This window comes from Hemiscyllium ocellatum, chromosome 44, assembly GCF_020745735.1.
Source record: "Hemiscyllium ocellatum isolate sHemOce1 chromosome 44, sHemOce1.pat.X.cur, whole genome shotgun sequence".
NCBI lineage: Eukaryota > Metazoa > Chordata > Chondrichthyes > Orectolobiformes > Hemiscylliidae > Hemiscyllium > Hemiscyllium ocellatum.
In genome coordinates this window covers 12,619,105-12,691,193 of record NC_083444.1, presented here as the reverse complement: position 1 = coordinate 12,691,193, position 72,089 = coordinate 12,619,105, and the positions used below count along the sequence as shown (strand labels likewise).

Sequence of the window (72,089 nt, the reverse complement as noted above, 5' to 3'; positions counted from 1 at the left end):
ACAGTATCCAAATCAGTATACTTGTTGTTGAGGGGAACAGCCACAGGGGATCCCTGCACTGCCTGCTGGTTCCCTTTCCATCCCCTGACTGTAACCCATCTATCTTCTTCTTTTACCTGAGGTGTGACTACCTCCCTGTAACTCCTCTCAATAACCCCCTCCATCTCCCGAATGATCCGAAGTTCATCCAGTTCCAGCTCCAGTTCGCTAACGTGGTTTTTGAGGAGCTGGAGTTGGGTGCACTCCCCACAGATGAAGTTCGCAGGGACACTAGTGGTGACCCTTACCTCCCACATTCTGCAGGAGGAACATTCAACTGCCCTAACCTCCATTCCCATTGTTCTAAATTCCCAATGAGATGACAGAAAAACTAAAAGAAACTAGTCACCTTACCAATTTGGTGCACAGAACCTGTTTTTTTGTGTTTTGAGGAGGATGGGTGGGAGACACTACTTGAGTAGTGTATGGAGTAAAACAGCCACCCAAACATAAAACCTCATTTACCCAGCAGTCCCGTGTGTGCTCCTGCTCAGTTACGATCCACCTATACACAATGTAAGCTTTATTATTTTTTTAAAATTTACCTTCCCTTCGGGCCTCTGGTCCTCGCTGTTGCTCCTCCCACTCCAACTGCTGCCAAGAAAATGAAGGTTAAAAAAAAAGAGAGGAGCAACTGGTGGTGATTTAACCTGAGGAGCAGCAGACCTCAGGCAAGGGGTTGAGAAGGAGAGACCTTTATGGTAACCTCAAACTGGTCATGAGAATTGAACCTATACTGATTTATATACCAGCAATCCAGCCAACTGAGCTAAACCAATTCCTAGATACAAGGATAGTTAAAACATTTCAAAGACATTTGGATAAGAAATGTTTGGAGGGATATGGGCCAAGCGTAGGCAGGTGGGACTAGTTTAGTTTGAGATTATGGTTGGCATGGACTGATTGGACTGAAGGATCTGTTTCTGTGCAGAGTGACTCTATGAGTCTATTCTGCAACCACAGCACAATACCTATTCTGTTACCTTTATGGTGTTTAAGTAAGTATTTTACTGGTTATTATTTAATTCAAAGTTAAAATTCACACACCAGGTTATAGTCCAACAAGTTTATTTGGAAGCACTAACTTTTGGAGCACTGCTCCTTTATCAGGTGGTTGTTTAATTAACCTCCTTCCAAATCCATCACAAATTCACCTGCACCTCCACACACATCATTTACTGCACCCAATGTGGCCTCCTCTATATTGGGGAGACAGGCCGCCTACTTGCGGAACGTTTCAGAGAACACCTCTGGGACACCTGGACCAACTAACACAACCACCCTGTGGCTCAACACTTCAACTTCCCCTCCCACTCCACCAAGGACATGCAGGTCCTTGGATTCCTCCATCGCCAGACCATAGCAACACGATGGCTGGAGGAAGAGCGCCTCATCTTCCACCTAGGAACCCTCCAACCACAAGGGATGAACTCAGATTTCTCCAGTCTCCTCATTTCCCCTCGTCCCACCTTGTCTCAGTCCCAACCCTCGAACTCAGCACCACCTTCCAAACCTGCAATCTTCTTCCTGACCTCTCCGCCCCCACCTCCACTCTGGCCTATCACCCTCACCTTAACCTCCTTCCACTACTGATCCAGAATCTGGTTTCCAACATCTGCAGTCATTGTTTTTACCTTTTACCATTGATTTTAACCCTACTGCGAATCCTCTTGCAAGGATGCCTGCCTTGAAGAAGTTTTCCTCCTCTCTCTACAAGAATCTCAGGGAGTCCCTCTCCCACTGCAACTCCCAGGTCATTTTCTCCAACCTGCCTATCTTCTTTTCCACCTATCCACTCCACCCTCTCCTCCCTGACCTATCACCTTCATCTCCTCCCCCACTCACCCATTGTATTGTATGCTACTCTCTCCCCACCCCCACCCCCTCCTCTAGCTTATCTCTCCATGCTTCCAGCTCACTGCCTTTATTCCTGATGAAGGGCTTTTGCCCGAAACGTCGATTTCGCTGCTCGTTGGATGCTGCCTGAACTGCTGTGCTCTTCCAGCACCACTGATCCAGAATCTGGTTTCCAGCATCTGCAGTCATTGTTTTTACCTACCTTAACCTCCTTCCAACCTATCGCATTTCCATCACCCCTCCCCCAAGTCCCTCCTCCCTACGTTTTATCTTAGCCTGTTTGGTACACTCTCCTCATTCCTGAAGAAGGGCTCATGCCCGAAACGTCAATTCTTCTCCTCCTTGGATGCTGTCTGACCTGCTGCTCTTTTCCAGCAACACATTTTCAGCTCTGATCTCCAGCATCAGCAGTCCTCACTTTCTCCTAATTCATGTCTCTAGTCCTGCCTGTGTTTATGTTATCATTATTTTAATAACATTCTACTTTGAGATGGCATGGTGGCTCAGTGGTTAGCACTGCTGCCTCACAGCACTGGGAATTGCATTTGATTCCATCCTTGGGCGACTATCTGTGTGGAGTTTGCACGTTCTCCCTATTTCTGCTTGGGTTTCCTGTGGATGCTCTGGGTTCCTCCCACAGTCCAAAGATGTGCAGGTTAGGGTGGATTGGTCATGCCAAATTGCCCCAGAGTGTCCAGGGATATGCAGGTTAGTTATTGGAAATACAGGGATGGGGTGGGTAGCAGTGGGGCATTCTTTGGTGGGCACTAGATGGGCCAAATGGCCTGTTTCACACTGTAGGGATTCTATTAAGTTGGTTTAAATTCCCTAGTTAAAACTGTTATGGGAGTAATGTACTAATAATCAAGTCACACTGTGGACGCAAATGCTTGAATGTCATCATTAAAATGACCAAAGAGAATAGAAAACACTTTCCTTCAAACATAATCTGGTTGTTACAATAAACTTGTTCCTCCAACAATTGTCAAAACTAGTTAACAAAGAAGCCAGAATTAAAACTATTGCTCCTTAATCCCAGACGAAGAAAATCTGTGACACAAACAGCTGACAAACCCTGCTACTTAAAAAGGGAAAGTTAAAGCACTCTCATTGAGCAATAATCTGTGAAGCAGAGTTTGATGAATCCTCTCAGGTGGTATGATTCTTTTCATTCAAACAAATCTCTGACTGAGGGGAAATTCTCCGACAGCACCTTTCAAACCCACCATCTCTACCACCTAGAAAGACATGGGCAGCAGATAGATGAGAACACTGCCAGCTGCAAGCTCCTGTCTCAGCCACTCACCAGCCTGACTTGAAAATACATCATTATGGCTGCCTCAAAATCCTGGAATTGCCTCCCTGCCAGCGCTGTGTGGCTGTCCCTGCACTTCACGGACTTGCAGCTGTTCAAGAAGGCAGCTCACCACTAACTTCTCCAGGTCAACGAACAATGGGTAGCAAATGATGATTAAGGAATGATACCGCTATCCCGCGTCTGATCATCGAAGAGAAAAAAACCCTCTGGAGAAAGAGACTAGAATGATCTGGATATCTTTGTGAAAGAGCTGACCCAGGAACGATGGGTTGAATGGCCCCCTTGTGTGCCACATCACAAAGCTCACTCGATGAAAACACCACTGCAGGTACTTGTTGGTTGCAAAACACTCGAAACAGAAAAAATAAGAACTTGACTCGGCCAGTTAGCCCTTCAGTATGATTGCGGCTGATCAACCAACTCAGTTGCCATGTTCCTGCTTTTGCCCCATAGCCTTTTGCCACATCTTGGGGTCACCACAGTCAGGGGTAGTCAGGCTGGTCGGTTCTGACCAGCCTGACTCATTGGGACCACTTCAGAGAGTAGTTAAGATTCAAACACATTGCTTTGTGCCTGGAGTCACATGTAGACCAGATCAGCTCCAACTGCATGCTGTGGAGGGGTTTTCTGCTCTGGCTGCATGCCTCTCGTTGCGTGGTTAATTCAGCGCCTGGGGGTATGGGCATGTGGCATACCCTGGCACACCTTTGGTGTTCAGATTATAAGAGACCATAAGACATCGGAGCAGAAATTAGGCCATTCAGCCCGTTGAGTCTGCCCAGCCATTCAATCACGGCCGATACATTTCTCAAACCCTGTTCTCCTGCTTCCTCTCCTTGATAATCAAAAACCTATCCATCTCTGTCTTAAATAAGACTGACCTCCATAAATCCACTGTTTTGCGACCAATGGGCACCACAGGGGCTGACACAGATGATTTTCTCCAGGAATGACATAAGAATTTAAACTGTGAGTTTTCTCTGAGGCTTTGATTCTTGTCACAGTCCCTCTTTACCTTCTGATGCCTGTTCACTCACTGATCTTAAACCACAATTAAACTCCCAGCCCTCTCCTTGTTTCCCAGCACCTATGAAACTCCAATTTACGGTTCTGGTAATCTTATTTTTGTGAACTGAGACAATTACAACTGAGATCATAAGCGACTTCAGATTTGAGAATCAATCGGATCCTCACAGATTGACTCAAACTCGGAAGGAATTGCAAGATGTGCATCTGATCCCAACTTGGGCTCAACCGCTGAGGATCATGTAACTGAACATGGGGTTGAGGTTAAAGCTCAGAGATTGAAGCTACCCAGCTAGCTAATATCCGGCTTGTTGCTTTCCCAGTTTTCAAACAGGGAGCAGCTTCCTAAGGCTGTTGCTGCATCTCAAACACAGTCATCGAGTGGTGCAGCACCAAAGAGACTCCGCAGTGAAGGGAAAGACAGAAACCCGCTGAAAACAAGTCATGGACGAGGGAGAGAAATCGACTTTGAAATAAACACAGGCGGTGAAAGGCAGGAATGGAAACAGAGGAAGGAATAAACAGAGGGGTAGAATGAGAAAGGGAGAGGCAGAAACAAAATTAAACAGATTTGATGGATTCATTGTCACATGTGCCAAAGTACAGCGAAAAGCTGTGTTTGCAAGCAATAAGGTAACATTCGGTAATAAAGAGTTTTCTTAGGCAGCAGTGGGGGAGCGCGAGTCTAAAATCGGCTCTTTATGATTTTCTTGGAGGCTTATAAGTGGCTACCAGCTCATAGCTCACCACCAGCTCAAGGCTCACCACCAGCTCATAGCCCACCACCAGCTCAAGGCTCACCACCAGCTCATAGCCCACCATCAGCTCAAGGCTCACCACCAGCTCATAGCCCACCACCAGCTCAAGGCACACCACCAGCTCAAGGCTCACCACCAGCTCATAGCCCACCACCAGCTCAAGGCTCACCACCAGCTCAAGGCTCATCACCAGCTCATAGCACACCACCAGCTCAAGACTCACCACCAGCTCAAGGCTCACCACCAGCTCAAGGCTCAACACCAGCTCATAGCCCACCACCAGTTCAAGGTTCACCACCAGCTCAAGGCTCACCACAAACTCACAGTACATCACCAGCTCAAGGCTCACCACAAGCTCATAGCCCACCACCAGCTCAAGGCTCACCACCAGCTCATAGCCCACCATCAGCTCAAGGCTCACCACCAGCTCATAGCCCACCACCAGCTCAAGGCACACCACCAGCTCAAGGCTCACCACCAGCTCATAGCCCACCACCAGCTCAAGGCTCACCACCAGCTCAAGGCTCACCACCAGCTCAAGGCTCATCACCAGCTCATAGCACACCACCAGCTCAAGACTCACCACCAGCTCAAGGCTCACCACCAGCTCAAGGCTCAACACCAGCTCATAGCCCACCACCAGTTCAAGGTTCACCACCAGCTCAAGGCTCACCACAAACTCACAGTACATCACCAGCTCAAGGCTCACCACAAGCTCATAGCCCACCAGCAGCTCATACTCCAGCACCAGCTCACAGCCCACCACCAGCTCATAGCTCATCACCAGCTCATAGCCCGCCACCAACTCACACCCTACCACCAGCTCACAGCCCACCACCAGCTCACAGCCCATCACCAGCTCATAGCCCACCACCAGCTCATAGCCCAGCACTAGCTCACACCCAACCACCAGCTCATAGCCTACCACCAGCTCACATCCCAACACCAGCTCATAGCCCAGCACCAGCTCACAGCCCACCACCACCTCACAGCCCACCACCAGCTCATTGCCTACCACCAGCTCATAGCCCACCACCAGCTCATTGCCTACCACCAGCTCACAGCCCACCACCAGCTCACAGCCTACCACCAGCTCACAGCCCACCACCAGCTCACAGTCCACCATCAGCTCATAGCCCAGCACCAGCTCATAGCCCACCGCCAGCTCATAGCCTACCACCAGCTCATAGCCCATCACCAGCTGACAGCCCACCACCAGCTCACAGCCCACCACCAGCTCATAGCCCACCACCAGCTCACAGCCCACCACCAGCTCATAGCCCACCACCAGCTCATAGCCCACCACCAGCTCACATCCCATCACCAGCTCACAGCCCACCACCAGCTCATAGCCCACCACCAGCTCATAGTTGAGCACCAGCTCACAGCCCACCACCAGCTCATAGCTCATCACTAGCTCATAGCGTACCACCAGCTCACAGCCTACCACCAGCTCATTGCCTACCACAAGCTCACAGCCTACCACCAGCTCACAGCGCATCACCAGCTCATAGCCCAGCACTAGCTCACAGCCCACCACCAGCTCACAGCCTACCACCAGCTCACAGCCCATCACCAGCTCAAAGCCTACCACCAGCTCACAGCCCAACACCAGCTCATAGCCCAGCACCACCTCATAGCCCACCATCAGCTCATAGCCCACCACCAGCTCACAGCCCATCACCATCTCACAGCCCACCACCAGCTTACAGCCCACCACCAGCTCATAGCCCAGCACCAGCTCATAGCCTACCACCAGCTCATTGCCTACCACCAGCTCACTGCCTATCACCGGCTCACAGCCCACCACCAGCTCACAGCCGACCACCAGCTCACAGCCCACCATCAGCTCATAGCCCACACTAGCTCACTGCCTATCACCGGCTCACAGCCCACCACCAGCTCACAGCCGACCACCAGCTCACAGCCCACCATCAGCTCATAGCCCACACCAGCTCATAGCCTACCACCAGCTCATTGCCACCACCAGCACACAGCCCACCACCAGCTCATAGAAAAACCACCAGCTCATTGCTTATCACCAGCTCACAGCCTACCACCAGCTCATTGCCTACCACAAGCTCACAGCCTACCACCATCTCACAGCGCACCACCAGCTCATAGCCCAGCACTAGCTCACAGCCCACCACCAGCTCACAGCCTACCACCAGCTCATAGCCCAGCACCACCTCATAGCCCACCATCAGCTCATAGCCCACCACCAGCTCACAGCCCATCACCATCTCACAGCCCACCACCACCTTACAGCCCACCGCCAGCTCATAGCCCAGCACCAGCTCATAGCCCACCACCAGCTCATTGCCTATCACCAGCTCACTGCATATCACCGGCTCACAGCCCACCACCAGCTCACAGCCGACCACCAGCTCACAGCCCACCATCAGCTCATAGCCCGCACCAGCTCATAGCCTACCACCAGCTCATTGCCACCACCAGCTCACAGTCCACCACCAGATCATACCCTACCACCAGCTCAAAGACCACCACCAGCTCATAGAAAAACCACCAGCTCATTGCTTACCACCAGCTCGAAGCCCACCACCAGCTCATAGCCCAGCACCAGCTCACAGCACCACCAGCTCATAGCCTACCACTAGCTCACAGCCCACCACCAGCGCATAGCCTACCACCAGCTCACAGCCATTCACCAGCTCACAGCCCACCACCAGCTCATAGCTCATCACCAGCTCATAGCCCGCCACCAGCTCACAGCCCAGCACTAGTACACAGCCCACCACCAGCTCACAGCCTACCACCAGCTCACAGCCCATCACCAGCTCAAAGGCTACCACCAGCTCACAGCCCAACACTAGCTCATAGCCCACCACCAGCTCAAAGCCCACCACCAGCGCACAGACAACCATCAGCTCATAGCCCACCACCAGCTCATAGCCCAGCACCACCTCATAGCCCACCACTAGCTCACAGCCCATCACCAGCTCACAGCGCAGCACTAGCTCACAGCCCACCACCAGCTCATAGCCCAGCACCAGCTCATAGCCCACCGCCAGGTCATTGCTTACCACCAGCTCACAGCCCACCACCAGCTCACAGCCCACCACCAGCTCATAGCCCACCACCAGCTCATAGCCCAGCACCAGCACACAGCCCAGCACCAGCTCATAGCCTACCACCAGCTCACAGCCCACCACCAACTCATAGCCCACCACCAGCTCATAGCCCACCACTAGCTCACAGCCCACCACCAGCTCATAGCCCACCACCAGCTCACAGCCCACCACCAGCTCATAGCCCAGCACCAGCTCACAGCCCACCACCAGCTCACAGCGCAGCACTAGCTCACAGCCCACCACCAGCTCATAGCCTACCACCAGCTCACAGCCATTCACCAGCTCACAGCCCACCACCAGCTCATAGCTCATCACCAGCTCATAGCCCGCCACCAGCTCACAGCCCAGCACTAGTACACAGCCCACCACCAGCTCACAGCCTACCACCAGCTCACAGCCCATCACCAGCTCAAAGGCTACCACCAGCTCACAGCCCAACACTAGCTCATAGCCCACCACCAGCTCAAAGCCCACCACCAGCGCACAACCATCAGCTCATAGCCCACCACCAGCTCATAGCCCAGCACCACCTCATAGCCCACCACCAGCTCACAGCCCATCACCAGCTCATAGCCCACCACTAGCTCACAGCCCATCACCAGCTCACAGCGCAGCACTAGCTCACAGCCCACCACCAGCTCACAGCCCACCACCAGCTCATAGCCCACCGCCAGCTCATTGCTTACCACCAGCTCACAGCCCACCACCAGCTCACAGCCCACCACCAGCTCATAGCCCAGCACCAGCTCATAGCCCAGCACCAGCACACAGCCCAGCACCAGCTCATAGCCTACCACCAGCTCACAGCCCACCACCAACTCATAGCCCACCACCAGCTCATAGCCCACCACTAGCTCACAGCCCACCACAAGCTCATAGCCCAACACCAGCTCACAGCCCACCACCAGCTCATAGCCCAGCACCAGCTCACAGCCCACCACCAGCTCATAGCCTACCACCAGCTCATAGCCCACCACCAGCTCACAGCCCACCACCAGCTCATAGCCCACCACCAGCTCACAGCCCACCACCAGCTCATCGCCCACCACCAGCTCACAGCCCACCACCAGCTCATAGCCCACCACCAGCTCATAGCCCACCACCAGCTCATGGCCCAGCACCAGCTCACAGTCCACCACTAGCTCACAGCCCAGCACCAGCTCGCAGCCCACCACCAGCTCATAGCCTACCACTAGATCACAGCCCACCACCAGCCCATAGCCCACCACCAGCTCACAGCCCACCACCAGTTCATTGCCTACCACCAGCTCATAGCCCACCACCAGCTCAAAGACCACCACCAGCGCACAGACCACCATCAGCTCATAGCCCACCAGCTCATAGCCCACCACCAGCTCATAGCCCAGCACCACCTCATAGCCCACCACCAGCTCACAGCCCATCACCAGCTCATAGCCCACCACTAGCTCACAGCCCATCACCAGCTCACAGCGCAGCACTAGCTCACAGCCCATCACCAGCTCACAGCGCAGCACTAGCTCACAGCCCACCAACAGCTCATAGCCCAGCACCAGCTCACAGCCCACCATCAGCTCATAACCCACCGCCAGCTCATTGCTTACCACCAGCTCACAGCCCACCACTAGCTGACAGCCCACCACCAGCTCATAGCCCAGCACCAGCTCACAGCCCACCACCAGCTCATAGCCTACCACCAGCTCACAGCCCACCACCAACACATAGCCCACCACCAGCTCATAGCCCACCACCAGCTCACAGCCCACCACCAGCTCATAGCCCACCACCAGCTCAAAGCCCACCACCAGCGCACAGACCACCATCAGCTCATAGCCCACCACCAGCTCATAGCCCAGAACCACCTCATAGCCCACCACTAGCTCACAGCCCATCACCAGCTCATAGCTCACCACTAGCTCACAGCCCATCACCAGCTCACAGCGCAGCACTAGCTCACAGCCCACCACCAGCTCATAGCCCAGCACCAGCTCACAGCCCACCACCAGCTCATAGCCCACCGCCAGCTCATTGCTTACCACCAGCTCACAACCCACCACCAGCTCACAGCCCACCACCAGCTCATAGCCCACCACCAGCTCATAGCCCAGCACCAGCACACAGCCCACCACCAGCTCACAGCCTACCACCAGCTCATAGCCCACCACCAACTCATAGCCCACCACCAGCTCATAGCCCACCACTAGCTCATAGCCCACCACCAGCTCATAGCCCAACACCAGCTCACAGCCCACCACCAGCTCATAGCCCAGCACCAGCTCACAGCCCACAACCAGCTCATAGCCCAGCACCAGCTCACAGCCCACCACCAGCTCATAGCCTACCACCAGCTCATAGCCCACCACCAGCTCACAGCCCACCAGCAGCTCATAGCCCACCACCAGCTCATAGCCCACCACCAGCTCACAGCCCACCACCAGCTCATCGCCCACCACTAGCTCACAGCCCACCACCAGCTCATAGCCCACCACCAGCTCATAGCCCACCACCAGCTCATAGCCCAGCACCAGCTCACAGTCCACCACTAGCTCACAGCCCAGCACCAGCTCGCAGCCCACCACCAGCTCATAGCCTACCACTAGATCACAGCCCACCACCAGCCCATAGCCCACCACCAGCTCACAGCCCACCACCAGTTCATTGCCTACCACCAGCTCATAGCCCACCACCAGCTCAAAGACCACCACCAGCGCACAGACCACCATCAGCTCATAGCCCACCACCAGCTCATAGCCCACCACCAGCTCATAGCCCAGCACCACCTCATAGCCCACCACCAGCTCACAGCCCATCACCAGCTCATAGCCCACCACTAGCTCACAGCCCATCACCAGCTCACAGCGCAGCACTAGCTCACAGCCCATCACCAGCTCACAGCGCAGCACTAGCTCACAGCCCACCACCAGCTCATAGCCCATCACCAGCTCACAGCGCAGCACTAGCTCACAGCCCACCATCAGCTCATAGCCCACCGCCAGCTCATTGCTTACCAACAGCTCACAGCCCACCACCAGCTCACAGCCCACCACCAGCTCATAGCCCAGCACTAGCTCACAGCCCACCACCAGCTCATGGCCTACCACCAGCTCACAGCCCACCACCAACTCATAGCCCACCACCAGCTCATAGCCCACCACTAGCTCACAGCCCACCACCAGCTCATAGCCCAACACCAGCTCACAGCCCACCACCAGCTCATAGCCCAGCACCAGCTCACAGCCCACCACCAGCTCATAGCCCACCACCAGCTCACAGCCCACCACCAGCTCATAGCCCACCGCCAGCTCATTGCTTACCACCAGCTCACAGCCCACCACCAGCTCATAGCCCACCACCAGCTCATAGCCCAGCACCAGCTCACAGCCCACCACCAGCTCATAGCCTACCACCAGCTCACAGCCCACCACCAACTCATAGCCCACCACCAGCTCATAGCCCACCACTAGCTCACAGCCCACCACCAGCCCATAGCCCAACACCAGCTCACAGCCCACCACCAGCTCATAGCCCAGCACCAGCTCACAGCCCACCACCAGCTCATAGCCCAGCACCAGCTCACAGCCCACCACCAGCTCATACCCTACCACCAGCTCATAGCCCACCACCAGCTCACAGCCCACCACCAGCTCATAGCCCACCACCAGCTCACAGCCCACCACCAGCTCATCGCCCACCACTAGCTCACAGCCCACCTCCAGCTCATAGCCTACCACCAGCTCATAGCCCACCACCAGCTCATAGCCCACCACCAGCTCATAGCCCAGCACCAGCTCACAGTCCACCACTAGCTCACAGCCCAGCACCAGCTCGCAGCCCACCACCAGCTCATAGCCTACCACTAGATCACAGCCCACCACCAGCCCATAGCCCACCACCAGCTCACAGCCCACCACCAGTTCATTGCCTACCACCAGCTCATAGCCCACCACCAGCTCAAAGACCACCACTAGCGCACAGACCACCATCAGCTCATAGCCCACATCCAGCTCATAGCCCACCACCAGCTCATAGCCCAGCACCACCTCATAGCCCACCACCAGCGCACAGCCCACCACCAGCTCATAGCCCAGCACCAGCTCAAAGCCCACCATCAGCTCATAGCCCACCGCCAGCTCATTGCTTACCACCAGCTCACAGCCCACCACCAGCTCACAGCCCACCACCAGCTCATAGCCCAGCACCAGCTCACAGCCCACCACCAGCTCATAGCCTACCACCAGCTCACAGCCCACCACCAACTCATAGCCCACCGCCAGCTCATAGCCCACCACTAGCTCACAGCCCACCACCAGCTCATAGCCCAACACCAGCTCACAGCCCACCACCAGCTCATAGCCCAGCACCAGCTCACAGCCCACCACCAGCTCATAGCCCAGCACCAGCTCACAGCCCACCACCAGCTCATAGCCTACCACCAGCTCATAGCCCACCACCAGCTCACAGCCCACCACCAGCTCACAGCCCACCACCAGCTCATAGCCCACCACCAGCTCACAGCCCTTCACCAACTCACAGCCCAGCACTAGCTCATAGCCCACCACCAGCTCATAGCCCACCACCAGCTAACAGCCCACCACCAGCTCATAGCCTACCACCAGCTCATAGCCCAGCACCAGCTCACAGCCCACCACCAGCTCACAGCCCAGCACCAGCTCACAGCCCAGCACCAGCTCATGGCCCACCACCAGCTCATAGCCCACCACCAGCTCACAGCCCTTCACCAGCTCACAGCCCACCACCAGCTCATAGCCCACCAGCAGCTCATAGTCGAGCACCAGCTCACAGCCCACCACCAGCTCATAGCTCATCACCAGCTCATAGCCCGCCACCAGCTCATAGCCCACCACCAGCTCATAGCCCAGCACCAGCTCACAGCCCACCACCAGCTCACAGCCCAGCACCAGCTCACAGCCCAGCACCAGCTCACAGCCCACCACCAGCTCATAGCCCACCACCAGCTCACAGCCCTTCACCAGCTCACAGCCCACCACCAGCTCATAGCCCACCAGCAGCTCATAGTCGAGCACCAGCTCACAGCCCACCACCAGCTCATAGCTCATCACCAGCTCATAGCCCGCCACCAGCTCATTGCCTACCACACGCTCACTGACTACCACCAGCTCACAGCCCACCACCAGCTCATCGCCCACCACTAGCTCACAGCCCACCTCCAGCTCATAGCCTACCACCAGCTCATAGCCCACCACCAGCTCATAGCCCACCACCAGCTCATAGCCCAGCACCACCTCATAGCCCACCATCAGCTCATAGCCCACCACCAGCTCACAGCCCATCACCATCTCACAGCCCACCACCAGCTCATAGCCCACCACCAGCTCATAGCCCACCACTAGCTCACAGCCCACCACCAGCTCATAGCCCAACACCAGCTCACAGCCCACCACCAGCTCATAGCCCACCACCAGCTCACAGCCCACCTCCAGCTCACTGCCCACCACCAGCTCACAGCCCAGCACCAACTCACAGCCCAGCACTAGCTCATAGCCCACCACCAGCTCATAGCCCAGCACCAGCTCACAGCCCACCACCAGCTCATAGCCCATCACCAGCTCACAGCCCACCACCAGCTCATAGCCTACCACCAGCTCATAGCCCAGCACCAGCTCACAGCCCACCATCAGCTCATACCCTACCACCAGCTCATAGCCCAGCACCAGCTCACAGCCCACCACCAGCTCATAGCCCACCACCAGCTCACAGCCCTTCACCAGCTCACAGCCCACCACCAGCTCACAGCCCACCACCAGCTCATAGCCCAGCACCAGCTCATAGCCCACCACCAGCTCATAGCCCAGCACTAGCTCATAGCCCACCGCCAGCTCATTGCCTACCACCAGCTCACTGCCTATCACCAGCTCACAGCCCACCATCAGCTCACAGCCCACTATCAGCTCATAGCCCACACCAGCTCATAGCCTACCAGCAGCTCATTGCCTACCACCAGCGAACAGCCCACCACCAGATCATACCCCACCACCAGCTCACAGCCCACCACCAGCTCATAGCCCACCACCAGCTCATTGCGTACCACCAGCTCACAGCCCACCACCAGCTCACAGCCCAGCACCAGCTCACAGCCCACCACCAGCTCATAGCCCAGCACCAGCTCACAGCCCACCACCAGCTCATAGCCTACCACTAGCTCACAGCCCACCACCAGCTCATTGCCTACCAGCAGATCATAGCCCACCACTAGCTCACAGCCCACCACCAGCTCATAGCCCACCACCAGCTCACAGCCCACCACCAGCTCATAGCCCAGCACCAGCTCATGGCCCACCACCAGCTCATAGCCCACCACCAGCTCACAGCCCTTCACCAGCTCACAGCCCACCACCAGCTCATGGCCCACCACCAGCTCATAGTCGAGCACCAGCTCACAGCCCACCACCAGCTCATAGCCCACCACCAGCTCACAGCCCTTCACCAGCTCACAGCCCACCACCAGCTCACAGCCCACCACCAGCTCATAGCCCAGCACCAGCTCATAGCCCACCACCAGCTCATAGCCCAGCACTAGCTCATAGCCCACCGCCAGGTCATTGCCTACCACCAGCTCACTGCCTATCACCGGCTCACAGCCCACCATCAGCTCACAGCCCACTATCAGCTCATAGCCCACACCAGCTCATAGCCTACCAGCAGCTCATTGCCTACCACCAGCGAACAGCCCACCACCAGATCATACCCCACCACCAGCTCACAGCCCACCACCAGCTCATAGCCCACCACCAGCTCATTGCGTACCACCAGCTCACAGCCCACCACCAGCTCACAGCCCAGCACCAGCTCACAGCCCACCACCAGCTCATAGCCCAGCACCAGCTCACAGCCCACCACCAGCTCATAGCCTACCACTAGCTCACAGCCCACCACCAGCTCATTGCCTACCAGCAGATCATAGCCCACCACTAGCTCACAGCCCAACACCAGCTCATAGCCCACCGCCAGCTCACAGCCCACCACCAGCTCATAGCCCAGCACCAGCTCATAGCCCAGCACCAGCTCATGGCCCACCACCAGCTCATAGCCCACCACCAGCTCACAGCCCTTCACCAGCTCACAGCCCACCACCAGCTCATGGCCCACCACCAGCTCATAGTCGAGCACCAGCTCACAGCCCACCACCAGCTCATAGCTCATCACCAGCTCATAGCCCGCCACCAGCTCATTGCGTACCACCAGCTCACAGCCCACCACCAGCTCACAGCCCAGCACCAGCTCACAGCCCAGCACCAGCTCACAGCTCAGCACCAGCTCATAGCCCAGCACCAGCTCACAGCCCACCACCAGCTCATAGCCTACCACCAGCTCATAGCCCACCACCAGCTCACAGCCCACCACCAGCTCATAGCCCACCACCAGCTCACAGCCCAGCACCAACTCACAGCCCAGCACTAGCTCATAGCCCACCACCAGCTCATAGCCCAGCACCAGCTCACAGCCCACCACCAGGTCATAGCCCATCACCAGCTCACAGCCCACCACCAGCTCATAGCCTACCACCAGCTCATAGCCCAGCACCAGCTCACAGCCCACCAGCAGCTCATAGCCTACCACCAGCTCATAGCCCAGCACCAGCTCACAGCCCACCACCAGCTCATAGCCCACCACCAGCTCACAGCCCTTCACCAGCTCACAGCCCACCACCAGCTCACAGCCCACCACCAGCTCATAGCCCAGCACCAGCTCATAGCCCACCACCTGCTCATTGCCCAGCACCAGCTCATAGCCCACCGCCAGCTCATTGCCTACCACCAGCTCACTGCCTATCACCGGAACACAGCCCACCATCAGCTCACAGCCCACTATCAGCTCATAGCCCACACCAGCTCATAGCCTACCAGCAGCTCATTGCCTACCACCAGCGAACAGCCCACCACCAGATCATACCCCACCACCAGCTCACAGCCCAGCACCAGCTCACAGCCCACCACCAGCTCATAGCCCAGCACCAGCTCACAGCCCACCACCAGCTCATAGCCTACCACTAGCTCACAACCCACCACCAGCTCATTGCCTACCAGCAGATCATAGCCCACCACTAGCTCACAGCCCACCACCAGCTCATAGCCCACCACCAGCTCACAGCCCACCACCAGCTCATAGCCCAGCACCAGCTCACAGCCCACCACCAGCTCATAGCCCACCACCAGCTCACAGCCCTTCACCAGCTCACAGCCCGCCACCAGCTCACAGCCCATCACCATCTCACAGCCCACCACCAGCTCATAGCCCAGCACCAGCTCACAGCCCACCACCAGCTCATAGCCTACCACCAGCTCACAGCCCACCACCAACTCATAGCCCACCACCAGCTCATAGCCCACCACCAGCTCATAGCCCAACACCAGCTCACAGCCCACCACCAGCTCATAGCCCAGCACCCGCTCACAGCCCACCACCAGCTCATAGCCCAGCACCAGCTCACAGCCCACCACCAGCTCATAGCCTACCACCAGCTCATAGCCCACCACCAGCTCACAGCCCACCACCAGCTCATAGCCCACCACCAGCTCACAGTCCAGCACCAACTCACAGCCCAGCACTAGCTCTTAGCCCACCACCAGCTCATAGCCCAGCACCAGCTCACAGCCCACCACCAGCTCATAGCCTACCACCAGCTCACAGCCCACCACCAGCTCATAGCCCACCACCAGCTCATTGCCTACCAGCAGATCACAGCCCACCTCTAGCTCACAGCCCACCACCAGCTCATAGCCCACCACCAGCTCACAGCCCACCACCAGCTCATAACCCAACACCAGCTCAAAGCCCACCACCAGCGCACAGACCACCACCAGCTCATAGCCCACCACAAGCTCACAGCCCATCACCAGCTCATAGCCCACCACCAGCTCATAGCCCAGCACCACCTCATAGCCCACCACTAGCTCACAGCCCACCACCAGCTCATAGCCCAGCACCAGCTCACAGCCCACCACCAGCTCACAGCGCAGCACTAGCTCACAGCCCACCACCAGCTCATAGCCTACCACCAGCTCATAGCCCAGCACCAGCTCACAGCCCACCACCAGCTCATAGCCCACCACCAGCTCACAGCCCTTCACCAGCTCACAGCCCACCACCAGCTCACAGCCCACCACCAGCTCATAGCCCACCACCAGCTCACAGCCCACCACCAGCTCATAGCCCAGCACCAGCTCACATCCCTTCACCAGCTCACAGCCCACCACCAGCTCACAGCCTACCACCAGCTCATAGCCCAGCACCAGCTCACAGCTCACCACCAGCTCATAGCCCACCACCAGCTCACAGCCCACCACCAGCTCACAGCCCACCACCAGCTCATAGCCCAGCACCAGCTCATAGCCCACCACCAGCTCATAGCCCAGCACCAGCTCTCAGCCCACCACCAGCTCATAGCCTACCACCAGCTCACAGCCAACCACCAGCTCCTAGCCCACCACCAGCTCATTGCCTACCAGCAGATCACAGCCCACCACTAGCTCACAGCCCACCACCAGCTCATAGCCCACCACCAGCTCACAGCCCACCACCAGCTCATAGCCCAACACCAGCTCAAAGCCCACCACCAGCGCACAGACCACCACCAGCTCATAGCCCACCACAAGCTCACAGCCCATCACCAGCTCATAGCCCACCACCAGCTCATAGCCCAGCACCACCTCATAGCCCACCACTAGCTCACAGCCCACCACCAGCTCATAGCCCAGCACCAGCTCACAGCCCACCACCAGCTCACAGCACAGCACTAGCTCACAGCCCACCACCAGCTCAGAGCCTACCACCAGCTCATAGCCCAGCACCAGCTCACAGCCCACCACCAGCTCATAGCCCACCACCAGCTCACAGCCCTTCACCAGCTCACAGCCCACCACCAGCTCACAGCCCACCACCAGCTCATAGCCCAGCACCAGCTCACAGCCCACCACCAGCTCATAGCCCAGCACCAGCTCACATCCCTTCACCAGCTCACAGCCCACCACCAGCTCACAGCCCACCACCAGCTCATAGCCCAGCACCAGCTCATAGCCCACTACCAGCTCATTGCCCAGCACCAGCTCATAGCCCACCGCCAGCTCATTGCCTACCACCAGCTCACTGCCTATCACCGGCTCACAGCCCACCATCAGCGCACAGCCCACTATCAGCTCATAGCCCACACCAGCTCATAGCCTACCACCAGCTCATTGCCTACCACCAGCGAACAGCCCACCACCAGATCATACCCCACCACCAGCTCACAGCCCACCACCAGCTCATAGCCCACCACCAGCTCATTGCGTACCACCAGCTCACAGCCCACCACCAGCTCACAGCCCAGCACCAGCTCACAGCCCACCACCAGCTCACAGCCCACCACCAGCTCATAGCCCAGCACCAGCTCACAGCCCACCACCAGCTCATAGCCTACCACTAGCTCACAGCCCATCACCAGCTCATTGCCTACCAGCAGATCATAGCCTACCACTCGCTCACAGCCCACCACCAGCTCATAGCCCACCACCAGCTCACAGCCCACCACCAGCTCATAGCCCAACACCAGCTCAAAGCCCACCACCAGCGCACAGACCACCACCAGCTCATAGCCCACCACAAGCTCACAGCCCATCACCAGCTCATAGCCCACCACCAGCTCATAGCCCAGCACCACCTCATAGCCCACCACCAGCTCACAGCCCACCACCAGCTCACAGCCCACCACCAGCTCATAGCCCAGCACCAGCTCACAGCCCAGCACTAGCTCACAGCCCACCACCAGCTCATAGCCCAGCACCAGCTCACAGCCCAGCACCAGCTCATAGCCCACCACCAGCTCATTGCTTACCATCAGCTCACAGCCCACCACCAGCTCATTGCTTACCACCAGCTCACAGCCCACCACCAGCTCATAGCCCAGCACTAGCTCACAGCCCACCACCAGCTCATAGCCCATCACCAGCTCATAGCCCACCACCAGCTCATAGCCCAGCACCAGCTCACAGCCCACCACCAGCTCATAGCCTACCACTAGCTCATAGCCCACCACAAGCTCACAGCCCATCACCAGCTCACAGCCCATCACCAGCTCATAGCCCACCACCAGCTCACAGCCTACCACCAGCTCACAGCCCACCACCAGCTCACAGCCCAGCACCAGCTCATAGCCCGCTACCAGCTCACAGCTCATCACCAGCTCATAACCCGCCACCAGCTCATAGCCCACCACCAGCACACAGCCCATCACCAGCTCATAGCTCACCACCAGCTCGCAGATCACCACCAGCTCATAGCCCACCACCAACACACAGCCCATCACCAGCTCATAGCTCACCACCAGCTCATAGCCCAGCTCCAGCTCACAGCACACCATCAGCTCACAGCCCACCACCAGCCCGTAACCCACCACCAGCTCGTAGCCCATCACCAGCTCATAGCCCACCACCAGCTCATAGCCCACCACCAGCTCATAGCCCATCACCAGCTCATAGCCCAGCACTAGCTCACAGCCACCACCAGCTCACAGCCCACCACCAGCTCATAGCCCACCACCAGCTCATAGCCCATCACCAGCTCATAACCCATCACCAGCTCACAGCCTACCACCATCTCATAGCCCAGCTCCAGCTCACAGCCCACCATCAGCTCACAGCCCATCACCAGCCCATAGCCCACCACCAGCTCATAGCCCATCACCAGCTCATAGCCCATCACCAGCTCATAGCCTACCACCAGCTCATCGCCCAGCACTAGCTCACAGCCCATCACCAGCTCATAGCCCAGCACCAGCTCATAGCCCACCACCAGCTGATAGCCCACCACCTGCTCACAGCCCACCACCAGCTCATAGCCCACCACCAGCTCACAGTCTACCACCAGCTCATAGCCCACCACCAGCTCACAGCTCACCACCAGCTCACAGCTCACCACCAGCTCACAGCCCACTACCAGCTCTAAGCCTACCACCAGCTCACAGCCCAGCACCAGCTCATAGCTCACCACATTTCCTGATATGGTCTTCTCTACAATCCAGTCCCCCCAAACAGTCCTTCCTGGTGAGACCTAGTTTACTGTATCAGGTGCTCCCAGTGTGGCCCATGAGGGAGACCAAATGTAAACTTAGGGAATGGCTCAATGAGCATCTCAGCCAGGCCCACAGGGACCAACTGGACCCCCAGTCACCATCATTTTAATGAGCCCTCCCACTCCGCTTCAAGCATGACCATCCTTGGTGCCCTCCATTGCCATAATGAATCAAACTGCAAATTAGAGGAACAACACCTCATCTTCTGCCTGTGCAGCCTACAGCCTGGAGGACTCAACATTGAGTTCTCCAATTTCAAATAACCTTCCTTCCTATCCCCCGACTCCCTTCCCAGCTCCTCGCCCTCCCTCCCACTCCTCCCAGTCACCTATCGGGTTCGTCCCTCCCATTGACCAACCAGGTCGTATCCTCTACCTGTCTTCACCTATCTCCATTTCATCACCCTCCCCTCACTTTATTTGCAGCTCCCCTTACCCCCACCCCCAGTCCTGAAGAAGGGTTACACCCAAAACATTGACTTCTCCACCTCCTGATGCTGCCTGGCTTGCTGTGTTCTTCCATGCTCCTGCCAGTCTACCAGCTCATAGCTTGGCAACTTCAGTGAAAAATTGTCACAGTGAAAAGAAAAATATCTGCATGTGTAATGTATAAGTGGAGGTTATGAATTTATGAATTTTTCCTTTCCAATGGCAGATCACAGGGTGAAAAAAACACTTGCATAGAGTGAGGAATACAGGTTACACTGCGAAGGATGAGATCAGCATTAACAGGATCAGCATTATTTGAATTTAAGTTCTTATAGCCGTCCTACATTTATAAAATGTTACAGTTAGATCTGCTGTAGGGAATTCACAAGGAGTCTCCTGGTATTGGCGCCACCTTGTCCTTTTAGAGACAGACAGTGAGGGCCACTGAGAATCTGTGAGCGACAGAGAGAAACAAAAATAAACAGGCAGACAGAGGGAGAAGGAAACAGAGGATTAGAGACATTGTAAGAAACACAGAGAGGAAAACAAAAAAAAAACAGAAAAGGTGAGAGAAAGACAGAGAGTCACACAGTAACAGAGATAGGGCAGTGAGATGCAGGGATAGAGAGACAGCCAGAGAGAAAGAGACAGAGATAGATGCAGGAAAGGAAGGAGAGAGACAGAGAGAGACACACACAGAAACAGAAATAGAATAGAGAGATAAAGGGATAGTTGGAGAGAATGAGATGGAGATAGAAAGACAAAGATAGAGAGCAAAACACAAACAAACAACAAAAAGAAGGGAGGGAGAAAGACAGACAGGTAGAAATGGACACAAGGAGAGAGACAGGCATACAGAAACAGAGAGATGGAGACAGAAAGACACAGACCAAGGGAATAACAGAAGAACAGAGATAGATAGAAGCATAGAGGGAAAAAAGGATACACACAGACAGATAACAGAGGGGGAGTGAGAGAAAGAAAGACAAAGGGAAAGATAGATACAGAGAGAAGGACAGAGAGTGAGAATGGAGGATAATGAGAGAGAATCACACATGGAATTAGACAGGAGAAAGAGAGAAAGACAGACACACAAAGGGAGGAGACAGGGAGTAAAGCACACAGAGAGAAATAGTGGGGGGACAGAAAAAAGATAGAAAGAGAAAGACAGAAGAAAGAAAGAAAGAGACAGAAGGATGGAGAGACAGAGAAAAAAGGCAGATCAATAGAGACAGAGAGAGGGAGACACAAAGCAAAACATAGAGAGCGGGGGACAAAGGAAGACAGACAGAGGAATAAAGAGAGAAGGAGAGATGCAGAAAGGCAGATGATAGGGAGTTTAAATGATGAATACAGACATACATCTAAAGGGAAATCTAAACTCGAAGAAAACAGAAAATGCTGTAAATACTCAACAGGTCTGACATGATGTGTGGAGAGAGAAAAAGAATTAATGTTTCTTATGAAAGCTGACTGAGCTGAATCTCCGTCTCTCCAGGGACACTTATGAATATTCCCAACACTGGTCACATTTCCTTTGGATTCCAGTGTTTTAAATTGGGGTTGGGATTGGTCCATGTCCTCTCTGATTGCCCATTGGTTGGAGAAGGGTGACTGATGAGGTCTGAAAAGGTTCATGGCAAAAGGTCACGGAGTTGAAATGTTTAATGCTGCTTCTCTGTCCACTTGGTTATTTCCGGCATGTTCAGTTTTTAGTATCACTGCTGTAGTAGCAGCTGCAGACACAGCCCCGTTTGTGCAGAGGGGATTTCTACTGTTGAACACACTGATATCATGGAATGTGGAAGTTTGTTCTTTGAGGGGTGGGTATGGGAGCTATGAGCCGCTGGAGGTGTTGCAATATAACTATAAACACCTGGGTATGTGGCTCAGTGTCCTTGCTGGAAATTTTCCTAGTTTTCTTCAGTCTAATTTATTTATGGATTTGGGTTGGAACTAATCTGACGTCAATATTTATAATACTTTGCCAGGAAAGTTCACACACAGGAGAGAGTAGATTTACTTCATCTGAGTCAGCAAACCCTGAGCCAGCAGCACAGAGACCAGTCAATTAACCTGAATCTACCAACTAATTTGAATCAATCACTTCGGTCACCTGACCTGGATCAGCACTTGGAACCAACACTGTGACCAGTTAACTGGCCAGGAGTCAGTTAACCACAGAGTCAACTAACCTGGGTTCACGAGCTGGGGGTCAACTAACCTGGGCCAGTAATCTGCTAATCTGAATCAAAAACTTCGCTTCAGGAGTCAGCTCCATTGGATCACCACTGGGACAGTCTGTAATCCGGATCAACACATGGATAGTCTATAGTCTGGATCAGCACTGGCACATCCTGTAATCTGGATCAGCACTGGAATAGTCTGTAATCCAGATCATCACATGGCTGGTCTATAATCTGGATCAGCACTGGTACAGTCTCTATTCCAAATCAGCACTGGGGCAATCTCTAATCTGGATCAGCGTGGGATAGTCTATAATCTGGGTCAGCACTCGGGCAGTCTATAATCTGGAACAGCACTGGGACAGTCTGGAATCAGGAACAACACTGGGAGAGTCTATCATCTGGAGCAGCATTGGGACAGTCTATAATCTGGAACAGCACTGAGACAGTTTATAATCCGGGTAAGCACTGGGACAGTCTATCATCTGAATTAGCACTGGCACAGTCTATAATTCAAAACAGCTCTGGGACAATGTATAGTCCCGATCTGCACTGGGACGGTCTATAACCCAGCTCTGCACTGGATACTGTCTAGCCGGAGTCTGCATTGGGACCGTATCTAACCCGGCTGTGCACTTGGACAGTGTTCAGGCCGACTCCTGGCTGTAACTCCCCGCCTCCCTCGCTCTCTGAACCGGCCTCTGCTTTCCCGGGATGTCAGCGCTAGACGCTGCCGGCTTCGTGCTGGCCCTGCTGGGCTGGGTGCTGATCGGAGTGTGCCTGGGGGTAGACCAGTGGAGAGTCTCCACACTGGACGGCAGTGTCATCACCACCTCTACCATCTACGAGAACCTGTGGAAAAGCTGCGCTAGCGACTCGACCGGAGTTTACAACTGCAGGGACTTCCTCAGCCTGTTCGGCCTCTCAGGTACATTCTAGCAGCGCCCCGAGGAGAGTGGAGGGGTGTGTGCGTGTGAGAGGAGGGAAGAGGGACAAAGCAGAGTGGCTACAGCCTTCATACTGACACTGGGTACCCCATTCTCCCTGTTTCAGCCCCTCCCATAATCCTGTAGCAATTCCAAATTAATCCCACTGCCTACATTGTCTCCATAGTCCTGTATCAGTCCCTCAACTAATCTCACTTCCCAGCGCTTTCCCTATAGCCCTGCGTCAATCTGTAAACTGATCTCACTGTCCCATTCACTCCCCATTGTTCTGTATCAATCCCAAACTAGTCCAAAGACGTGCGAGTTAGGTGAATTGATCATGCTAAATTGCCCGTAGTGATAGGTGCATTAGTAGGGAGTAGGTGAATGGGTTTGGGTGGGTTACTCTTCGGAGGGTCAGTGTGGACTTGTTGGGCCGAAGGGCCTGTTTCTGCATTGTAGGGAATCTAATCTAATCTATTCCTACTGTCCTGCTCTCTCCCCATAGTCCTGTATCAATCCCATACTATTCCCATTGTCCCGCTGTCTCCCCATGATCATCTATCAATCCCAAACTATTCCCACTATTCCACTCTCTCCCCATAGCCCTGTACCAAACCTAAACTATTACCAGTGCCCACACCTCCCTGTAGTCCTGTATCAATCCCCAAACTAATCCCACTGTCCCACAGTCTCTCCATAGCCCAGTACCAATCCCAATTTAATCCCACTGCCCCACACTCTCTCCATAGCCCAATATGAATACCAAACTATTTCTACTGCCAGGCTCTTTCTTATTGCCATATTTCAATTGCAAACCAATCCCACTGCCTTGCATTTTCCCCTGTATCAATCCACAAACTAATTCCACTGCCCAGCTTTTTCCACAGTCTTGTATCAAATCCTCAAATTAATCTCACTGCCCCATTCTCTCCTCATAGCCCTCTATCAATTCCAAATGAACCCCACTGTACTGTACCCTACCCATAGCCATTTATCAATGCCAAACTAATACCTCTGCCCCACTGTCTCTCCAGAGTGCTGTATAAATCCCCAAACTCATCTCACTGCCCCACATTCTCCCCATATGCCTACACCAATCCCAAACTAATCCCGCTGCCTCGCATTCTCCTCATGGTCCTGTATCAGTCTAAATACTAATCCCACTGTGCCACTGTGTCTCCACTTTCCTGTATCAATCCTCAAACTAATTCCACTGCCAGACTCTCTCCCCAATTCCATATTTAAATCCCAAACTAATCCCACTGCCCTGTGCTTTCCCCATGGCCCTCTATCAATACCCAAACAAATCCAACTGTCCAGCTCTTTCCATAGCCCTGTATCAAATCCTCAAGCTAATCTCACTGCCCCAGTTTCTCCCCACAGGCCTGTTCTATCCCAAACTAATCCCCTGTCTGTGCACTCTCCCCACAGCCTAGTATCAACCCCCAATCTAATACCACTGCCCCACTCTCTGCATAGCCATGCATTGGAGTTCTGTATCAAACCCAAACTAATCTCACTGCCCTACTGCCTCCCCATAGTCCTGTATCAAACCCAAACTAAGATCACTGCCTGACTCTCTCCCTATAGTCCAGTATCAAACCCAAACTAATTTCAGTACCTCACTCTCCCCCAGTAGCCCTGTAACAATCCCACATCAATCACACTTCATTCATCACTGTCCCTACTTATGCACCTCCCAATAGTCAGTCATACAGCACATTGATGAAAAAACATTTCAAATGCTATGTGCCGTTATGGTCTCCTTATTTAATTAAGGATGTAAGTGTATTGGAGAAGGTTCAGAGGAGCTTTACTAGATTTATACCTGGGATGAGTGGGTTGTGTCATGAGGAAAAGCTGCACAGACTGGGCCTATACCCACTGGTGTTTGAAAGAGCGAGGGGTAACTTGATCGAAGTGTACAAAATGCTGAATGACCTTGACAAGGTGAATGAGCAAAGGGCTGTCTCTCCTTTTAGGTACGTCCAACATAGGAGGCATTGCTTTGAAATGAAGGGTCACCCATTTTGGACACAGAGTGAAGGGAAACATTCTCACTCCAATGACTGTGTGACTTTGGAATTCCTAACATGCAGGGGTGGTGGGGTCATTGAATATTTTGAAGGGTGGGTTCTGGTTGGGAAGGAGATGCAGTGGTTATTGGTGGTAAATGGGAATGCAGAATACTGACAATTCAACAATGATCTTATAAATGGCGGAGCAGACTTGAGGGGCCAACTAACTAAAAATCCCATTGCCTCACTTTCTCTCCACAGTCCCGTATCAATCCCCAAATTAATCCCACTGACCTGCGCTCTCCCATTGGCATTAGTTTGGGTTTCATACTGGACAATGTCCCATTCTCCTCCCATAGCCCTGTATCAATCCTAAAATGATTCCTGCTTCCCCTCTCTCTCCCCATAGCACTGTATAAATCCTTAAACTAAACCCACTGCCCTGCTTATTCCTCATAGCCCTGTATCAACCCCAAATGAATCCCACCGCCCCATTCTGGCCCTATAGCCCTCTATCAATAGCAAACTAATCCCACTGTCCTATGGTCTCCTCATAGACCTGTATCAATCTGCAAACTAATCCCTTGCCCTGCTCTCACCCCATAGCTCTCTATCAATCCCCAAATTAATCCCACTGCCCTGCTCTCTCCCCATAGCTCTCTATCAATCCCCAAACTAATCCCACTGCCCTGCTCTCTTCTCATAACCCTGTATCAATTTGCAAACTAATCCCACTGCCCCCGCTCCCCATAGCTCTGTATCAATCTAAAAACTAATCCTACTGCTCTGCTCTCTCCCCATAGCCCTGTATCAATCCGCCAACTGATCCCACTGCCCCAATCTCTGCCAAAGGACTAGACGTGGCAAATACTGGAAGGATGTTGCTGATAACCATGGAATCTAAAACCAGGGATCACAGTCTGACGATATGGGGTGGGATGAAGAGAAATGTCTTTAACCAGAGAGTGGGGAGCCTGTGGAATTCTTTGCCACAGAAAGCGGTTGAGGCCAAAACATTGTGTGATATCAGGAAGACGTTCCATATTGCATTTAGGGTGAAAGGCATCAAAGGATAGAGGAGGAAAGCAGGAACATGTTATTGATCTGCCATATTGAATAGACTCAAGGGGCTACATGGCCTCTCCTTCTATTTTCTTTCATGTTCCTCTAATTCCGGTCTCTTGCGTATCCCTAGTTTTAATTGTTCCACCTTTGGCTTCAGTTACCTAAATTCTTCCAAATCCCAAGCTTTGGAATCCTCACCTGACATAGTTAAAACTACCCTCCCACCCACCCACAACTCCATCCTACCTCCTTCAAGCCCATCTCCATCACTGGGACTTTGACAGCCTGCTCCAACATCTGCTGCTGTGACTCAGTGTCACACTTGTGCTCCCTTGAAGCCCCTTTCAGTAGGCACTTTACAAATGCAGTGTTATCAATCAGCACATACTCATACTCAAGAAAGATAACAGAATGCTGGCCTTTCTGTCTAAGAGGACTGGAGTGTAGGAATTCAGAAGTTATGCTGCAACTATACAAAACCCTGGTTAGTCTGAACTCCACCCCTTAGCAAGGGTATATTGGCTTTAGAACGGACACAGTATCAGTTTACAAGAATAATACCTGGACTTCAGGGGTTAAGTTATGAGCAAAGATTATGCACAATAGGCCTGTTTTCTCTAGAATTTAGACTGTTAGGGAGTAAATCTGGTCAAATCTTCAAGATAATACCAGGAAAAGACAGAATGGATAAACTATTTCCATTGGTTGGAGAGTTTAGAACTAGGGCATTGTCTAAGCATTGGGGCCAGATCATTCAGGTGAGATATTAGGAAGTGCTTTGACACACAAAGGCTGCAAGAAGTTTCAAATCTTCTCCCTCAAATGACAGTGGATACTGCGTTAGTTGTTAATCTTAAACCTGAAATAGGCTTTTTTTTTATTAAGCAAAGGAGTGAAGGGATATGGGCCAAAGGCGTAAAGGCCACAGATTGGCCAGAATCTCAGACAAGAGGGGCTGAATGGCCCATTCCAATGTTCAGACAAATTCAGAAAAGGAGGAATCCATTTGACCCTTCAACAGTGCTGCGCCATTCAGCAGCTGACCTGGTTGTGCTACCTTCCTGCATAGCCCTCTCCATTCCCTGTAAACCTTTCGTATACTCTGTCACCCACGCTTCACTGCTGCCAGCACCAATCGGCTACAGAATTCCAGAGCATTGTGAGGGACCCTGGAGAAGTGGGATCACTCAGTGCAGCCAGCAGTCCTTTGGTATCTCTGGGACTATTATCCTCTGAGGCAAAGCGCTGTCAGTACAAAGGTGTGTCCCCAAATGATATGAAGGTTAGAAAGGACACAAGTCCGGCCCTGAGAGTATTTGATGGGGGACAGTGTAGAAAGAGCTTTACTCTGTATCTAACCCTGTGCTGTCCCTGTCTATGGGAGTGTTTGATCGGAAGACAGTGTAGAGGGAGCTTTACTCTGTCTAATTCCATGCTGACCCTGTCCTGGGAGTGTTTGATCGGAAACAGTGTAGAGAGAGCTTTACTCTGTATCTAACCCCATGCTGTCCCTGTCCTGGAAGTGTTTGATGGGGGAGTGTGTAGAGAAAGCTTTACTCTGTATCTAACCCCATGCTGTCCCTGTCTTGGGAGTGTTCGATGGGGGACAGTGTAGAGAGAGCTTTACTCTGTATCTAACCCCATGCTGTCCCTGTCCTGGGAGTTTTTGATGGGGGGGCACTGTAGAGAGAGCTTTACCCTGTATTTAACTCCGTGCTGTCCCCGACCTGGAAGTATTTGATGGGGGACAGTGCAGAGAGAGCTTTACTTTGATTCTAACCCCATGCTGACCCTGTCCTGAGAGTGTTTGATGGGGGACACGTGGAGAGAACTTTATTCTGTACCTAACCCCTTGCTTTCCCTTACCTGGGAATGCTTTGTGGGACAGTTGATGGATACCCTATTGTATGCCTCCCTAAAATCTCCGATTTCACCCCTTCCTATTACACTCTCCTTCCTGTCACCATAGCCTGGGAGACAGTGTCTTGACATTACCCCTATGACTTGTCTAGTGAACAGGCCAAACCCAATATTTCAATGGAGTCAGGACAGTGTTGTCCTGAGAGTGCTCTGCATTGATCTTAGATATCAGGGCGTTCAGTTCAACAGGACACCTGATGTTGACGGCTACCTTATTCCGTCCCCAACTCCCCGGACACCCATGTTGAAAACCGTATTAAAGAAACACTGAGGACCACAAAGGTGCAGAATCTACTCTTTGTGGGTCAAGTGTTGCTGGGTTATCTGGAGAGTTGTTAATATGCATTCAGATGAAGCCTTTAAAGACCTTTGACGTAAATGGCTTTTGAAAACAAGGGTAGAAGACAGATGAGAAATTGTCCTGCTGCCGAGCAACATGAGAACACAGGAGGATGCCCTCAACCCCATTCAACCCCTCAAGCCTGTTCTGGACATTCAACGAGATGAGGACTGACCTGTGGCACAACTCCATGAAACAGGGAGAGACAAGTTGCCTATTAGAAAGAGAGAGCTGCCCAGTAGCTCAGTGAGTGCAGCAAGTTTCGTTCAGAGAGGGGTGCAGGTGAACTGGGTACAATCAAAGACCTGTAACATCAGCAGCATAGCTTGGCAGTCTCCTTAACAGTCGGGGCAGAAGAAAAGTCCCGAATGCTTTATATGTTAGTGACAGAAAGGTTCCGTCAACAGAAGGTGATAGAAGGTAACATGGAGTGTTTGCACAGAGACAAAAAGAGCTCAGCATGGTCACACCCACTGAGACAGTCCGTTCTGCTATAACGTGACAATTGTGTTCCTTGTGTTGTAGACGATCTCTAACCGAAAATCGCTATGTCCGTTCAGCAGAAAGTTTGTGTTATCCAAACAACGTCCACAGTTCGTCAATCGCGTTATAGCCAATCCGTGCTGACAAAACCCACATTATAGCAGAACGCCCTGTGCGGCCGTTTAAGGTGGAGGGAGGTGACCGTTCACAGAGGTTTGAGTGTCTCTAAGTTTGTTGTTGAGGGTAAAAACGGTTGGATCTTTTTCTCTCTTATTTGTAACGAGACCGTTTCAGATGGCTTTTGCAAAAGAGTTTTTTTCTTTTTTTGCATTCTTTTGTTAATAAATAAAATTTTGTTAATAAAATAAATAATGACGTTCTTTTGTTAAACGCACGCTGACAGTCTTCTTGAAATATGATCAGTGACTGTGAACAATTTAAAACAAAACTTCAACTTTTGGTCCATCAAACCAAGTTTCGATCTGGGGTTTGACTTGCCCAGCTTTACCGTCAGCTGGGATCAGGGCAGTAAAGCTCTGGCAGAACCTCATCTGAGCCCATGAGTGATTTGGTTCTTATTGCTTGGATGTTGTTTGATCGCATTGTCAAGACTCTCATTCAATCCAGGGACGGATATGATGGGGACAATGTCTGTAAGGTGTGATTCGGTGAGTATGGTGGGATAGTCTGCGGGACAGCTCTCCTAAATCTGGCTCAGTCCTTACATGTCAATTCAGGGGAATGTGACAAACTGAGAGAGAGAGAGAGAGAGAGAGCTGTTTTGCTGTTGCTGTATGCAAGATAGATGACAGCAATATTTCAAACCACCTTCAACTGCACCCATAACCTCTATATCCAGATGGACAAGGATGTATGGGGACATCACTTCCTATAAGTTCCCCTCTGAGCCACTCGCCATCCTGACGTAGAAATATATTTGCCATTCCCTCAGTGTGGCCAAGTGAAAACCCTTGGAATTCCCTCCCCACCAGGACTATACTGAACGGAGTGCAGCAGCTCAAGAAGGCATGTCCCCTATTAGAGCTCAGCAATAGGACGCTCAGATCGGAAGATTGAGTCGAACAATGTGTTCTTCTCGATGATCGACCATGGGATGGATCACCGCTCAGATCACAGTCCGTGTTTTATCAGCCCCACTGCGAACTGTAATAAGGCTTAATGTGTGAACTTTGAAGCTGTGTTGAGATAACAGCGAGATTAGATTACAAAACCTTGAGACAACTTTCCGATACGAACCCAGTGTCCAGGTTGAGTGTGTTCTGTGTTTCGGCATTTACTATCTTTTTTTACATCTGTCACCTCTTTACACAGCACGAAAAGCCCTCCATCGCGGAGTGAGCTGGTTATAACCCAATATGAGACAGCAACGACTCCAATCTGGATTAACAATTCACCTCTACAGAATTAAACTTCTCTGCTTCGTCACACCAGTCCTTCATTATTCCAAGTCTGCTTTTCATGCATGCATGTATTGTCCAGCATTCCCAATATTCCAAATAGGAGATGGAGTTTGATTTGGACAAATGCAAGATATTGCATTTTGGTAAAATAAACAAAGGCAGGACTTCTACAATTAAAAGCAAGGCCTTGAGTGATGTTGTAGAACAGAGGGACCTAGGGGCTCAGCTACATAATTTTTGAACTTTGTGTCGACAGGGTGGTTAAGAAGGCGTTTAGCACGATTGGCTTCATTGCTCAGACCTTGGAGTACAGGAGTTGGGACATCATGTTGAGGTTGTACAGGACACAAATGAAAATGCGTTGCTGGTTAAAGCACAGCAGGTCAGGCAGCATCCAAGGAATAGGAAATTCGACGTTTCGGGCATAAGCCCTTCATCAGGAATGAGGAGAGGGTGGCAGGCAGGTTAAGATAAAAGGTAGGGAGGAGGGACTTGGGGGAGGGGCGATGGAGATGTGATAGGTGGAAGGAGGTCAAGGTGAGGGTGATAGGCCAGAGTGGGGTGGGGGCGGAGAGGTTAGGAGGAAGATTGCAGGTTAGGAGGGCAGTGCTGAGTTGAGGGAACCGACTGAGACAAGGTGGGGGGAGGGGAAATGAGGAAACTGGAGAAATCCGAGTTCATCCCTTGTGGTTGGAGGGTTCCCAGGCGGAAGATGAGGCGTTCTTCCTCCAACCGTCGTGTTGTTATGTTTTGCCGGTGGAGGAGTCCAAGGACCTGCATGTCCTCGGTGGAGTGGGAGGGAGAGTTAAAGTGTTGAGCCACAGGGTGGTTGGGTTGGTTAGTCCGGGCGTCCCTGAGGTGTTCTCTGAAGCGTTCCGCAAGTAAGCGGCCCGTCTCCCCAATGTAGAGGAGGCCACATCGGGTGCAACGGATGCAATAGATGATGTGTGTGGAGGTACAGGTGAACTTGTGGCGGATATGGAAGGATCCCTTGGGGCCTTGGAGGGATGTGAGGGAGGAGGTGTGGGCGCAAGTTTTACATTTCCTGCGGTTGCAGGGGAAGGTGCCGGGAGTGGAGGTTGGGTTGATGGGGGGTGTGGACCTGACGAGGGAGTCACGAAGGGAGTGGTCTTTGCGGAACACTGATAGGGGAGGGGAGGGAAATATATCTCTGGTGGTGGGGTCCGTTTGGAGGTGGCGGAAATGACGGCGGATGATATGCTGTATACGGAGGTTGGTGGGGTGGTAGGTGAGAACCAGTGTGGTTCTGTCTTGGTGGCGGTTGGAGGGGCGGGGCTCAAGGGCGGAGGAGCGGGAAGTGGAGGAGATGCGGTGGAGGGGCTCAAGGGCGGAGGAGCGGGAAGTGGAGGAGATGGGCTCAAGGGTGGAGGAGCGGGAAGTGGAGGAGATGGGCTCAAGGGTGGAGGAACGGGAAGTGGAGGAGATGGGCTCAAGGGCGGAGGAACGGGAAGTGGAGGAGATGGGCTCAAGGGCGGAGGTGCGGGAAGTGGAGGAGATGGGCTCAAGGGCGGAGGAGCGGGAAGTGGAGGAGATGGGCTCAAGGGCAGAGGAGCGGGAAGTACCACTCCCTTCGTGACTCCCTCGTCAGGTCCACACCCCCCACCAACCCAACCTCCACTCCCGGCACCTTCCCCTGCAACCGCAGGGAATGTAAAACTTGCGCCCACACCTCCTCCCTCACATCCCTCCAAGGCCCCAAGGGATCCTTCCATATCCGCCACAAGTTCACCTGTACCTCCACACACATCATCTATTGCATCCGCTGCACCCGATGTGGCCTCCTCTACATTGGGGAGACGGGCCGCTTACTTGCGGAACGCTTCAGAGAACACCTCAGGGACGCCCGGACCAACCAACCCAACCACCCCGTGGCTCAACACTTTAACTCTCCCTCCCACTCCACCGAGGACATGCAGGTCCTTGGACTCCTCCACCGGCAAAACATAACAACACGACGGTTGGAGGAAGAACGCCTCATCTTCCGCCTGGGAACCCTCCAACCACAAGGGATGAACTCGGATTTCTCCAGTTTCCTCATTTCCCCTCCCCCCACCTTGTCTCAGTCGGTTCCCTCAACTCAGCACCGCCCTCCTAACCTGCAATCTTCTTCCTAACCTCTCCGCCCCCACCCCACTCCGGCCTATCACCCTCACCTTGACCTCCTTCCACCTATCATATCTCCATCGCCCCTCCCCCAAGTCCCTCCTCCCTACCTTTTATCTTAACCTGCCTGCCACCCTCTCCTCATTCCTGATGAAGGGCTTATGCCCGAAACGTCGAATTTCCTATTCCTTGGATGCTGCCTGACCTGCTGTGCTTTAACCAGCAACGCATTTTCAACTGTGATCTCCAGCATCTGCAGACCTCATTTTTTACCCCAGGACACTAATGAGGCCACTGTAATGAGTACAGTGTCAAGTTCTGGTCTCACTGTTATAAGAACGATATCATCAAGAGGGTTTAGAAAAGATTTACCAGGGTGCTGCCTTGAATGGACGGTTTGAGTTATAAGGAGAGGCTTGGTCTTTTTCTCACTGGATCGTAGGAGATTGAGGGGTGACATTCTCGAGATTTATAACATCATAAGGGGTGTAGGTAAGGTGAATGGTAGCTGTCTTTTCCCTACGATGGGAGAGTTCAAAACTAGGGGACATATTTTTAAGGTGAGGGGAAAAAGATTTAAAAAGAACATGAGGGGCAACTTCTTTACACAGAAAGTGGTTCACGTGTGGAATGACCTTATAACAGGTACAGTTATAAGGTAAAAAAGACATTTGGTTAAGTACATGTATAAGAAACGCTTGAAGGGATATGGGCCAAGTGCAGGCAGGTGGGACTAATTTAGTTTGGGATTATGGTCGGCTCTATGACTCTATAAACTAGTACTTAAATTGCTAATTTCATCTGTAATTACTCACTATATAATACAATACTGTACTAATGTACCTCCTGGCTTTTTCATATCCATGCACTCACTGTGAGTGTACATCTTCTGGCTAATTCAATAATGACACAGTTTAAGCCACACTGTTAAGCTGAGAGTTTGTAACATGGTGGCAGGGACTGAGATTGAATGTTGAACATTGAATTGGGCCAGATGGCTTACTCCTGCTCCTATTCCTTATGGTGATGTGCAGCAGGTTCCATATCAAAGTAAAGTTGACTGTCACACAACTAATCACTGATATGAGCATCAAACTATCCTGCGTTGTCATAAAATCTGATTCTATCATGTAATAAAACTCGTTACTTCTGTATAGAGTATCACAGCATGCTATAATGTTCAAGTGTAAGAAACATAAGAAATGGGAATAGGTCATTCAGCCCATCAAGTCCGTCCTCCCATTCCACACAACCATGGTGATCTTTGGTTTCAATGTCACGTCCCACCCGCTCTGTATATTCCCAAACATCTCTCAGTGTCAACCCCGTCAAACTCCTTAAGAATCTTGTAGGTCTGAATGAGATCACCTTGCATTTTTCCAAACTCCACAGGGCTAGTCCGCTGGCTCAGCTGTTAGCAACACTGCCTCACAGCACCAAGGTCCTGTGTTCAAGCCCAGCCTCAGATGATTGTCTGTTTGTGTGTTCTCCCCATGTCACAGTGCCCAGACTGGACTGACAAAGAGTGGGAAGTAATACTGAAGATTCTGTCCTTTAAACACAGACAACAGGAACCACATTTCTGTAAGTCTATTTAGTTTGTCCATAAGTCCCACTAATACTGAGTGACCCTCAGAGCCTGGCTTGTTTAGGTCAGCAATTCAAGTACTCGGTTGGTAGGGCCTTGATATCTGTGATTCAGTGCTAGGTATCAATATCATGGTTTGATTGGGTACTGAGTATCTGCAATGCTTTGGTTGGTATCTGGTGATTTATTTTTACATTCACTGGTGGGGTGTAGGCATTGCTGGCTGGGCCCAGCATTTATTGCCCATCCCTAGGTGCTCCTTGAGAAGGTGGGGGTGAGCTGCTTTCTTGAACTGCTGCAGTCTGCCTACAGTGCCATTAGGGAAGGAATTCAAGGATTTTGACCCAGTGACACTGAAGGAACAGTGATATATTTTGAAGTCAGGTTGGGCAGTAGTTCAGAGGGGAGTTTGCAGGGGGTGGTATTCCCATGTATCTGCTGCCCTTGCCCTTCTAGATGGAAGTGGTCATGGGTTTGGAAGCTGCTATCTGAGGATCTTTGGTGAATTCCTTCAGTGAATCTTTAGATGGTAAACACTGAGCGTCAGTGGTGGAGGGAGTGGATAATTATAGATGTGGTGCCAATCAAGCAGAGCCTGCTTTGCCCTGGATGGTGTTAAGTTTCTTGAGCATTGGAGCTGCCCCATCCAGGCAAGTGGTGAGCATTGAACCACACTCCTGCCTTGTGCCTTGTAGATGGTGGACAGGCTTTGAGGAGTCAGAAGGTGAGTTACTCATCAGTGTTCCTAGCCTCTAACCTGCTCTTGTAGCCATTGCATTTATATGACCTGGGCAATTTTCAACATTGTCGGGTAGATGCCACTGTTTAAACTGTATTGGAAGAGCTTGGCTAAGGACGCGGCAAGTTCTGGAGCCCAAGTCTTCAGGACTATTGCTGGAATGTTGTCAGGACCCATAGCCTTTGCAATATCCAGCGCCTCCAAAGTTTTCTTGAGTTGAATGGCTGAAGACTGGATATCTGTCATGCTGGGGAGCACTGAATGATGCTTCAGCTTTATCTTTTGCACTGATGTGCTGAGCTCTTCCATCATTGAGGATGGCGATATTTGTGGAGCCTCCTCCTCCAGTGAGTTGTTTAATTGTCCAGCACCATTCACAATTGGATGTGGAAGGACTGCAGAGCTTAGATCTGATCTGTTGGTTATGGGATTCCTTAGCTCTGTCTATCACTTGCTTCTTATGCTGTTTTGGCAAGTAGTCCTATTTGGTGGCTTCACCAGGTTGACACCTCATCTTCAGATATGTCTGGTACTGTTCCTGGCTGCACCCTCCTGTGCTCTCCATTGAACCAAGGTTGATCCCCTGGCTTGATGGTAATGGTTGAGTGGGGGATATGCCAGGCCATGAGGTTGCAAATTGTGTTGGAGTACAGTTCTGCAGCTGTTGATGGCCCACATGGATCAGCTCAAAGTCTGTCCCATTTATCATGATGATACTGCCACAAAACAAGATGGAGAGTATTCCCAATGTGAAAGTGGGACTTGGTCTCCACAAGGACTGTGTGGTGGTCATTTTGACTGATATTGTCATGGACAGATGTTTCTGCAACTGGCAGATTGGTAAGGATGAGGTCAAGTATGTTTTTTCCTCTTGTTCGTTCCCTGCCCACCTGTCACAGACCCAGTCTCGCAGTGATGTCCTTTAGGACCCGACCAGCTTGGTCTGTGATACTGCTGCCGTGCCATTCTTGGTGTTGGACATTGAAATCCTCCACCCCCTGAGTACATTCTGTGCCCTTTTCATCCTCAGTGCATCCTCCTAGTATTGTTGGACATGGAAGAGTACTGATTCATCAGCCAAAGGAAGATGGTACATGGTAATGAACAGGAGGTTTCCTTGCCCATGTTCAACCTGAGGCCATGAGACCTTGGGGGTCTGGAGTCAATGTTGAGGATTCCCAAGCAATTCCCTCCTGACTGTATCCCACTGTGCCACCATCTCTGCTGGGTCTGTCCTGCCAACGACACAGGACATATCCAGAGGTGGTGTCTGGAACATTGACTGTAAGGTATGATTCCGTGAATATGATGATATCAGGCTGTTGCTTGACAAGTCTGTGAGACAGCTCTCCCAATATTGGCACTAGCCCCCACCTGTTAGCAAGGAGGACTTTACGGGATAGACAGGGCTGTTTCTGCCTAGGTCAGTGCGAGGTGGTCTGACCAGTTTTATTTCTTTGCTGAACGTTCGGAGTGATTGATACAACTGAGTGGCTTGCTAGGCCATTTCAGAGAGCGGTTAATTGTCAACCACATTGGGCTGTGGGTCTGGAGTCACACATAGGCCAGACCAGGTAAAGGATGGCAGTTTCTTTCCCTAAAGAACATTAGTGAACTGGATGTGTTTTTCTTGACAATCAATTTATTGAATTCATAATTCCAAATATTTGTTATTGAATTCAAATTCCACAATTTGCCATGATGGGATTTGAACCTGGGTCCGCAGAATGTTAGATGAATTTCTGGATTAATCATCTTTAGGGTGACATGGGTTAGCACTGCTGCCTCATGGCACCAGGGACACGTGTTTGATTCCAGCCTCGGGCGACTGTCTGTATGGAGTTTGCACATTCTCCTTGTGTCTTTGTGGGTTTCCTCCAGGTGTTCCAGTTTCCTCCCACGATCCCTAGATGTGCAGGTTAGGGTGGGCTGGCTATGCTAAATTACCCATAGGGTTGTGCAGGCTCGGTGGGTAAGTCATGTGAAAATGCAGGATAGGGTTATGGGGCCTGGATGGAAGGGTCAGTGTGGACCAGTTGGGCCAAATGGTCTCTTTCCACACTGTAGGGATTCTATGATTTAGTGATAATGATACTAGACCATTGCTTCCCCTATAACTGATTGGACACAGGTATCTGTTTGACTGCATGGTGGGTATCGATGTGGCGATTTGACTAGTTAACTGGATGTTAGGATTGGCTTGTTTCCATATTCTATTGCAGTGAGATGAATTGACCACTGGATTCTCACCCGACCTCTGTCTCCTGTCTTTAGATTATATCCGTGCTTCCCAGGCCTTGATGATCATTTCCATCTTGTTGGGATTTTTTGCTGGAATTACCAGTTTGTTTGGACTGAAATGCACACTACTGGGTAACACGGAACCCACTGTGAAGGCAAAGGTGGCTACTGCTGGAGGGGTCCTGTTTATTATAGCCGGTGAGTGGGTGGGGAGCAGAGCTCCAGTGCATTGTGTAAGGGGGAGTGAAAAGGTGTGTGTGTGTGTCTGCATATGTGTGTCTACATGTGTCTGTAAGTGTGTGTGAGTTGTGTGTGTATGCGCACGCGCATGTGTGTTGTTAGATGGGGTAGGAGCTGGTTGGTAGGGGAGGTGAGTGTGGATCCGAGGGGTGTAAGAGGGGTGTTGTGACCAGGGAGGATGTGACACAGGGAGAATGGGATTTCAGAGGGTGTGATTTGGGGTGTGTGCGAGTTGGGGGTGGAATGTATTGGAGGGGTGTTGAGTTGCGCAGGTATGAATTCAGAGGCTGTGAACTTGTGAGCTGTGAGTTGAGGGGATTGGAGTTGGGAGGGTGTGAGTTGAGGGTGTGTGAGTTGAGGGCATGTTCGTTGGAAGGGTTTGAGTTGGGGAGGTGTAAGATGGGGAGGGTGTGAGTTGGGAGTGTTTGAATTGGGAGGGTGAGTTGGGGAGGCTTGAATTGAAGGTATTTGTGTTAGGAGCATGAAGATTGGGAAGGTGTGGATTGGGAAGGTGTGAGTGGGGGAAGGTGTGAGTTGAGGAATGTGTGGGTTGGGAAGTTGTGAGTTGGGAAGGCGTGGGGGGGAAGTTGTGAGTTGAGGAAGGTGTGAGTTGGGAAATGTGGGTTGGGAAGGTGAGTGGGGGAAGGCGTGAGTTGTGGAAGGTGTGAGTGGGGGAAGGTGTGAGTGGGGGAAGGTGTGAGTTGAGGAAGGTGTGAGTTGAGGAAGGTGTGAGTTGGGGAAGGCGTGGATTGGGAATGCGTGAGTGGGGGAAGGTGTGAGTTGGGAAGGCATGAGTGGGGGAAGGTGTGAATTGAGGAAGGTGTGAGTTGGGAAGGCATGAATTGGGAAGACTTGAGTGGGGGAAGGTGTGAGTTGGGAAGGTGTGAGTTGAGGAAGGTGTGAGTTGGGAAGGCATGAATTGGGAAGACTTGAGTGGGGGAAGGCATGAATTGGGAAGGCGTGAGTGGGGGAACGCGTGAGTGGGGGAACGCGTGAGTGGGGGAATGCGTGAGTGGGGGAAGGTGTGAGTTGGGAATGTGTGGGTTGGGAAAGGTGTGAGTGGGCAAGGTATGGGTTGGGAATGTGTGGGTTGGGAAAGGTGTGAGTGGGCAAGGTATGGGTTGGGAATGTGTGGGTTGGGAAGTTGTGAGTTGGGAAGGCGTGGGGGGGAAGTTGTGAGTTGAGGAAGGTGTGAGTTGGGAAATGTGGGTTGGGAAGGTGAGTGGGGGAAGGCGTGAGTTGTGGAAGGCGTGAGTTGGGAAGGCGTGAGTTGGGAAGGTGTGAATTGGGAAGGCGTGAGTTGAGGAAGGTGTGAGTTGAGGAATGTGTGGGTTGGGAATGTGTGGGTTGGGAATGTGTGGGTTGGGAAGGCATGAATTGGGAAGACTTGAGTGGGGGAAGGTGTGAGTTGGGAAAGCATGAATTGGGAATGCGTGAGTGGGGGAAGGTGTGAGTTGGGAAGGCATGAGTGGGGGAAGGTGTGAATTGAGGAAGGTGTGAGTTGGGAAGGCATGAATTGGGAAGACTTGAGTGGGGGAAGGTGTGAGTTGGGAAAGCATGAATTGGGAAGGTGTGAGTTGAGGAAGGTGTGAGTTGAGGAAGGTGTGAGTTGAGGAAGGTGTGAGTTGGGAAGGCATGAATTGGGAAGGCGTGAGTTGAGGAAGGTGTGAGTTGAGAAAGGTGTGAGTTGGGAAGGCGTGAGTGGGGGAAGGCATGAGTGGGGGAAGGTGTGAGTTGGGAAGGCATGAATTGGGAAGGTGTGAGTTGAGGAAGATGTGAGTTGGGAAGGTATGAGTTGGGAAGGCATGAATTGGGAAGGTGTGAGTTGAGGAAGGTGTGAGTTGGGAAGGTGTGAGTTGGGAAGGTGTGGATTGGGAAGGCGTGAGTGGGGGAAGGCGTGAGTGGGGGAAGGCGTGAGTTGGGAAGGCGTGGATTGGGAATGCGTGAGTGGGGGAAGGTGTGAGTTGGGAAGGCATGAGTGGGGGAAGGTGTGAATTGAGGAAGGTGTGAGTTGGGAAGGCGTGAGTGGGGGAAGGCATGAGTGGGGGAAGGTGTGAGTTGGGAAGGCATGAATTGGGAAGGTGTGAGTTGAGGAAGATGTGAGTTGGGAAGGTGTGAGTTGGGAAGGCATGAATTGGGAAGGTGTGAGTTGAGGAAGATGTGAGTTGAGGAAGATGTGAGTTGGGAAGGTGTGGATTGGGAAGGCGTGAGTGGGGGAAGGCGTGAGTGGGGGAAGGCGTGAGTTGGGAAGGCGTGGATTGGGAATGCGTGAGTGGGGGAAGGTGTGAGTTGGGAAGGCATGAGTGGGGGAAGGTGTGAATTGAGGAAGGTGTGAGTTGGGAAGGCATGAATTGGGAAGACTTGAGTGGGGGAAGGTGTGAGTTGGGAAAGCATGAATTGGGAAGGTGTGAGTTGAGGAAGGTGTGAGTTGAGGAAGGTGTGAGTTGAGGAAGGTGTGAGTTGGGAAGGCATGAATTGGGAAGGCGTGAGTTGAGGAAGGTGTGGATTGGGAAGGCGTGAGTGGGGGAAGGCGTGAGTGGGGGAAGGCGTGAGTGGGGGAAGGCGTGAGTGGGGGAAGGCGTGAGTTGAGGAAGGTGAGGTTGGGAAGGCGTGAGTGGGGGAAGGTGTGAGTTGGGAATGTGTGGGTTGGGAAGGCATGAGTTGGGAAGGCGTGAATGGGGGAAGGTGTGAGTTGGGAATGTGTGAGTGGGAGGTGGGAATTAGGTCTGATTTTGAAGGATGTGAATTGGGGGAGATAGGAAATGAGTGTAGGTCCTGGGAGTGAGTTTCATGGGGGAGGGGAGGGGGTGTTGTTAGTGATTAGTGCTGTGAACTCTGCTCATTCTGCTTTCCTCAGTGTTTGACAGTACTGTAATTCTGAGGCTGTGATTAACAGTGGTGGGTTTGAGGATGCATAGACTGAGGATGGTGTATTTGGCGTTGGTGCATTTGGTGTTGGTGCGTTTGGCATTGGTGTGTTTGGTGTTGGTGTGTTTGACATTGACATTGGTGCATTTGCAATGGTGTGTTTGGCATTGGTGTATTTGGCATTTGACGTTGACGCATTTGACGTTGACGCATTTGACATTGGTGTATTTGGCATTGGTGTGTTTGACAGTATGTTTGATGTTGGTGCGTTTGACATTGGTGTGTTTGTTGTGTATTTGACAGTATGTTTGGCATTGGTGTGTTTGGTGTTGGTGCATTTGGCATTAGTGTGTTTTGCATTAGTAAGTTTAACATTAGTGCATTTGGTATTGGTGTGTTTGGCATTGGTGTATTTGGCATTTGACATTGGTGTGTTTGATGTTGGTGTATTTGGTGTTGGTACGTTTGACAGTGCGTTTCATGTTGGTGCATTTGACATTGGTGCATTTGGCATTGGTGCATTTGGTATTGGTCTGTTTGGCACTGCATTTGGCATTGGCACATTTGATGTTGGTGTGTTTGGCAGTTGGTGTATTTGGTGTTGGTGCATTTGGCATTGGTGTGTTTGGCATTAGTGTTTTAAATATTAGCATGCTTGATGGTGATATTTTTCTTCCGCAGCCCTGTGTGCAATGGTCCCAGTTTCCTGGTACGCCTTCAATGTCACTGTGCAGTTTTATGATATGACCTACCTCGGTACCAAGTAAGTGGCTGCCACGTGGTGAGCTTGCATTCCTCAGGCAGGCGACAGTTTGGGTCACCATCTAACACTCAAACCTGACTACACTCAAACAGGAACATGCCCACATTGAAGGGAGAGAGCAATACCATCCTTGAGAAAAGCATGGGTGACAGTAATGGGGCGCACTGTCTCAGTGCAGTATTCCCTCAGTGCTGTGCTTCTGAGTGGGTAACCCCCTCTCTGCTGGCTCTCTCACCCTGGGTTCAAGGTCCCCAGAGTGAGATGTGAACCCCCAGTGCAGCGACTCCGAACTGATGCATATTTTGGATGCTGCAACCAGAGATGTGACTCCCCCGAGGGTCGGGGTTGGGTAGATTCAGCATCCGGGATGACCGAGTGAATAGATGACCTGGACTTAGGCCTTTCATCCCTCCCGATTCATCAGTCCATGTGGATCAGGAGCAGAAGTAGAGTCATAGAGATGTACAGCATGGAGACAGACCCTTGTCCAACTTGTCCATGCCAACCAGACATCCCAATTTGACCTTGTCCAATTGCCAATGCTTGGCCCATATCACTTGAAACCTTTCCTATTCATATACCCATCCAGATGCCTTTTAAATGCTGTAATTGTACCAGCTTCCACCACTTCCTCTGGCAGTTCATTCAATAGACAATAGGTGCAGGAGTCGGCCATTCTGCCCTTCGAGCCTGCACCATCATTCAATATGATCATGGCTGATCATCCTTAATCAGTATCCTATTCCTGCCTTATCTCCATAACCCTTGATTCCACTATCCTTGAGAGCTCTATCCAACTCTTTCTTAAATGAATCCAGAGACTGGGCCTCCACTGCCCTCTGGGGCAGAGCATTCCACACAGCCACCACTCTCTGGGTGAAGAAGTTTCTCCTCATTTCTGTCCTAAATGGTCGACCCCATATTTTTAAGCTGTGTCCTCTGGTTCAGCACTCACCCATCAGCTGAAACATGTTTCCTGCCGCCAGAATGTCCAATCCTTTAATAATCTTATATGTCTCAATCAGATCCCATCCCAGTCTTCTAAACTCAAGGGTATACAAGCCTAGTCGCTCCAGTCTTTCAGTGTAAGGTAATCCCGCCATTCCAGGAATTGACATTGTGAACCTACGCTGCACTCCCTCAATAGCCAGAATGTCTTTCCTCAAATTTGGAGACCAGAACTACACACAGTACTTCAGGTGTGGTCTCACCAGGGCCCTGTACAGCTGCAGAAGAACCTCTTTGCTTCTATACTCAATTCCTCTTGTTATGAAGGCCAGCATGCTTTTAGTCTTCTTCACTACCTGCTGTACCTGCATGCTTACCTTCATTGACTGGTGTACAAGAACACCCAGATCTCTCTGTACTGCCCCTTTACCTAAATTGATTCCATTGAGTTAGTAATCTGCCTTCCTGTTCTTGCCACCAAAGTGGATAATCATACATTTATCCACATTAAACTGCATCTGCCATGCATTTGCCCACTCACCTAACTTGTCCAGGTCACCCTGTAATCTACTTACATCTTCATCACATTTCACCCTGCCACCCAGCTTAGTATATTCAGCAAATTTGCTAATGTTATTGCTAATACCATCTTCTATATCATTAACATATATTGTAAAAAGCTGCGGTCCTAGCACTGATCCCTGCGGTACCCACTGGTCTCTGCCTGCCATTCCGAAATGGAGCCGTTTATCACTACTCTTTATTTTCTATCAGCCAACCAACTTTCAATCCAAGCTAGTACTTTGCCCCAATACCATGCGCCCTAATTTTGCTCACTAACTTCCTATGTGGGACTTTATCAAAAGCTTTCTGAAAGTCAAGGTACACTACATCTACTGGATCTCCCTTGTCCATCTTCAGAGTTACATCCTCAAAAAATTCCAGAAGATTAGTCAAGCATGATTTCCCCTTCATAAATCCATGCTGACTCTGACCTATCCTGTTACTACTATCCAGATGTGTCGTAATTTGATCCTTTATAATAGACTCTAGCATCTTTCCCACCACTAAGGTCAGACTAACTGGTCTATAATTTCCTGTTTTCTCTCTCCCACCTTTCTTAAAAAGTGGTACAACATTAGCCACCCTCCAATCTGCAGGAACTGATCCCAAATCTATCAAACTCTGGAAAATAATCACCAACGCATCCACGATTTCTCGAGCCATCTCCTTCAGTATCCTGGGATGTAGACCATCAGGACCCGGGGACCTATCAACCCTCAGACCTAACAGTCTCTCCAACACCAATTCCTGGCAAATATAAATTCCCTTATGTTCAGGTCCTTCAGCCACTGTTACCTCAGGGAGATTGCATGTGTCTTCCCCAGTGAACACAGATCTGAAGTACCAATTCAATTCTTCTGCCATTTCTTTGTTCCCCAGAATATATTCCCCCATTTCTGTCTTCAAGGGCCCAATTTTAGTCTTAACCATTTTCTTGCCTTTCACATACCTAAAAAAGCATTTACTATCCTCCTTTATATTATTGGCCAGTTTACCTTTGTACCTCATTTTTTCTCTGCGTATTTCCTTCTTCGTAATCCTCTGTTGTTCTTTGAAAGCTTCCCAGTCCTCCGTTTTCCCACGTATCTTTGCTATGTCTTTTTGACTTTTAACTTTTTATGTTTCTTAACTCACCTCGTCAGCCATGGCCACCCATGCCTCCTCCTAGGATCTTTCTTCCTTTTTGGAATGAACTGATCCTGCAACTTCTGCATTGTACACAGAAATATCTGCCATTGTTCCTCCACTGTCCTCCCTGCTAAGGTATTGGACCATTGAACTTTAGCCAGCTCCTCCCTCATAGCTCCATAGTTCCCTTTATTCAACAGGAATATTGTCACTTCCGATTGTACCCTCTCCCTCTCAAATTGCAAATTGAAGCTTATTGTATTATGGTCACTACTTCCCAATGGTTCCTTCACTTCGAGGTCCCTGACCAATTCTGGTTGGTTGCACAATACCAAATCCAGAATTGCCTTCTCCCTGGTCGGCTCCAGCACCAGCTGTTCTAAGACTCCATCTCTGAGGCACTCCACAAAGTCTCTTCCTTAAGGTCCAATACCACCCTGATTCTCCCAATCTACCTGCATGTTGAAATCCCCCATAAAAGTGTAGTCACATCTTCGCGACAGGCCAATTTCAGCTCCTGATTCAACATTGCATCATTCCATCTATGCACCACCCTCTGCATGAAAACGTTACATAGAACAGTACAGCATAGTACAGGCCCTTGGCCCTCCATATTGTGCCGGCCTTTTATCCTACTCTTAAGATCAAACTAACCTTCCGTGTGCCTACCCAAGAGTTGTGCAAATGTCCCTAATGTATCTGACTCTACTACCACAGTACATTCCACACACTCACCACACTCTGTTGCCTCTTCAGTCCTTTCTAAATCTTTCCCCCTTTCTGTAAACCTATGGCCTCTAGTTCTTGTATATTTACCCTATCAATGTCCGCTCAGGATTTTATAAACCTCTATAAGGTCACGCCTCAGCCCTCGACACTCCTGACACTTCAGAACATGGATCAAATATTCAAGTTTAGACAAAGATAAGAATGGGTGACATGGTGACTCAGTGGTTAGTGCTGCTGTTTCATAGCACCAGGGACCCGGGTTTGATTCCAGATTTGTGCAGCCGTCTGTGTGGAGTTTGCACATTCTCCTCATGTCTGCGTGGATTTCCTCCGGGTGCTCCAGTTTCCTCCCACAATCCAAAGATGTGCAGGTGAGGTAAATTGGCCATGCTAAATTGTCCCATAGTGTTCAGGGATGTGTAGGTCAGGTGTATTAGTTGGTGGTAAATATAGGGTAAGGGAATGGGTCTGGTGGGATACTCTTTGGAGGGTTGGTGTGCACTTGTTGGGCCGATTGGCCTGTTTCCACACTGTAGGGATTCTATGATCATGGTCTTTCATCCCTGCTTTATCCAAACTCTCTGTTCCGCTCATCCCTCCACTTTGGCTTTTCCCTGCTCTGTTCATAGAGTCATAGAGATGTACAGCATGGAAACAACCTGTCCATACCTACCAGATATCCCAACCCAATCTAGTCCCACCTGCTAGCACCCAACCCATATCCCTCCAAACCCTTCCTATTCATATACCCATCCAAATGCCTTTTAAATGTTGCAATTGTACCTGCCTCCACCACTTCCTCTGGCAGCTCATTTCATACACATACCACCCTCTGTGTGAAAAGGTTGCCCCTTAGGTCTCTTTTGTATCTTTCCCTTCTCACCCGAAACCTATGCCCTCTAGTTCTGGACTCCCCAATCCCAGGGAAAAGACTTTGTCTATTTATCCTATCCATGCCCCTCATCATTTTGTACCTTCCATAAGGTCACCCCTCAGCCTCTGACGCTCCAGGGAAAACAGCCCCAGCCTGTTCAGCCTCTCCCTCTACCTCAAATCCTCCAATCCTGGCAACATCCTTGTAAATCTTTTCTGAACCTTTTCAAGTTTCACAACATCTTTCCGATAGGAAGGAGACCAGAATTGCATGCAATATTCCAACAGTGGCCTAACCAATGTCCTGTACAGCCGCAACATGACCTCCCAACTCCTGTACTCAATACTCTGACCAATAAAGAAAAGCATACCAAACGCCTTCTTCACTATCCTATCTACCTGCGACTCCACTTTCAGGGAGCTATGAACCTGCAATCCAGGGTCTCTTCCATCTTGCACCTTTGTCTATTTGCCTTTATACCCTCCCCCGCCCAATTTGTCCACCTTCCTGTTTGCTTTGTCTATCTGCCCACCTGCCCTCCCCCTTTGTTACAAAGATGAGTGTAAACACTTCCATCCTGCCACAAAACCCTGCACTAAAAGTTGCAAGTTGGCAATGCTATTGACCTACCCAGGGAGCAGAGAACAAATCCATTGGTTAGTGTTGGAAAAGGAGAAATCGTGGAAAGTCTTTGATGCCTCCTGCCAACCACTAGCAATAGTCCTGTGGTTGGGGGTCAGTCTGGAGGAGTGTGGTTGGGGAGAGGGGGGAATGTTCCTTTGGCAAAGGTTTGGAGAGTGAGGGGGTGCTTAAGGAAGGCCTACAGTTGTCAATACCCACTGTTGTCTCCCCCCTGTCTGATACGAGGTATGAACTGGGACCGGGCCTCTACATTGGCTGGGCAGGAGCATCTCTGGAGCTGATTGGTGGGATCTGCCTGTGCTGCTCATGCCGAACGGCCAAGGATGTCAGAGGGTAAGTCTCACAAGCCCCTCCTGTTGTGGGAGCGTGTTAACAGCACCGTGGCTGCCCCCACCCCAACCTTGTCATGGGCCCTACTGTATCCCCAGGGCACTGACCTCTCTGGCCTGGGATTGGCACCATCCCTCACTCCCCCTACTCAATGGGTGCCTGGATCTGCCCCTTTGTCCATTTGACCACCACCCCCGGGCATTGCCTGGGGTAGTGACTCCCTGAGCCATTGAGTCCCTCCTTCGCTGGGCACCGAACGTCTTCCCTTCTCGAACACAGACTCTCTGCAGCCTGCCAACCACAACTCCAACATCTCCCCATACCCCCATCTGGGCACTGTGCAGTCCATGCCCACTGAATATTGAACAATGAGGTTCCTGATGAAGGGCTCTGGCCCAAAACGTCGAATTTCCTGTTCCTTGGTGTGCTTTAACCAGCAACACATTTTCAGCAATGAGCATCCAATGCTATTTCGCAGAGATGGGAAAAAAAATCTACATTCTCCTCTTTGGAAATGGAGAATGTTCCCACACTACCACGCTGCTCCCCCTTACCACTTCCTCCCTGGTTCCAGCCTGCCTCCCTACGTGCCCAGAGATGAGCCAGACACGGGCTCAACACCTTGAGATCTCACGTTGACAAGTGAGATGGTGGATCCGTCACTCTCATGTGTTATCTTTTCTTGCAGTAGCTACACGTACACATACAAGACGGCCAGATCCCCCCAGCCGGGAGAGGTGTCCAAGAAATGGAACTCGGAGCCGGATAATGCCAGCAACTACGGGAAGAACGCTTACGTTTGAGGGCGTTCTTACCTCTGGTGCCTTGACTCTCTCTAGTGCATGGGCTTGGGGCGGGGGGGATCCTTACTCTGTGGGGGATGGCTATCTCCTGTCACCCTACATGCATCCACTTACAAACCTCGTGAGATAGGACTGGAGTCAGTTTTTTTCTCTCTCTCTATTGCCTTTTGCTAAAAATATCTAATCATTGTTTCTGACGGAGCTTCTATATAGGTAAAAACAATGACTGCAGATGCTGGAAACCAGATTCTGGATTAGTGGTGCTGGAAGAGCACAGCAATTCAGGCAGCATCCAAAGTGCAGCGAAATCGACGTTTCGGGCAAAAGCCCTTCATCAGGAGGCATAATATTATTCCTGATGAAGGCTTTTGCCCGAAACGTCAATTTCGCTGCACTTTGAATGCTGCCTGAACTGATGATCCCTTCCAGCACCACTAATCCAGGAGCTTCTATATAACGATCGATACAACATGATTCAATGCGTGTCTCTCTCGCTCTTTCTCCCTCCAACACTTCGCTGCAACCAGCGAAGAGAAACCAGACTTAATGTTTCAGGTCCGGTGACTTTCAGAACACTCATCCTTACCTAGTCTGGCCTGGCCTACATGTGACTCGAGACCCACAGCAATTTGCTTGACTCCTTTGGGCAATTAGGGATTGGCAATAAATGATTGGCGCGACGTCCTCATCCCGTGAATGAATCAAAGAAAAAATGAGCAAGACTCCTATTTCCATCCTCTGTGCTAAGAGGTGACAAAATGAAGTCAAAGTTTGTGGTTGGTGGAGAAGGCAGAGGTGAAGGCAAAAATGGATCTTATCGAATAGTGGAGCAGACTCAAAGGGGCCGAATGGCCTAATTTGCTTCTTGCTCCTATTGTGAAAGCAAGTCGGTGTGAAACATGCCTGTGGTAAAAGATCAGTAGCTAATTTCCTCTGTGCTAATCAGTGACTGTATTACGCACTGATAATATCGATTGATTAGTTCTAATGAGATCTGGAATCTTGCAGTGAACTTCAGCCTTAACAATTGAAAGTGAGCTATTGTCTCCCTGATAAACCTCCCCCCCCCCCCCCCACCCCCAAAGTTTGTAACGATACACAAATCTCCCACCGGAAAGCCACAAATGATCTCCAGGGCGCGCACTGATTAATTGTTCTGTGTGACCGGGTATAGAAGATTTTTCCGAAATGCTCTGCAAATTCACTTGTAAACATGGCGCGGGAGAGTGACCTTGTACTTTTACCCTCACCTAAATAATAATACTGTCCGAATCAACAAAAAATGTTATCAGATTAATAAAACTGCGTCCAGGCTCATAAACTTTTATTAAAGTTCATTTCCAAATCCGGCAAGAGCTTTATGTGGATGTTTCGGGGTTGTCTATAACTGTGGGGTCTCCGCGTTGGGAATTTTGCATTTTACTTGGGACGAGGATAAGTGCAGTGGTGTGTTTTTGTGTGTACGGGATGCCCCAGAAAGGTACAGATTCCTTAGTGAGCGCTCTGGACTTTGAATCGGAGTTCAGATCTTGAGAATACCTTGATTGCTGTCGCCTCAGCTGATGGAAATTTCTGAATGACCCTGGTGTAATAAGGAACCAACAGTTCAATCCTTATTCCGCTGCCACCTCAACCAGCTCCTCATCATGATGTTCAGTCAGGAGCTCAGCTTGATCTGGAGCCCCTCTGCACAAATGCGTCACCTCATAATTGCCCTCATTCAGCCTCCACCCCGCCACTTATGAGACCACTCTTTACTGCCATTTCCACATCCCTCTTGCCCTTTGCTGTCAGTGACTTTGGGTTCCACAGCCCTGTCAAGAAATATTTTAGCAACTTCTTGCCTTGCACTCATCAGGACCTTTGCAAGAATGCTGATGTATGAGAAGAGAGTGACACTATTATATATAGTTCACCTTGATTTGGTATTCTTGCAGACTGTCCCGATAACTGCAAGTCGAAAATGTGTCTTTTGTCAGCAATACTGAAGACATTGGTTCACCCAGTTTTGGAATACTGCGTACAATTCCTGTTTCCGGTGGAGGTAGGTACAATTACAAAATGTAGAAGGCTTCTGTAAGTAAGTATGTAAGTGAGAAGGGTTTAGAGGGATATGCTGAAAATGTGTTGCTGGAAAAGCGTAGCAGGTCAGGCAGCATCCAAAGAGCAGGAGAATCCACATGTCAGGCATGAGCCCTTCTGCCCGAGATTCTCCTGCTCTTTGGATGCTGCCTGACCTGCTGTGCTTTTCCAACAACACATTTTCAGCTCTGATCTCCAGCATCTGCAGTCCTCACTTTCTCCTTTAGAGGGATATGGGCAAAATGCTGGCAAATGGGACCAGATTAGTTTAGGATATCTGATCAGTGTGGACAAGTTGGACCGAAGGGTCTGTTTCCATGCTGTATATAGCCCAATGACTCTGACACTATGAGCATGCTACAGAAGGGATGTGAAAACTTTGGAGGGTGCAAGAGAGGTTTACCTGGATTGGAGCCTATTAGTTATAAGAGTATAGACTTGAATTGTTTTACTGGAGTGTCGGAGATTGAGAGGTGACCTATTAGAAGCAGATATTATTTTGAGAGACGGGGATAGAGCGGATAGTCTGAGTCTTTTTCCCAGCGTGCATGTCAAACACTAGGGGGCATAGGGTTAACACCTATGCTAAAGCCTTCTGAACCACCCTGTCAATGCGTGATGCAAATCTCAAAGAATTATGTACCTGATTACCTCAGTCTCTTTGTTCTACAACACTACCCAAGGACCTGTAACTGTATAAGTCCTGTCCTTGTTTGAATTCCCAAGATACAAGCAGGATTGGGTCATTCGGTCCTTCCAGCCTGCTTCACCATTCAATATGATCAGGGCGGGTCTATTTCTGGCAAGGACAGGGACAGAAATGATAGGACTGGATACTGCTCCTGGTCCAAGCATCCTGATGAAGCCCTGACTTTCCACCGTATCTGGTAGTTCATTCACTTGCCCCCCACCCCCCTAACCAACTCCCCAAATCCATTGCAAAGTGAGGAGTTCATGGGAGGACTGCATCTAGCTACCCAGGTACTGTACTTCAGGAAGAGAGAAGGGAGGGGGTGACCTATTGGTCTTAATGCTGGCCCTCTTAATCCAGAGACCCAGGAAATGCTGTGTAAACCTGGGTTCAAATCTGGCTTTGGTAGGTGGTGGTACTGAGTCCAATGCCAAACCTGGAATATTAGGGTCTAATAAAGATGACAATTGTTCAGACTAAAACTTACCAGATTTGCTACCTTCCTTTCAGGAAGGGAACTCCCAACCCTACCAACCTGGCCTGGCCTATATGTGACTCCAGACCCAGAGCAATGAGATTGATACTTAACAGCCTACTGGGCAATTAGGGATGGTTAGTAAATGGTAGGCCTAGCCAGTAATGGCCTCATATTTTTGGATAAATTTGTGGAGAAATGTAGGTAGCAGAATAATTTTGGAGGTATGGACTTCATAGAATTGAATCCCTAAAGTGTGAAAGCAGGCCATTCGACCCATAGAGTTCACATCGACCCTCCAAAGAGTGACCCATCCTTCTACACTATAACTCAAGGCTAACCCACATATCAGACACATCCCTGGACGCTATGGGGTGATTTAGCATAGCCAATCTACCCTAAGCTCCATGTCTTTGGACTGTGGGAGAAACTCCCCACCCCATGCAGACATGAGGAGAGCGTGCAAACCTCAGGCAGGCCATCACCTGGAGGTTGGGATCGAACCTAGATCCCTGGTGCTAAGAAGCAGCAGCGCCAGCAACTGTGCCATCCCAATTGATGGGATGAAGGGCTTATCTTGTACTGTATGATTTGATCCAAATGTTCCATGTTGTTGAGAGCCCAGGATGGGGAGAAGCTGTTGCCACTGACAGAAGGATTGGGCACTAAGTGGGCACAAGTTCGAGGGCGATTGGCAGAAGCAAAGTTACTTCGAAAGTAAAGCCTTGCTGAGTAATGTGAGTGGTGGGATCTGGACTGTGAGAGAGGCAGGTTCAATGGACTTTTTTGGAATGCGTGCAGAGTGAGGGGGCAAACGTGTTAAAATGACACACAAAGACTTCACCCCATATGGAGCAGGAGCTGTCATGAGGGGCTGAGTGGCCTTTTTGTGTTGTTACAATCCCATGATTCTGTCCGCCTCCGTGGCTGTGGGGCCAGTGTGTGTTGCGTAGCCTGTCCCTTGCCCCAATTTTGTTTCCTTTGTATTGGACTTGAGGTGCCACGCGTAGCCACTGACCCACATACCTTTGATTTCTCGGTAAATCTGCCCCCAGAATTATTCATTTTTAACCAACACCCACATTCCCGTAGCCCAGTATTGTCTAGCCTGCTGGACCATATCAGGGGAAGGATGTAGTTGTTTCTTTGCAGATATAGTCACAAAAGAGACATCAAACCGTTCCCCAAACCATTCTGCGATTTCAAACATGCCATCCTCCAAATTGGGATCCTTGTACAGGCTGTCCCCTGCTGCTGGTCAAGGCAATTGCAATTTGAGCAGGTACTCACCTGGAAATACAAATCACATTCACGGAATCCCTGTGGTGCAGAAGCAGGCCATTCAGCCTCCCCACTGACCCTCCAAAGACTATCCCACTCCACTACTCTACCCTATCCCCATAGCTAACACACACACAACTCCTGAATATTACAACCAATCTGCCCTAACCCACACATCCTTGGACCATGGGATGAAACCCACACATACACAGGGAGATTGTGCAAACCCTACAGAGACATTCGGCCTGAGGGTAGAATTGAACCCAGGTCCTTAGTGCTATAAGGCAACAAAGCTAAGCACTAAGCCACCTATATCAAATGGAGCTACAGTGACATTGATGGCTGTCACACTCTCTTCACAGAGTAGCAATGCACCCCCAGGGCCCTTTGGATGTTCCTGTGTTGTCCTATAGTGGAAACAAAAGCCAAGAGAATGAAGTAGGGGCAATTATCATCATTCGAGTTGAGGCAGGAGAGACTGCCTGACTTGGAATATTGACTGGACATATAAGAAGATTATAGGCCATGTCTGCAACTTAAAAGCTTCCTTCCCAATGGCACAAGTCTCAATGCAACAACACAAAGACACATACCCAACCACCACATTGTTTTAATTCATTCATGAGATATAGGCCAAGACCAGAATTTATTGTCCATCCCGAGTTGACAGGAGGGCAGTTCAGAGTCAACCTCATTGGTTGAGGGTTTGGAGTCATGTGTAGGCCAGGCTGAGATAAGGACAGTGGATTTCCTTCCCTCAAGGCTGTTGTTGCCCAGTTGGACTTTCACAATGATAAGCACCCACTCCCTCCAGCTTTTTTTTAAAGGATCCAAATTTCACCCTGAGTTTTGATGGGATTCAAACTCATGACTCTGGAGCGTGGGTTTGAGTCCACTGCCTGGCTTTCAGGGGCAGTTTGTAGGAGTTGGGGAGGGGGGTGCGGTCGGCTCTGAATCTTACTGTTTTTCGGACCTTCCACCACCATCCCTCGGCAGGCTGATGGAGACCACATCTGTCCTTGGCCCTTTTGGTCTTGCTCACACAGCCCCCGTTCCTTCTTTGAGTAGTGATCTCGTCCACAAACACAATCCCAAGCCTTTCATGAGTTTGCTATTTTATTTCAAATCCCCTGCGTCTAGACTTCAGATCGGCTAACATAGTCTATGGCAGGGAATTTCCCACGGCGGCAAATTGCCCATGATGCATAAATTAGAATGATCATGGTGAACCCAGGAACCTTTCTATAACGTTCACAGGTGGGCTAGTCTCTCCCAATTATGACAGAGGAAGAAATGCTGTGGCAGTTGCAGAACTACCTTGAGGTACAGTTTTCGTTAGGGAAGACCCTAACCAAAATTGGGCAGAATCCTCTAAAGACAATGGACACAAGATGACATGAAATGTGTGTGTGGGCAAAGCCACTCGAAAGAAAGATAAAGACAGGATTAAATGTTCCCTTGCATTAACGGGACAAGTTCGCCAGAGAAAACAAGTCTTGACCCCATCAGCCCATGATCGTGAAGTAATCAAACTTAAAGAGCATTAAAAAGCAGTGTGTGAACAACCGCAGAAAGAAAGATGCAAAAAGGGATCAGCTCATCTTAAAAATCAGGGGCTTGAAAAAGAGAACAAGAAATTGAAGGATGAGATAACAGTCCTGTCAGTTTCTTCCTCGCTTCCCAAGCCCAGAGAGAATTTGTACGCGACCACCCAAAACATCCAGGAGCTTATTCAGAAAAACAAAGCGATTGCCCTTGGGAAACAGAGGGAATCCAGCAGTGAAAGTGGTGAGGACTGTATATTCCTGTACCATTTTTCTAACTCCTTAAAACTAGGAAAGTAAAGGTAGAAAAAATGGTCAGACAGAGATTAGAGGATGGCACTGAGGTGGATGTTCCAGTATTACAGACTGAAATGCACACTGTGCATGGACATGCAACCCCTGACAATATGGACAGATGATCTGAAGAAATGCCTCACCCAAAGAAGAGGCCAACGAGGAAAAGCCTGGACCAGTTAAGGGGAATATATATGCTCCATCCCTGGGTTGGGGTACAAAATCTGAACGTTACTGTAACTGAAAGAGAAGGACACCTCCTCCATGAGGTAGTCAAAGGTGCTCTTAGAGAGTACAACAGGAGCTGCAAGTTGGCTGAACAGCAATAAAACATGTGGTATAACCCACATAAGACCGATTAGACAAAAGTCACAGCTTGCTGTCAAAAACCCACAGAGGTCACAGAATATGAGGAAAGGTTGAGGATGACCTGGAAAGAATATGCAGATGTCCCAAATGTGCACAATGACAGGAATTTTGAAAGTTGCTGCACGCGGGCATCAGAGCCCCCCTGCATTTGCCACGGGACTATGCCTACATCGGTAAAACTACAGGAATTCATTTTGTGTTTCAAACGGCAGCCGCAGCTTAAACCCACAGAACTCAGCAGCTGCCAGTCCGCCCACGTGACCGGGAGATGGGAGCCAGAGGACAGATCAAATCCACACTAGGCCAGACACTAACCCATGACTCATAGACCGAAACTCCGGAGCTAATTAATATGGAAACCCATCTCCTAATCAAATCAAGAGACTGACTGAAATACACCCATATTCATCAATACAGAACCATCCTGACATAAAGGACAGGCATCTACCAGACAGGAACGAACAGACTAATACACACCAGCTCCCCAAGGGAACAAAGAGGGGTACTAGCCTCTAGCCCACACAGAGAGAGCCAAGCAGATAGTACCCGGACCCGTTTACATAATCCAATTAGCACCCTATTGTGTGTACACTGCAACTCTCCTGGGACGGCAGGAAACCCACCATTTGCACCTACTCCAACGATGATGGGGAACTATTATCCCATTCATACTCAAAATCCTCACATCCTGACAAAGAAAGGTATATAATGTGTAGCAGCGCGCGGGAACAGCAGAATAGCCGAGATTCGGACCTCAGTTGGTCTCCACCGGTGTTACTGTATCAATAAACGTTACCGATTGTTGAACCGCACTCTGGGCTCGGACTGATATCATTTCATCCGCGCTAACATTGCGATTATGGTCCGCTGAAATCTGCTTTGTGGCCAGACTTAAACCTGAGCTCACTAAAATGTTTAAAGTGACTAAATCAGATTGGGAAGTAATCACTATGACTTGGTGGACCGAGCTCACCAGCTTGACAGAGATATGGGCACCAAACTGTGAGCTTTACAGATAGAACAAATGGGACAGAGCCTCAGTAAACCTGGGAAGACCCAAGACAAATGCCCAGAAAATTGTTACATCTGTGGGAAGGAAGGCCACTGGGCAGGACATGTTGGCAAAGGGGAAAAGGGAGCTGTCATCTAATAAGGAGGATGGGGAGAACTGGAAGCTGGGAGTAAGACCAATCCCCTAGAATGGTTTTAAAAAGCTAACCATCCAGCAGTAGCAGGAGCTACTAAAAATGACAAAAAACTGACAGAGCCCACCCTTTGCTTTTTGCCAGCAGAGGGGAGACAGACTGCATGTGAACATGAGAGTGGGTGACCTGGACGTTGACTGCCTTTTGGACACAGGAGCAGAATTGTTGTACCTATCCCAGAGGTATGAGACCAAACTCCCATTAGACAGGGCAGTGAGGACGGCTTACAAAGCAGAAGCTGACAGGAATGCAATCAAATGGACCAAACCCATACACCTTGAATTCGGCCCCCATGAGTTAGTAACCATTATTTGGGTAGTATCTGTAGCCCAGCCACTCCTTCACCCAGCTGAATTCAATGATGGACGAGGAATGAGGTCCATCAGAACCTACAAAGGGAAGAATTAAGAGATCACCCCATTTGGGCTAAAAACAGGGATGACTGCAAGTTACTGAAAATGAAACCCGCGACTTCGAGAAAAACAGTATCAGCTTGTACCAAACAGGAAAAAGGGACTTTAATGAAAACCCATTGTATTTCGGACAGCCTGGTGTGGCCTGTGCGAAAGGCAAGTGGGAAATGGATATTAACTACAGACCACAGGAAAGCTGGATGGAATGTCATGACATTCTACATTGCCATGACGTCAGGAAGCCTATCCCCCAGAGCATCAGCAGAATTTTGGGCACTGACTGAAGCCTGCAGAACAGCAGGGGATCAGTCTGCCTACTTTTACACAGACTCCCACAATGCTGCTGACTTTCACCTTATGAGTGATGCCTTATTGTTTCACTGTCGTGTACTAACTGATGCTGCAAGTTTTACTTCCTCACAGGTACCGGCCTGGAAAGAATCGCTGGGGGGTCATGACACCGTACTAGGTGAGTGGGTTCTTGTGAAAAAGATCCACAAGGAACCCTGAGGTGCAAAGTGGGAAGGACCATACCAGATGCTACTGATCACCCAGTCTTCTTCACTCCAATGAGAAAAGCCCTAGCTCACTCAACCTTTCTTCAAAAGACTTGCCCTCCAGTTCAGGCAGCATCCGGGTAAATCTCCTCTGCACCCTGTGTAGAATTTCCACATCCTTCCTATAATGAGGTGACCAGAACTCAACACAATATTCCAAATGTGGTCTAATAGAGCTGGAAAATAACCTCGCGGTTCTTAAACTCAATACCCCTGCTAATAAAGGCCAAGACACAATATGCATTACTAACAACCCTATCAACTTGGATGGCATCCTTGAGAGATCTATGGACTGGATCCTACGATCCATGCTGCCACGAAGCCTGCCTTTAACCCTGTTATCTTCATTCAAATTTGACCATCCAAAATTAACCACTTCACACCAGGTTGAACTCCATCTGCCACTTTTTGGCCCAGCTCTGTATCCAGTCAATGTCCCATTGCAACCAACAACAACCCTCCACACTATCCACAGCAGAGGTCCCAGAACAGATCTTTGCGGGAACACCACTGGTCACGGAGCTCCAAGCTGAATACTTTCCACCTTCTACCACCCTCTGTCTTCTATGGGTCAGCCAATTCTGGATTCAGACAGCCCAAATTTCCTGTATCCCATGCCTCCTTATTTTCTGAATGAGCCTACTATGGGGAAGCTTATCAAAGCCTTGCTAAAATCCATATGCACCACATCCACCTTCACCAATGTATTTTGTCTCATCCTCAAAGAATTCAAAAAGGTTTGTGAGGCATGATCTGTCCCTCACAAAGCCGGCTATCTCTAATCAAACTATGCTTTTCCAAATAATCATAAATCCTGTCTTTCAGCATCCTCTCCAATAATTTGCCCACCACTGACATAAGATGGTTCTGTAGTATACTTTATTATCATAAGATAGACCAAATTTAAAACAAACCTTTCAAACCCATTACTGTATTTTCACACCCTACAAGCCTTTGCTACCAGCAATATTTAGGCCTAGCTATCTTTGAATAGATTTCAATATTGTAAATGAAACAATCCCCATCAAGTCACCATGAAACATTATAACATTAATCAGCCCTTGTCAACAGTCTCTTGGACCGGAAACACCAAAACATTTTCCTCAGTTAGTATGTACTTGTTGAGTACCTTTTAACAGGACCACTATTCCCTTAACTGACAAAATAGTGCTTCCATGAAGTTGCTCAAATGAATAATAGTCACACTGGCAAAGAGTAAACAAATCTCACAGCCCAGCTGCGGAAATCAGTTTGTACTTTTATTAGGTACAGGCACAATTCCTAACTTATTTAGAGCATACAGGCCTAGTATTATTTTTACTCACAAATATCTACCAACTTAAAAGACAAAAGGACTAACACCTCTCAATTATGCACGTAGATCTGACAGGCACTTTTAATCCTATCAGGAGTAGTAGCCAGGATTTAGCACATGTTTTAGCCCATCTCCTGTCTTTTAGGACAGAAGCTTCTCAAACCTTTGTGTACTCTTAGATAAAAAAAATGCAACAGCAGAGTAATGGAATTTTTATATATGTACGAACTGTACTTTGGGATTCTATTGCCATCTCGAACTTGTGCTACTTGCAGTTTCTGAATAAAGGAGGTTATTTTTACCACCTACCAATTTTGGTCATTATTTGAACATGTTTGCAGTCGTAAGTTATATCATGATGATTTAAATGAATCGTATTATACCACCAGTTAAATTTAAGTAAAACATCACTGATTAGAATACCTATATCCCAGCATCACCTTAGTGAGCACAAAATGAATTTGAATATATTTGAAGTGCAATTAAGGAGTCAGAACAGCAAGATTATGTAAAGCAGAACTTACTTGGCTGATATATCCATTCTGCATGTCAGTTTCAGTCTTGCATTGGTGTTAATATGCATTGTGTACTTCACGAGTCAAAAGTTAAAACATAAACATAATATTTATAATATTAAAATATTTTGGTTAACCTTTGGAATTTCCAAACTGTGAGGTGCTTGGTCCATAGATCTTTGGGCTCCAAGGTAATCAGATGATATGGGATAGAATGGGTAGGTGGAGTAGAAAATCTGCTATGACGTTATTGAATGACAGAACAGACTAAAGGGGCTGAATGCCCTATTCCTGTTTGCCATGAGCTTACAAACAGAGGGGAGGTAATAACGTGGTGGTATTATTGCTAGATTTTTAACCCAGATAATATTCTATGGTCCCTGCCACAGCAGATGGTGGAATTTGAATTCACTGAATATCTGGTGTTAAGAGTCAAATGATAACCAGGAAACAATTGTTGATTGTTGGAAAAACCCAAATGGTTTGCTAATGTCCTTTAGAGGAGGAAACTGCCATTTTCACCTGGTCTGGCCTACATGTGACTCTCACCCCAGAACAATATGGTTTACTCGTAACCATTTGGGTATAGGCAATAAATGTTGGCCTAGCCAGTGACATCTTCATCCCGTGAATGAATAAAAACAAAATGACTTTTTTTGGTAAAGATGAGATAAGACTGATAATTTAAATTGCATTTAATGCAGTTCAAGAGGCCTGAACATGACTGATGAAGGCCAGTGTGCTAAAAGCCTTCTTCACTGCCCTGTCCATTTATGACTCCACTTTCAGAGAACTGTGCACCTGAACTCCAAGATCCCTGTGTTCTACTACAATCCTTAAGGCCGTACCATACACCATGAAACTCCTATCTTGATTTGACTTTGCAAAATGCAATACCTCAGACTTATCTACACTAAATGCTGGTTTAAGAAAAATAGCATTTGTGCCCTCATAGGATCAGACTGTCACACCAACATCCCTAAATCCTTTGAAAATATCACTGATCTGCTGCCCACATGCAGAAGGAAGCAGATAAGGTCAGGGAGATAAGGGAGGAACTATATAGACCTCCAGATGCACCAATGGGACCTTCATCTGGCTTCATTCCCCGTTCGGTATCTGGGGAAGATCTATTATACAATGGGCCATTGGACTCCATTTTTAAAATCATTTTTATTCTTGTTCTGATTTCCTGTTGTAAAACTCTTAGTGTTTTCCTGATCAAACAAACTATGACTGCCCCTATGATGATCCAAAAGGTTGTCCCTTCGGCTCCTCCCTTAGAAGAAGAACAGTCAGTCCTGAGAGAAATGAGCTCCATTCAGATTTAGAATTTGATTGTCCTTTAAGGCCAAAATGTATGGAATGTGGAAGAATAAAACTGTTTACTAGGCCAGCATGAAAGATTGAATAGCTTAATGATTACATAAAAGACAAAATAGTTTAAGGATTAAAATGTATTATTACTAATAATAAAGATATTTAGCTAAAAGCATAAATCAATAACCATTTTAAAGCAGACAATTTGTTAGTCAAGCAGACATTTTGAAGTCATAATCCATGAATTTTAGTGAGTACTGGCCTTTTTCGCTACATTCCCTGAGAAAGAACACACATTTTCTGTGGCCTGAACAAGCTGTGACTGATACTGTACTAACTGTGAAACTATAAAACTGTAGCTCCAATTATTTCCTATCAGCCTGGCATTTTAGTCATTTTAGTAACGAGCGCAGTTATGATAAGTTATGTGTAGACTTGCCCATTTTTTTGGTAAAAATGACAGTAATTCAAATAACTCTTGGAAGATGTTTCCAATATGTTTACAGGACCTCTCCCTATGCATGATTAATAAAAGATTGGCTTTGAACAATTCAAATACTTGCCTGAGCCTTGTTTCAGATCAGTAAAAACTTTAACGTAACCCCCTTCAATATTTCACTCTTTTGACTGACCTCCGCTCACATTGTGGCTTTCTGTCTGCCGGTCTCTGAGTAAGAGAGAGAAGATGTTGCTTGCAGTCCCATGTGCTATCTTTGAACCTGATCTCTTGTGTTTGTTCCACAGGTGTTTGGCAGCAGAACTGAGGGTTTCTTTGCGCTCACTCGGAAAGACCTTGATTCCTTGACCTACCACTCACTGAGTCTGCCAGACCTCATGCAGCAATATGTAGTGGCAGAGGCTACTACTACAAAGATGCTGGCCTGTTGATACGGTCTGCAATTCACAAGTACAAGTTGCCATAGTCTCACCACGCTACAGGGCAGCTCTCTTATTAGAGAGGTGAGTGATGGCAGTTTAACCTGAGGGCCATCACACCTCAGGCAAGAAGGAGATTCCTTCATGTTAATCTCAGCAGTGTGGAAATTAAATCCATGCTGTATGGTGTCACTGTACATTACAAACCCAGCCATCTAACCAACTGAGTTAACCAAACCGCTCACACAAAAGTGAGAAATTAGGGTTTTCACAGTGAGAAAAGAGCTTGAAAGCTCTCAAGACCCTGTTTGTGAGCAAACCTCACTCATATAACTGAGAGATTAATGCAACCTGTGCGTTTGTCACAAAGGGGCATGCAAAGAATGGAGGTTGTTCCCCATCTGGATAAGGTTCTAGTCAAACGGTATTCGGAGTAATTGTGTTCAGCTCCAAGCACCTCTAGTGGAATGGTTCCAGGGACAAGACACTTGTAAGAAGAGACAGTGGGATTGCCCTCCTATCTACGTACCCATCTAGAGGCCTATCCATGCCCCTCATGAATTTATAAACCTCTATAAGTTCACCCCTTAGCCTCAAATGCTACACTAAAACTCCAGCATCTGGGGAACTTTAAACTCTGTGAATTAAACTAATCTGAACTAACAAGTTCATCTTGTTATGGTAATTTGACAGAGACCAGATTATCACAAAAGCCATTCACAAGGGTCCTTTAAGGGAAGAAATCTGCCATCCTTACCTGCCTGGCCAATATGTGACCCAGACCCACAGCTGCGGGGTTAACTCTGAATTGTCCTGTGAAATGTCAGGTAACTCAGTTGAAGGATCAATTAGGGATTAACATTGTCAGCATTGTTACACTTCATTTGTGAATGAATGAAAAAATAAGAAACAGAGAATGAGACAGACAGGCAGAAAGAGAAGGACAGAGACAGAATGAAAAAGTGAGAGAAAGAAAGAGAGACTGAGAAAGCAATAGAGAACAAAAGACAGAGATAGACAAAGGGATAGAAAGAGGAGGTGGGGAGTGAGAAAAAATGAGAGAGAAAGAATGACAGAGAGAAAGTTAGAGAACAGCGGAGACACAATGACAGTTGGAGATGGAGATGGAGATGGAGATGGGTAGCGATGGAGGGACAGAGAGAGAGAGAGAGAGAGAGAGAGAGAGATGGAGACAGAGAACGATAAGTGTAGACAGAAAAAAAGAGTGGTGGAGATGGAGAGAGAGACTTTACCCATCAAGTACGAGATTTTCCTTCTGTCATTTGTTAAGATGCAGCAGAAACACAGATTGAGAATGAGCTGAGCACCTGCGTGAGCCAGATTTCTCCTTGTATTCAACTGCCTTGCCCAAGTGTAGCCACAGTGTGGTTTAACAGCCATGCCCTCATCACTGAGTCAAACGGTCTGGGTTCAAAAGTGTCAGGGACTCAGGTTCACTTCCACTATCTGATGACTGTCTATGTGGATTTTGCACATTCTCTCCACGTCTGCATGGGTTTGCCCTGGGGACTCCGGTTTCCTGTATCGGTGCCTAATGCATAACCCACGCTGAGGAAATAGTGCAGTACAGAGGAAGTGCTACTCTGTCAGAGGTTCTATTTTTCAGGTGAAACCAGGGTCAGATTGCCTTTTCGGATAAACCAGATGATTTAATGGCATGATCGAAAGTATTGAAGTGGTGCTCCCCGGTGGCCTGGTCAATATAGATCCCTCACTGTCGTGCTGCGACTTGACAAACCAACAGAAGTCTCACCAACAGATCACCATCATTTATTCAAGGGTCTACAGGGAAAACCAATCTTAAGAAGTCTAAGACCATAAGATGTAGGAGCAGAAGCAGGTTATTCAGTCCACTGAATCTGCTCCATCATTCAATGAGATCAAGGGTGATCTGATCATCCTCAATTCCACTCTCATCATAACCCTTGATTAAACATCTGTCCATCTCAACCTTGAATATAGTTAAGAATACGTACAGTCCAGATGGAGGCCATTTGGCCCATTGAGTCTGCACTGATCCTCCAATGAGCATCCCACTTCCCTATGGCTAGTCCACCTATCCAGCAGACCCCTGAACACTATAGGCAATTTAGCATGGCCAATCCACTTAACCTGCACACCTTTGAGGTGGAAGGAAACTGGAGTCTCCGGAGGAAACCCATGCAGACGTGGAGAGAATGTGCAAATTCCGCATAGACAGTCATCAGAGGGTGGAAATGAACCTGAGTCCCTGGCACTGTGAGGCAGCGGTGCCAACCACAGTATCACCATGCTGTCGTAATGACCCAGCGTCAGCCTGTATTCTGAAAAGCCATTAGTATTCAGTCTTTATATCTCACACCTGTATATTTGTCATCATTCAATTCTACAACTTACAATCACTTGCTAAACAATGCCTTATCAATTTTAACCATCCCACACATTGGTTAACAGTCTTCACTTCCTTATTCCCTCCTGTACATACATCAGCCATTGTCCTCATCCATGCAAGACTTCCCATATCTCACTGATAGTTCGGCCTAGTCTGCTTCTTTGTTCATACCAGCCACTCCTGGCACACCCTAACCTTGTTCCTTTCCTTTCGTACCTTGATTATACATTCCTTATCCTATCTAGACTATAGCTGATGATCTTCCATTCGGTTATTCTCTACTACTCTTTTACTCACCTACTCTTCAGAAAGAGCACTTTTCATATTCTTGACATCCAAAAGCTTGCTACTACTCCCATGTTGCCGAGCAAATTTCACTCCCTATGTCTCATGCATCAAAACTGTGACAATCCTCTGAAAAAGGCAGGTTGGATCTGAGTGGAATTTGCGAACATGGGTTGAAGGTATTCTTGGTGGTTTAGTCACACGGTATCTGATCACATGAAACATGCCAACCGGTTCCAAATGAGGCCAAAACCCAGCAGCCCTTGCTCCTGCTGCTAACCCTAACCCTATTGTGGCAGTGCTCAAGGAAAAGTAATGAAAGGCAGGAGGAATTTAACAGCCAACAGCACCACCTCTGAAGCATCCGCAACAAACTATAAATGGATAGGATAGTTTACACATGAGTGACTGCAGGACTTACACAATTAAAAGTAAGGCCTTGGGTAGTTTTGTAGAACAGAGAGACCTAGGGTTTCAAGTGTAAATTTTTGGAAGTTTGTGGCACATGTAGATGAGGGTTAAGAAGGCAGTTAGTACGCTTGCGTTTGTTGTTCAGACCTCTGAGTACAGGAGTTGGAGATGTCATGCTGAAGTTTTACAGGACATTAGTGAGGCCTCTTCTGGAGTACTGTGTCCAGTTCTGGTTGCCCTATTACAGGAAGGATATTATTAAATTGGAGAGGGTTCAGAAGGGATTTACCAGGATGTTGCCAGGAATGGAGAGTTTGAGTTATGGAGAGAGTCTGGGGCTTTTTTTTCACTGCATCATAGGAAATTGAGAGGAAACCTTAGTAAGGTTAATAAAATCATGAGGGGCATAGATAAGGTGAATGGCAGCTGTCTTTTCCCTAAGGTGGGGGATTTCAAGACTAGAGAGTATATTTTTAAGGTGAGAGGAGGAAGATTTAAAGAAGACATGAGGGCAATTTTGTTGCACAGAGTGGCTAGTGTGCAAGATGAACAGCACAGATTTGATGGCCTGAAGGATTTTTAAGTGCTGTAGACCGTTTCAGCTCTGTAAAGTTGAGGTGCTTGTAAAGAAGGTGATATTTTAAAACATGGAAAACTTCAAATGTCATATAGACAGGCCAAATCTAAGTTTGCAATAGTCAGATGGAGAATTGGCTCATGGAATATACTCTAACTCATTTTCCAGATCAGTCTATTATTGGACTGATTAGCAAAACAGGAGATTGGAATTGAGGATTGCATAGTTAATGCGTCAATATTTAGTAGTTTCTTGCTTTACTCCTGCACTTGAATGTCTAGGCTGCAGATACAAATGTAAATTCAAACCCATTTAAGTGGGTAAGATACTTTGGCAGAGTATTATCTCCGTCCTGAGCCCTGTAAGCAGCAGTGCCTGGGAGATTAGACTCCTGTTCTGGGAGAATCCTAGATGGATTGAGAACCCTGGGAGGTATTACGGACAGGGACAGCTGCCACTATGCAGGAAAGCACTTTCTGTCTTTCTGCCTGATTGAGTCTGATTTCCTTTCCTTTTCTTTTTCGAACAGTATGTTTGGGGTGCCTGACTCACCAATGCACCCGTCTCCATGAGGAAGCCCCCCCGCCTCCAAAAAAGGGACCATGACGATGGGATACATCATGGAATCTCTGCTGGCCATCAGCCAGTCCTGCATCCAGTTGGCTGTTTCATGTACCCTCAGCTGCCCCAAGCCTGGAATAGTGAGGAGTTACCCAGTCAACTCAGTACAAAGCAATCTGCATTTATATAGTGCTTTCTATAACGTAAACAACCTAGGGAGTCTAGCAAACAACATTCGGTATCAAGACACACAGAAGCTATTGGACCAGAGCCATTTAATCAAAGAGATCAGCTTGAAAATTGGAGGGAGAGGGTTTTGGGAAGAAATTCCAGAGCTTAGGGCCCAAGAAGCTGATATTATACACGAGAATCTAAATGTATTTGAACAGAATTCCAGTCCACACTTTTAATGGACTGCTTTGTTAACCACATTCCATAAAATTCACAGCTAGCTCCTGTATTAATACAAAAAATTCACACATAATTCATCCAAAACAAATATCACCATCAATTGAGGGCTAATGAGCTGCAGTGACATGTCAACATTCTTTCTCCTTATGTCTTGTTTTAGTTGGTTTTCTGCTTGTTTTGAAAGACTTCCACCTCTTTGGGTGTGTTTTCTTTTGTTTTTTATGTTGTTCCTGAATTCCCTTGTCAGTCGTGCTTGCATTGTCCTTCCCTAAGTACCTTTCTTCCTTGGAATAAATTTCTCCCAAACTATGGAAACTCCTGCCATTGCTGCTCCACTGTCTAACCTACTAGGCTTGCCTTCCAATCACCTCTGGGCAGTTCCTCCCTCATGTCTTTGTAGTTATCTTTATTCAATTGCAATATCATCTGATTTCAGCTTCTGCCTTTCAAACTGCAGCGTGAATTATATTATAGTCACTGCCCTGAGGGGTTCCTTCAATTTAAACCTGTTAATCGAGTCTGTCTCATTACACATCATCAAATCCAGAACTGTCTGTTTCCTCGTGGGTTCTACCAAAATAAAAACCATCTCCTTGACATTCCTTTCCTGGGGATATACACATATACGTTTGTGGGGTGAATATGTACTTGCAGAGTTACATTCTACTTGGCTCAAAAATTGCATGAATCCACGTAAGATTCTGTTAATTCATTTCTGAATTAGAATCAGTCTAAACATTCTGGCACAGACAGCAGCACACAGGGGGCTAACACCTTCAACATATTATCTGGGCTGACACCAATTGTTAAAGTTCACCTGAGAATGTAACTTTTAAAAAAAGTTTTGTGATTTACAAATGAAAGAATTGAAACTAACATGGTCATTCTAACAGATGACAGACTTAACAAACAATCAAAGTATTTTTGAATGTATAATTTCAGTTACATCACCCTGTAAACCCTTGCTATAAATTCTGTGTTTTACAATTGTGTATTCCACAACCACCTGATGAAGGAGCAGCGCTCCGAAAGCTAGTGCTTCCAATTAAACGTTTTGGACTATAACCTTCAGTCCTGCATAGACTGCTCCCCTTCTCATGGTTCTCCTCTTATCTGCTGTGCCTGAAGTTAGATTCCTGACCCTTCCAGCACTGTCTGTCCTATTGCTTGTTCTGGAAACATTAATAACCTCTACTGAGCCTTGCCCCACCTAAACCGCTTTAAAGTGGTGATTGCCCTGTTTGACTTTTCTGCTAGTATCCTGGTATAATGGGACTGTCATCCCATATCCCCTTTGTGAACACCAAGCACCTCTCACAGTTCCCATTTCAAACTCAGCATGGCCGCATCCCACTGAACAGAAATCATTTTATTGTCATCTAAAGGAAACTTGGCGACTACGTGGAGTACTTTACTAAGGAACAAAGAACAAAGAAAATTACAGCATAGGAACAGGTCCTTCGGCCCTCCAAGCCTGCACCGATCCAGATCCTCTATCTAAATCTGTTGCCTACTTTCTAAGGATCTGTATCCCTCTGCGCCCTGCCCTTTCATGTATCTGTCTAGGTACATCTTAAATGACATTATCATGCCTGCCTGCACCACCTCTGCTTGCAACGCATTCCAGGCACCCACCGCCCCCACGTGCAAAGAACTTCCCATCTTATCTCCCAAAGAACAAAGGAGGCGATGAAGACCGTCATCAAGAAATTTGATGACGAGCTGAGGGTGATTGATCGCACGATCCAGAAGCGTAACAAGGCCCTGGACCTGGAATACCAATACCTCCAGCCTTCGAACATCAAGAACAGCATCACCATCTAACGAGCAGAGTGCCTGGATCCAGGACAAATGTGCGGTCTTGATGGCTACCCATGGGGGGTGGGGTGGATTATTTACTCAGGAAAGGGGCAGGGAGCGCCTCAGGTTATTTTTTTGGTGTGGCCAAACATGGCACCTGATGAAGGGCTTGTGTCCGAAACGTCGAATTTCCTATTCCTTGGATGCTGCCTAACCTGCTGTGCTTTAACCAGCAACACATTTTCAGCTGTGATCTCCAGCATCTGCAGACCTCATTTTTTTTACCCAAACATGGCACCCACTGGTGGATTTAAAATCCAAAAATATTGGGACTATCACATTACAATTAGTGGCTTGGTGTGTCCCAAAGCTTCAGGACAATGTGATCCTCTTTGTCTCAACATCCTACACATTTCTAGGAGTTCCAGACAGAGTCTTACTTCGCATTTACAGCACGGGAAGAAGCCTCCAGGCCTGAGTCCTGTTGTTTATGTCTGTCAAACCCTCCTTACATTCAGTCTTCACCTGAACCCAGCAGCATACATCCCAATTCCTTTTCCTACCGCCCTTTAAGAGCATTGATGCTGTTTGCTCTGTGGTTGTGATAACATGCAGACTTTGGTTACTTAAGAGTTCGAATTCAGGTGTGAATATAGGTGAGTTGAACCTGAGGGTCACCAAATATCAGTCAAGGGAAGAGGTTAAGAAGGAGCATAGGGTTAGATACAGAGTAATGTTCTGGCTCCATTATCCTCAGGACAGGGACAGCACAGGGTTAGATATAAAGTAAAGCTTGTTCTATACCTTCCCCCATCAAACATTCCCAGGACAGGGACAGCACGGGAACAGACACAGAGTAAGCTTCATCTACACTGTCCCCAGCAAACACTCTCAGGACAGTGATTTCATGAGGTTAGATCCAGAGTAAGTCTCCCTCGACACTGTTCCTATCAAATAGTCATAGGACAACATTCCCATCAGGTTAGATACAGAATAAAGCTCCCTCTACACTGTCCCCATCAAACATTCTCAGGACAGGGATAGCACAGGGTTAGATACAGAGTAAAGCTCTCTCTGTACAATTACCACATTTAAAAGACATTTGGATTAGTATATGAATAAGAAATGTTTGGAAGGCTATGGGCTAGAGTAGTTTAGTTTGGGATCATGGGCTGACTGGACTGGTTGGACTGAAGAGTCTGTTTTTGTGCTCTATGACTACACTGTCCCCCATCAAACCACACATTCCCAGAACAGGGACAGCACGGTGTTAAAAACAGTGTTGATCTCCCTCTATTCTCATCAATGTTATGCTTTTAAAAGAACTATGTTTTCCTTTTCTCAGCCTTTTACATTTTGTCATATTTTCACAATTTATACAATTGCTTGAGTGTGGAACATTTAGATAAACATGTTCAGAGTTTTTTTTGGAAATAGTTTCAATCGTTATTTCCAAAGAGCTCGATTAAAGACTACTCGCCCCTCCATGCCCATACTGACCCTGTGGCTCTGCTGATGCCTCCTTTAATATTGAATTAATTCAGCCTCTTACTGAATCTCTGTAGATTCAATCTGCAGATGCTGGAATGCCATCCCCTTATGCAGTTGCAATTGCTGACCAGCAGGGGGTGACATTGTATCACTTTCACCTCAAGACAGTTTCAAGAAAGGAAAATTGACATTTTAAAAAAATTCAATTCCTCTCGGAAACCCCAGAGAAAAGATACCCCAATGCAGCAACCAACTGTTTCTAAATCACAGTAGGCTTTTCAACTCCAAAGTTATATCAGTTCCTCAAAGGATTCTCCTCTTCATTAATTGCCCCTTGAAACTTGACATTTAAATCAGTTGGAGTACAAGATAATGTACCTGTACACGTGAGTGAGGGAGAATACAAGTTAACGTACATGCACAGGTGAGTGAAGGGAAGAACAGGATAATGTAAACGTACAGGTGAGTGAAGGGAAGAACAGGATAATGTACCTGTACAAGTGAGTGAGGAGTATAGGATAATGCACCTGCACCTATACAGGCAAGTGGGGGATCATTAGTAAAGTGACGGAAGGTGTGATCAACAGCGTAATCAAGCAGCACATGCTTACAATAATCTGCTCAGTGGCACCCAGTTTGGGTTCTGCCAGGACCACTTAGCTCCTGACCTCATTAAGCCTTTGTTCAGACATGAATAAAGAAGCTGAATTCCAGAGGTGAGGTGAGAGTCACAGCCCTTGGCATCAAGGTCACATTCGATCAAGTGTGAAATCAACGAGTGCCAGCAAAACTGAAATCAATGGGGGAACTGTTTCATGGAGCAAACTCTTCAGAGGTCAGAGTCATACCTGACACATAGTTATCTCAACTCCAGGACATCTCTGCATGAGTTCCTCAGGAAAGTGTCATTGGCCCAATCACCTTCAGCTACTTCATCAATGACCTTTCCTCCGTCATTAGGTCAGAAGTAGGGATATTCACCAATGATTGCACATTGTTCAGTACCATTCAGGCCTCCATTCAGACACTGAAGCAGTCCATGTTCGAAAATGATAAGATCTGGACAATATCCAGGTTTGGGCTGACAAGTGGCAAGTAACATTTGCGCCACACAAATGCCAGGCAATGACCATCACCAATAAGAAATGATCTAACTACTGCCCCTTGACATTCGATGGTGTTACCAACACTGAGTCCCGCACTATCAACATCCTGGGGGGGTTATCATTGACCAGAAACTCAACTGGACTCACCACATAAACACAGTGGCTACAACAGCAGGTCAGAGATTAATAATACTGCAGCATGTAACTCCCCTCCTGATTCCCCAAAGCCTTTCCACCATCGACAAGGTACAAGTCAGGATTGTGGTGGAAAACTTGCCTGGATGAGTGGAACCCCAACATCAAAAAGCTCAACACCATCCAAGACAAAGCCCACTTTATTGGCACTGCATCCACAAGCATCCAAACATTCACTCCTTCCATTACCGATGCGCAGGAGCAGCAATGTGTACCACCTATGAGATACACTGCAAAGATCCTCAGTCAGCACCTTTCAAACCCACAATCACGTCCATCTAGAAGGACAAGGGCAGCGGATACACGGGTACACCAATATCTACAAGTTCCCCTCCAAGCCACTCACCATCCTTGACTTGAAAATATATCACTGTTTCTTCACTGGCACTGGGTCAAAATCCTGAAATTCGGCCCCTAATGTCATTGCGGGTCAACCTATAGCAGGTGGACTACAGCATTTTAAAAATGCAGCTCACCATGACCTTCTCAAGGGCAACAATGGATGGGCAATAAGTGCTGACCAGGCAGTGATGCCCACATCCCACAAATGAATAAATAGAAAAGGATAATGTACCTGTACAGGTGAGTGAGGGGTAAAAGGGGTGAAGGTCAAAGGTGTATCCTTGTGCCCAAGGTTCACCAATGCAGGTTATACACAGCTGTTATCCCTAGGCACTCAGTGACAGTGGTCCTTAAGGGTCAGTGTGATATATTTTCACAGCTTTCTCACACCAAGTTCGGTTTACCCATTTCAAAACGCCTGCTGACCAACCTGGCGAAACACCAACTCTAACGTTCTCATTCTTGTTTCCAATAGCCTCAAGTCTCCCTATCACTGTAACCTCACCCAGCCTGAGAAGCCTTCAAGATCTCCACCTTTCTCCAACTCTGGCCTCAGCTTCATTTCCAATATTTCTTACCCATTGAAAGCCATTCTGCTTGGATTCCCACCTTAAAACCCACCACCTTTCCCTCCTCTGTAATTCCATGATACAAGGGCTTCCTGATGCTCCATATTAAATTTCTTGTTGGTTATAGCTGAAGCAGACCCCAGAAGAAGACAATCCCATTTTTCGTCTCTGGAACGCAGAGCTCAAATGGCTGCTGGACAAGATGTGGGTGCGGAACAGTGACCTTCAGCACTTTGAACTGGTCTTTCACCTTCTGAAGACGTTCAATTTGGCCACTCTCAGGCAACTGCCATCTGTGCACCCCATTAAATGGTATGACGAATGAGGAAGAATGCCACTCTCATTTTAATTCAGGAAAATTGCAACTGCTGACAATGGCTGAACTAGGGGTTAGGACTGTTATTGAATCCTGAACTGTGCATCATAGAATCAAAGGAACTTACAACAGGGAAAGAAGCCATTCGGCCCACAGTATAATGACCATCCAATAAGTAGTCATTCAGCTGAATCCCAAAATCCAGCTCTTGGACTGTAACCATGCAGATTAGGAGACACCATGTGTCAATTCTTATACTTGTTAAATGTTATGAACATTTCTGCCTCTACCATCCTTTTAAGCAGTGAATTCCAAACCCCACAACAAAACATTCCCCCCTGAAATTACTAACTCACTGACCACTTAGCTTAAAACATGCCCCCTCTCTATTAACCCTTCAACCATGGGGATCAAGTCCTTTCTATCCATTTTAAATAGGCCCATCATATTTTTTAAAGTCCAAATTAGGATTCCACTCCTCAGCCTCCTCTGTTCCAAGGAAAACAACCGTTGCACGTCCAATCTTACCCCAGCACTAAAATTCTCAGTCCAGGCAAGATCCTGGTAAATCTTCTTTGCACTATTGCAAGACTTTTTCAAATTATGGGATATGAGCTTTTCTGGCTAAATCAGCTTTTATTGTCCATTCCTAATTGCCCTTAATATCCTCCCTCTCAGAAGGGAGTTCCAAGTTTTTGACCCAGTGACAGTGAAGGAATGGCGACAGATTTCCAAGTCAGGATGATTTGTGCATTGAAGGAGAACTTATCCCACGCATCTGATGTCCTTATCCTTCCAGACAGTAGTGGTTGTGGGTTTCGAAGGCGATGTTGAAGGAGCATTTGTGATCCGCTTCAGTGCCTCTTGTACATGATATATACAGCTGGTGAAGGAAGAGTGAATATTGAAGATGGTGGATGAGGGGTCAACCAAGCCTCGTCCTAGCTGTTATTGAATTTCTTGAGTGTTCTTAGAGCTACACTCATCCAGACAAATGGGGAGTATTCCATCACACTCCTGTCTTATGCCTTGTAGCTGGTGGTCAGGCTTTGGGGATTGAGTTAGTCGATGCAGAATTCCCAGCCTCCTGATCTGCTGTTGTAGCCACGTTATTTATATACCGAGGAGAAAGTGAGGACTGCAGATGCTGGAGGTCAGAGTCAACAAG

At 49.1% G+C, this 72,089-nt stretch overlaps 1 protein-coding gene across 1 annotated transcript; it reads left to right on the top strand.

The window, feature by feature from the left end:
- Window positions 1-23,485: 23,485 nt before the first annotated feature.
- Window positions 23,486-47,750, top strand: LOC132835255 (claudin-15-like). The gene is made up of 5 exons (XM_060854640.1): window positions 23,486-23,699; window positions 37,673-37,837; window positions 41,429-41,510; window positions 46,621-46,728; window positions 47,414-47,750. Exons 1-5 carry the CDS (start codon window positions 23,486-23,488, stop codon window positions 47,526-47,528), a joined length of 684 nt encoding a protein of 227 aa, XP_060710623.1. The 3' UTR covers window positions 47,529-47,750.
- Window positions 47,751-72,089: the final 24,339 nt, after the last annotated feature.

Coding starts and splice junctions, on each gene's coding strand:
- LOC132835255 (XM_060854640.1), top strand. CDS start 23,486: ATGTCAGCGCTAGACGCTGCCGGCTTCGTGCTGGCCCTGCTGGGCTGG. Junction 37,838..41,428: donor GGTCCTGTTTATTATAGCCG/GTGAGTGGGTGG, acceptor TTTCTTCCGCAG/CCCTGTGTGCAATGGTCCCA. Junction 46,729..47,413: donor ACGGCCAAGGATGTCAGAGG/GTAAGTCTCACA, acceptor CTTTTCTTGCAG/TAGCTACACGTACACATACA.